We start from the raw sequence: 62,332 nt of genomic DNA on the forward strand, positions 1-62,332 counted from the left end.
AGTCTTTTAATAGTTAAGAATCTAACCATTTAATTGATATTTGTTTCTGCAGCTGTGCAATATCTCTCTTTCCCAGGAGAGCTGTTTTCAGTTGCTGCTCAAGGTTTCTAACAATCAAACAGATCAATTCTCCAGATACCTTAAGGCAGTGTGTTAAGTAAGAATGATGTCTGTGGTGGAGGGGGTTATTTTCAGTAGACATAACACTAACAATTTTTCTTTTAAACACTGGACATTTATTTAGTGTTTTTAGAACCCATACATTATAGGATAAATTCTAATTTATAACATCAGAATATAATAGGCAAATATATAATACAATAAATTGCATTTGTACACATAAATACAAAATCTGAGGTAGGGCCTCAAGAATAATGACTTCTTAAATGAATAATGTACAGCATATAATATGTGCTATATAAGATATATATGATGCATCCTTTGTAACATAATATATTTTCTCCATGTATAGCTAATGAAAAAATACAACAACCTGATTAGGGTACATATCTTTATCCATAGGCAGCAGTACCCCCATAGAATGCCTGTAAGTATATGACATTACGCAAGTAATTAAGAATTAACCTATTCAGTGATAGGTCCACAATAAAGTGCCAAAAAGACACAGGCACAGATCCTCAGCTGGTGTAAACTGTCACAACTCTATTGACTGCAATGGAGCTGTGACAACTTGTACCAGCTAAGGATCTGCCCCACAAAGTACACTACACACTATTGGTTACAGACTATAACATTCTAGTCAACATTAATTATATTTCTAACAATGAAATACACCTATAAGGCAAATGGTTACCTGAAGATGTATTTAAAACACGACGGGCAAATCATAATGATGCAAGCCATAAGGTCCAGCCCAGCTCTCACATTTTAAATTAAACCCATCAAGAAAGCGCTCTCTCTTTAGTTATAGGCTGCCCGAAGGTGACAAAGGCAGAAACCATAAATACCATAAATGGTTTTCTCCCTCTGAGTCTATGGCATGAGTCCCCTGGAATATTAAGCTCCAGCCATTTCACAAATACAGTACATTATTTACAGGAAGTTTAAGTACAAGCTCAGAAACAAGTGTCTCATAAACCCACTAGACCTAGTGGCAGCTTTTAGGAAACCTAGCTAAAACACTTCCTAACCATGAGCATTGCATGCCAAAGCCATGCAGCCTGCAACTGAAAACATCAACGGTCCACAACAGTCTTTCTTAAATTGAGATTGCAAAATAGAGAAAGATGCAAAATAAAAGAAAAATCAATGTCTGCATGAAAAAGCAACAATTAAAACACAGCTAGCAAGAGATCATTACAAGCCAAATAACTGTGTGTATTCAAATAAAGGGTCAGTGATAAAACAAATGAATTGGAAATGGCAAGAGGAATTCACAATAAACGGGAGGTGATGATCTTCGGCGCTGAGGCACATCTATACAATCAATGGAGCAGAACCTAACAAAAGGATAACTTGACCCAAATGAAACATTAATATAAAGACATTCCAAGTCTTTTTCAATTAAAGGTCATTTTGTTAAACCCTTCTTTTGGAATCAATGTGCTGCTGTGTCTAACTGAAACACAGATTTTGTACATTGCTTGCATTTTAAAAACACTAGGAAGACCCCAAAGAATTTGAAAATGGCAAAGATTTGCATTACGTATAATTTTAATGCATATAATAGTGCATCTCAGCTTGTCCAGAAATTCAATCTCATTTTTAAAAAATTGCAATAGAGGCAAACCTCATCAGTTTTGATTTTTTTTTTCTTACAAGACTGATAGACCTGCATGTAAATAGGTCACCTTTATGAAAATATGGCTTTTTCCCCTCTCTTTAAAATATTTTCTGATATTTAATCACTTACTGAAATACTTTCATGTTATAACATGCTGTATGTGCAAACTTTACTAGACAATGATAAAGTGCTTTCCCCAACTGTAACATTACTTTTCATTTAAAGGGACACTTTTGGTAATTTAATCTCAACTTTTAGTTTTGGTAAATAAATTTAAAGCTTTTTAAAAACATAACAGAAGTATTTCCACTTTTTAGTTAAACTTTCCCCTGCAGTTTTTGCAAGCCAAATACTGGCACATGAAAACCAGAAAGTAAAACTGACTAGAAACAAAATGAAACTGACTAGTCTATTTTCAGTGTTTCAACTGAAAGCCTGATTCTGTGCCACTTACTTCAGTGGGAGCAGGACCAAAACCTGAGTGAAGTGCAAAAAAAAAAAAAAAAAAAAAAAGTACAACTACATAAATCATGAAAAATTATTATATTTTTCATATTCTCCCCCTTTTAGTAGCTTAACTAATGACACAGTTAGCAATGTTTTATTTGTATTTATTTATTTTATTGTTAACCTAACAGTGTCCCTTCAAATGATTTATCTTTACACTTTTAAAACAGGAAGTAAGCAAGTGATATCCTTACACAGTGGAAGTTACCAGTTGCAGTTTACAGAGTTAGTTAATCCCGGTTCAAACAAATGTGTCTTCTGAAAAACAAGCCAGCAAGTGAAAAGGATTCACAACTATTAGGCTAACTCACCGTTTCCTAACAAACACGGCAACATTGATAGTATTTTTTTAAAAAATCACAACAGCAGTAATTTAGTATAAATTGGGTTGGGCTCCAAAAAATATCAAGCTCAGGTTTTAGCCAGTAAGGGTAAAAAAAAGAGGCCAAGTATTATTCATCCTGGTGAAAACACACCATTCCAACTCTCTATTGAATCAGCTGGCAAAGCCAAATCAAGTTGGTGCAGCTTTAAGGCAGAGATGCTTGTGGAAGGGTCACAATCTTAATGCTCTGTGCAATATGGAGACAAGTAAAGACACCAAACGGAAAAAAGCATAAAACAGATTTAGGGGCCAATGCTTCAAAATCTATTCCTACTTCATTTAATGCAAATATTTGATTGTGCTTCATGTACGCTGCCTGAGGATTGAATATACCCGGCAGTGTCAATAACTGGCAACACTATTTGCCCCATAAAAGAGAAAGTTCATCAAAATGATTTTTTAATATCTATTTACAAAATAAATTATTTATTTTGCAAATGTTACATTAAGGTCTAGTTGTTTTTGTTTATTTTTGTTTTCTTCAACAGGATGAAAACATCACATCTACAGACACATTTTAACTGAAGATTTACCTGAGACCCTGTAATGTGAACACAAAAAAAGAACATGATATAAACAGTCCCCCGAAAGGAAATTACATTTAGATTGGCTACTACAATAGTGGGGAAAAAACCCAGGCTACACTACTCTAAACTCACCATATCTCTACACCGGTTGATAAGATATTTATAGGGACATAAAACATCACTAGTACACACTACATGAACACTGATCACTCTTAAAAAAATCTCATATGTATGTATAGAATACAACAGCATAATAAAGGTTGCAGTTTTGCCAATTTACTGAAGACATATTTTTCTCCCTCTTTATAGTGCACTTTACAATAATTTGGGGTAATTTATATTCAGTTAATTAAAGGTACTCTTAAAATCTCTATTTTTACTCTGCCCATTAGGTAGCAGAAATATTTAAGACTAATACTCATATTGCCATACATATATTGGATTTCTAAAATGCAGTGATAGAGGATGTACTACTGCAGTGCAGTGTTAAAACAACAATTAAACTATGCATTCTCTTCCTTATAATTTTGTCTATCCAGTCTTATCACTTTATTGTATTTAATTGTTTTTAATGAAAAGGTTAACAGTAAAAAAAATTAAGGAAAGCAAACTATGCACAGCTCAGATTGTTATAAGAGAATATTGTCTTGATGAATTTATGTACTCTCTCTCTCTCTCTCTCTCTCTCTCTCTCTCTCTCTATATATATATATATATATATATATATATATATACACACACACAAGCACTATAGAGAGAGACAGAAATAGGGGTTCAGTTATTTCCCCTTTGGCTGAAAGAGAAGAATATAGCTACAGGTTATATAAAGAAGTTTATAAGAGAACAAATAGGGGAATCACAAAGTTGAACAGCACAGCTACATTCTAATAACTGTTGTCATGTGGAAACTAGAATACACCTACTACTGTAAGAATATAAAATTAGGCACAAATTATATGATGGCTTCTTTACGGGAGATTTTAAACAAAAGTGAAGATAGCAAAGAAAACACGTTCAGAATACTCGGATGAAGTGAATAAAACTGGGTTTGTACTTATGTGTGCAGTTTGCCAATGAAGTTTAGATACTCAGTGTAACAAGCATTTTTAATGAAAAAGACAAATATCAAATTATTAATGGAAATGCATGAAATTAATTAAAATAGTGGTGCCCATCTGCCTCATTATGGCGCTATTTCAAACCAGCTTTCAGACTCAAATACAGTTTTAGTCTTGATCGCAAATATATTTTACATGTGCTTTTATTTTTCTCCTCAAAAGTGTTGAATGGCTCATTAAGCTCCTCCTGTTTTGATGTCATGCATCAGATACCAGTGCATGGTGTATGTAGGTTAACTCCTTGATTGAGTGAGAAAGCCTTGAAATAAGCTTCGGTATAATCAGTACTTATTTAACAGAGGGATTGTTTGCAGACTCTGCAGGCCACATTCTGCTCTCAGTGTAAATGTAGAGTGACTCCATCTGGGCCAGTGGTGTCACTCTGGATTTACATCAATATTACAGAGGTCAGACTCTGGCCAAATGGGCCACATTATCCACTCAGTCCCTCCCACGCCATCCCAATGGTCAAACTCTCCTTTCAGTTACGCTGGTAAGGAATTTTCAATCCCATGTCAAAAGGATTGCAACAGAGCAGAATTGGCCCTAAATGGGCAGAAACCATTTCCCTGTCTAAATGGTTAAACTCAACAATCATTCCTGTTGAGCTGTGCATGGCCATAAAAAAAAAAAAGGAGGTTTGACCAGTTGCACGATGTCATGTTACTATTTCACAGTGGAAATAATAGGTAATGGGCACCACTTAAAAAAACACACACACACACACAAAAATAACAGTACTTAAAGTGGCCGTCTAGTTCTTCACTACAGCATGCAACAGTAAGTCCTACTTTCTAAGCAACCACTTTTAGCAACTGTGAAAAAGAACAAAGGAGACAATGGGAAACTAATAAAAGAAAAATTAAAAAGGCTGTACACATTATTACCACCAATATAGGAATTACTAGCATTGGGTTCCCAATTCTAAATCTTTCACTGGCAGTTTAAGTCCAAGGGAGGAAGTTCCCAGTGGATCAATCATATTCTTGTAATGTTCACCACGGTGTTTAGCCAAAAATGGGCCCCAGTCAGGCTGTGGAGAGCAGACCAGCTTGAGTCTCTGCACAGTGTAGGAGAGAAAAAAAAAATATTTTAAAATTATAGAGCAGAATTACAATTTAGTGGAGGAAACTAGGTTAGGTTGATCTGAAATTATTGACAATATCCTGCAAAGGGATATTAAAATGCTCTGCTACTCAGTGTTTGTTTTGTACAAGTTTGCAAGATTAATAGATGATAAAATGCTCAGATATTAATTATATATTCTCCCCCCATACCATATGAAGGGAACTCATAACCACTGCCACAGATTGCTAAACTCACTCACTAAAGGACATGTGCTCAATTACTTAGCCCAATCGGCTAAGCAGTGGGTAGCTGCATCAATATAATTGGATTTTTGTTTAGCATATTTCCCAAAAGTATACAAATGACCAAAAAGTAATACATTGCTATGAGTGAGCAAAGATTTTAATTAGCTGATGACAAAATATATCATTTCTATCTGTGGCCAAAAAAAAAAAAAAGGTAGCAGATTAACCTGGCAAAATTACCAACAATGAATATCTTGTTAATCTTTCCACTGATCTCTTTATTGAAAATATAATTTGGTTGGAGCATTTATATATAAAAAGGAAAGAAAACATATTTCTGATGGTTTAAGAGGGAACAATTATATGTTAATTACCTATTAAAATGAATCAAGTCTCTATATCAGTTACTTTAATCTCTGCTTAATTACCAGTTTGCAACCTTTACCTCCCAAATCAACCATAATAAATTTATGCAGCAGACTCAATGGTTCAGGAAATACTGCGCTAAAGCTGAAATAACTGCAGCTAAACCCTTTCCTCCTTTCATGAAGGATATGACTTTTTGCATTTCCTTGGGTGCACTGGTTAAAGGACGCTAGGGAGCATGCCCTGCTCTCTGAGGCAATAAATAATCCCAGTGCCAAATGGATAAATTAGGAAGCCAGAAGCAGAGTACTATTTCTCAGTGACGGAAACTGGGTCATGGCCTTTTAAAAAGGGAACAGTTTGTGTATTGCTATTTTCCAACTTAGGCCCACAGCTCTGATACTAGATCAGAGTTGGACAAAGGCAAACAAGAGTAAATTTAACTTCTCCTTGCTTCACTTGTTGTGTGCTATGTTCTTTTTACAGCCTGATGCACTCCAGTGCCCTCTGCAGTCTGACAAGCCATAGATGCATTCTATAGCCCGATGGGTTTTCCAGCACTGAACATCAAGCACCTTGGTTCTGTACAAAACAGGGGAAGATGCGGTCCTTGCCCTGTGGCGTGGGCAGTCTGACACATGGAGGGACCCAGAGGACGTTTCTATTTTTTTCTCCTTTCCACAGCCTCTCTCTCTCTGTGGGTTTTGCAGAGGTGAGTTGCAAAGAGGGCTTTGGAAGGAGGAGAGTATGGGTGCCTGTTGCATTAGAATAAGGAGGGAGAATAGTGCAATAGGGGGTAGTATGGAAGAAAGCATGAAGAGGAGAGGGAGAGGCGACATGCAAAGAAGGGAGTAGCATGAAATGAATGCAGGTACATAGGCGAGGGCAGAGTGAGCATCAAGGGTGAGGATGAGAGCACTGAACTGATTCAAATGGTGGGAGAAAGCCAGTGAAGGGGTGATACGGTCCAAGTAGTTAGCATGGGAGATGGTTTTAGCCATATCGTTGTGAAAGGATCAGAGGGGAGTAAGATGGGAAATTGGAATGCAAGTGAAGGGGAGGTTGTGGAAGCCAAGATGGGAGGCAGCCAGGGAATGGCCAAGCATATTAACCAGAGTTGCTATAGGGAATTTTTAAGAGAAAGAGAATCAGCAGCACCCTGAATTGTAGGAGGGAGGAATAAAAAAACCCCCAAAACACAGCAGTCATAAGTCTGTGTGACAGGGAGGGTTAGAGTGTTTTCAATGCAATGAAGAAGCAAAGAGGTTTGAGTGGAAAGATAAAGAGTTCATTTTCACCATTTGTAGCTTGAGCTGCAAGCAGGACATTCAGGGGGATATGTCCAGATGATACCTAGTGTCTGATGTCTTCTAAGGACTGATGCTTCCTGTTGCATGATTCTCTATAGAGCGGTCTAACCTGATGCCTTCTAGTGTCTGAAACTTTCTAGGGCCTGAAACTCCTTATGGCTCCCTAGTACCTGCTGCTTTCTAGTTCCATTCTGCTTCCACAAGAGGCAGATCTGAGTCAAAAAGCAGAAAGACCAGCAAGTAAGGCCTGGTCTACACTACGGGATTAATTCGGATTTAGCAGCGTTAATCCGAATTAACCCTTCACCCGTCCACACTACAGAGCCAGTTAATTCGAATTAAAGGGCCCTTTAAATCGATTTCTGTACTCCACCTCGACGAACGGAGTAGAGCCTAAATCGATTTTGTTAATTCGAATTAGGGTTAGTGTGGCCGCACACCACCGAATTACTGTGTTTAAGTTAATGGGGTAGTGTGGCCGCACACCACCGAATTAATGTGGTTAAAAACCGAATTAAGGTGCTTAGTGTGGCCGCGCACAATCGAATTTATACAACCTGTTTCCCAAATTCGAATTATCTAAATTCGGATTAATCCTGTAGTGTAGACATACCCTTAGTCATCTGAAACTGGCACTGTTTTAGGGCCTAATCCTGTGAGGGTCTGAGCTCCTTCAATCTCACAGGATCAAGCCTACAGTGATTTAGTTGCATTTTATTGAGGAATAGGGGAGCAGTAGGGGAGCATTTCAACCAACTGAGCACCTGCACTTTGTACTGCAATAAAAAAAGGTTTCTAATAAACAGTCAACAATTCCCAACACCTGAATCAGTGTAAATGACAGAAAATAATCTTCTGTGACTATATTTTTAATAGCGTGGGATGTTCAAGAATTACCTCAATAAATTTGCCAGGGGCTAGGTGCATTTTTATCACAAACATAATAGGGATCCAAATAACAGAGCAGGCCAGCATCAGCCACCCAAGGACCATCGACCAGCCTGGATAATGGTAAGCTCCATAGGTCATTGGTTCCCATTGGTAAAAACTGAAGCAAAGAATAAACTGAAAACAAAGAACATATATTTTAATAAGCAACACATACACACACAGTCTGATTTACATGCACTTTCAGTAAACATGAGTATAATCAGAGATGTTCGCACACACTATATATATCTAGAGAGAGAGAAAGAAACTATGCGATAATCAATAATGCTTCTGGAAGTTTAGGGCCACATTCTGATCTCAGTTTCACCAGTGTAAAGCCAGCATAATTCCATTCAATGGATTTACTTTAGGTTTACACCGTCGGAATTAAGATTAGAATCTTGTCCCTAGGGTAATAAGCTTTATTACACAGTCTATTGGCAGTGTTTCCTAATATAATTATGTTAAGTTACTCCATTTCACTTACTGTATAAATAGCAATGCATCTGCTTACATTTGTGCATAATTCAGTAACTTTTGTGAACTGCCTATGTGCACAATAATTGCACACAGAAGATTTATAGCAATATAGCTATGTGAAGACACATAAAAATGGTCAGTTTTATTTTTGGAGACATGAAGTAATTTAAACTCTAATCTTAAGACATTCAAATACATCAAATATTAGTATTACAGAAGACCACAGTAGGAAGAGATACTGCTTTGTTTTCTGTGCTCTTTTCCTATTGCATAATGATTGTATCATGTCTGATCACTATAAAATCATTTACTACTATAAATTTATCTCTAGACGTTATATTTTCCCATTCTTGTAGTTCAGTCAAAACATATGGGCTTGAGCTGGCCTCATGGTTTGCTTCCAATGTGTGGTAAGAGACCATAGGGGAGACCAAGATTCAATTCTTGGTCCTAGTCCTTGACTGCTGTCAGTTCTTAAGTTTTGGTTTAGCTCAGCAGTAAAACCAGAAATTTTATAGTCACAGGTTCTCTCATTCCAGTGCCAATGCTTACCAGATGTAAAGAAAATACAACACTATGGCCAAATTCAAAATTCAGATCCCAGGCTACACAAGCACATGGATCCCCTATTTTGACTCTAGCAAATTGAAAACATTGCTTTACTGATTTTAAAATTCAGAGCCTTTGTGTAATTTTTTAATCAAATGCAGATCTAAAGTTATAGTAAAGAATAAAAGGGAATTAGTAATAATATCATCCACATTTTTGGTATGGAGTTATAAAACTAAAAAATATAATTTTCTTATATATTCCTATTAAAAAATGAACACCATACAAGATAATCTTGACAGCAGCAGAAAAATTATATGGCTTTTGCTCCCAAAAATATCAACTTAAGTTTCATTAGAGATATCACAACCAAACTACTAGCATACAGTGCCACTTACTGGCACTGTGAAGCATTGCTTTTAATAACTAAGTAGATAACATTTTGCTCCAGTGTTAGAAAGAAAAAGAAACAAAGTCTACTCTCAGTTTATGGTGCTCTGTATGGTGTTTATGCAATTCAGAAACTGTTCACTAGAACTGAATTTGTTTGGCACAATGACATAGTTTCAAGTAGAACAGAGCATTTGTTATTGGTCCTGCTAAGTGCCAAGAGACTAGGTAAGAAATAGTTATGCCCCCACTATCACTCCTGGAGAAAGATGTGTGTACTCCCACTACCACCACAGTAGAACTGGATCACACACTGAGGCCCCAATTGAGTAATTCACTTAACTAAGTGCTTAACTTTAAGCACATGCTTAAGTCCATCCCTATTCAGCATTGCTTGGGTGGGTGACTATGGAGGTATTTTAAAAATTGAAATAAATAAAGCACTTAAGCATGTGCTTAGCTTTTACACATTTAATATCTATTTATATATAATCATAGAACTGGAAGGGACCTCGAGAGGTCATCTAGTCCAGCCCCCTGCACTCAGGGCAGGACTAGGTATTATCTAGACCATCCCTGACAGGTGTTTGTCCAACCCACTCTTAAAAATCCCCAATGACAGAGATTCCACAACCTCCCTAGGCAATTTATTCCAATGCTTAACCACTCTGACAGTTAGGAAGTTTTTCCTAATGTCCAACCTAAACCACCCTTGCTGCAATTTAAGCCCATTGCTTCTTGTCCTATCCTCAGAGGTTAAGAACAACAATTTTTCTCCCTCCTCCTTATAACAACCTTTTATGTACTTGAAAACTGTTATCATGTCCCCTCTCAGTCTTCTCTTCTCCAAACTAAACAAACCCAATTTTTTCAATCTTCACTCATAGGTCATGTTTTCTAGACCTTTAATCATTTTTTTGCTCTTCTCTGGACTTTCTCCAATTTGTCCATATCTTTCCTGAAATGTGGCTCCCAGAACTGGACACAATACTCCAGTTGAGGCCTAATCAGCACGGAGTAGAGCGGAAGAATTACTTCTCGTGTCTTGCTTACAATATTCCTGCTCATACATCCCAGAATGATGTTTGTGTTTTTTGCAACAGTGTTACACTGTTGACTCATATTTAGCTTGTGATCCTCTATGACCCCCAGATCCTTTTCTGCAGTACTTCTTCCTAGGCAGTCATTTCCCATTTTGTATGTGTGCAACTAACTGTTCCTTCCTAAGTGGAGTACTTTGCATTTGTCCTTATTGAATTTCATCCTATTTACTTCAGACCATTTCTCCAGTTTGTCCAGATCATTTTAAATTTTAATCCTATCCCCCAAAGCACTTGCAACCCCTCCCAGCTTGGTATCGTCCGCAAACTATATAAGTGTACTCTCTATGCCATTATCTAAATCATTGATGAAGATATTGAACAGAACCGGACCCAGAACCGATCCCTGCGGGACCCCACTCGTTATATCCTTCCAGCATGACTGTGAACCACTGATAACTACTCTCTGGGAACAATTTTCCAACCAGTTATGCACTTATAGTAGCTCCATCTAGGTTGTATTTCCCTAGTTTGTTTATGAGAAGGTCATGCGAGACAGTATCAAAAGCCTTACTACCGTTTATTTCCATGGGTATTACGCATGTGCTTAAGTGCTTTCCTGAATCTGGACTTACAGGATCAGCTCGAGTCCTAACACACTCAAAATTCCTCTAGAAGTCAATGGGTGAGAACACTGTAGAATCATATATATAAATATACATGCATATAGGTATATGTAGGTATGTGTGCACACACACACACACACACACACATATATATATACACACACACACACACACGTATACATATGTATACACATATACACATTCATATGTATACATGTGTACATGTGCACACATGATTGATAGGTATATATTTTTGAGCTATAATTATTGTCTTTGGGAAAGAGCAGGTTTTATAAACAAACAAACAAACAAAATCTGATTGAACAGGAGACATTCAGAAAATTCTTTGCCTTACAGTTAAAATAGTCGGGGTCACAAACGCCCAACAGACTCTCCAGAATTTACTTGGCTGGAATCCAATCATCATCTCTATATCTTCACAAAATCTTTGCAAGCCTGTAAATAACAAATGCAAATACAGTTAGGGGTGAGAGACTGGCTGCAGTCTGCAAAACTATTGTGATCTCCCTTGTGTCTAATTATGGTAACAAACTCTCTGACTTGTCAATTCAAAATTTCAATAGATGTTCTAACCATACAGTATGATGGGAGAATATTGTGTAGAACACAATTCTAATAAGTTATTTACTCCCTAAAAATTACAGCAAATTGAAATTGTACATACAGATTAAATATACCGTATGTTTCAAAAATCATTTTTAATGTAATGACTCACAAAATCCCTTTTGTTGGCTAGCTGCAACTCTATGATGTTGTCTGAAATTTCTATATTTATTTGTCCTTCCCAGCCCCACACACACACACTTGAGGATAACCTTTGTTAATTGATTCATCCACCACCTGACAACTGTAAAAAATAATAAACTTAATTTACTTCATGATCTCAAACACTCTGCGTACAGGGGGCCTGATTCAGATCTCATGTTGTGCTTGTGAGGCAGACCGGCCTGTGACTTTTTTTGGAGGCAAAGATTTTTGCCCTGACCAAGTTCAAGTGTGACCTTTCATCCAAATATTGTGTGTTAAAAAGGCTGTTCAAAGTTGAGCCACTGAATACCAAAATATAAGAACAACAAGGAGTCCGGTGGCACCCTAAAGACTAACAGATTTAATCTGTTAGTCTTTAGGGTGCCACCGGACTCCTTGTTTTTGTGGATACAGACTAACATGGCTACCCCCGATACTTGACAAAATATATGAGAGAAATTTATAAGCATCTGTCTGAAAACAGGAACTGTTCCTCTATGTGCATGACTGAGTGAATAGATGATTGATGCTTTCCTTTGATTTCAGTTTCAACTTTTTGCTAGTTTTGCATTTTTTAATTATATTTGAGTTGGGACTTTTGTAAGATGGTTGAGGTGATGTCAGTGGATTGCCCCTTTACCTCAAATGTCTTGAAATATCAACACAGACCCATTAATTGTCTGATGAATATGATTTAGTATTAACCCACTACATTTTAATTTGATTTGTTTAGACTGGAAATCTTTATGGTTCAGGTGTTTCTTCTGCAGAAGTCAGAGTTCAGAACTAAGAAGTGCCAGGATAAATAATAGAGATAATTCTGTGATGCCCCTAGCAGTCCACAGAACTGGCCATATAGTCCTCCCATAACTGGCACTCAAACAAAGATTCTATTAATTTTTGGAGGCAAACTGACTATATATTGATCATTTATTTCAATAAGCAACATGGGTTCCAGAACCTTTGAGGGCCAGAGATGGATACCAGCCAGTCAAAGTAAAGGTTGACCAAATCTCCATAAATCTATACTCACACACTGGTGTTAATATATTGTCTTCGATGTAATTAGTATTGATTTACACTGTGGAAAGCGAGATCAGAATCAGACTGACTACATTAAAACCATAAGGCATATCCTCAGCTAGTGTAAATTGTCATCACTCCATTGATCTGAAGTAAATGACGATCTGCATCCTAAGGCAGCCAGTTCTCCTCATTTGTTACACCAGTTCTCTATATGCAGTAAAGTGCTTTCTGTCTAATTTCTATTGAGCAAGATCCTCTACTGTGGTAAATTGGCATAACTCCCATTTCCCAGCTTCTGCTCAGGGGTGCTAACCCAATTTACACCAGCTGAGGATCTGGCACTCATTGACTTGTCACTACCATTCGGCACACCTGTTTACCACTAAGTAGATTGCCTGTGCTCAGTAACAGATGTTTTCTAATGGAAACCCACATCTCATTAGAACATTGCCACATCTGTTAATTATTCCTCCAAAAGGAACAAAAAAACCACCCCACCGCAAAACAGAATTAAATGTGCCATTTTTTGTCCTTCTCTGAGAGTGACAGGAAGTGAGAAATTTTGAGCCCAAGGCTGAATTTTCTGCTATGATGTGTATTTGTGTATGATGTGCCTCTCCCATTTAAATTATATAAGCTTAACATTCCTCCTTACTTGTACGTCTACAGCAGTTAATACAATTTGCATGATGTGGAGAGGGGGATGGAGTCTAAAATGGTAGAGGGAAAAAAAAGGAGTAAGATTACAAGAAAAAGCAACATCGCTGGCTGTTCACTCCTGTTGCCCTTATATAACCAGCCATGTGGATGTGTTGAATGCATGGGTAGATGATGCCCATGCTTTAATGGCCTGATCCAATTTCCTTTGAAGTCAATGGAAGATGTTTCTATTGACATCAACTGGAGTTGACTCAAGGTGTCCTGCTCTTAGAAACTTGTGCAAAGGGATAGTCCAGGCCTTAACATTTCCACAGCACATGAGAAGTAGTAGTTTGGTGTACAGTAACTTCTGATTCCCGCTGCAAAAAAGGTACCAGTCCAGATAGTGCTAAGAAGTTCCTCACAAAGCAATGCAGGTGATCATAATTACTGCTTGGATCAGACAGAAGGAGCAGAAATATGAGCAGAGTAAGGTGGCTTGGGGAAGTAATCCAGATGAGACCAGGGCTTATGTCATGCCATTATGCTCCAGAATGCCTTTCCAATCCTTTTTTTTTTTTTTAGGGGGGAGGGGGGAGGAGAGCCAGAACGTCTGGTACCCCTAGTACTCTCTCTTATGAATGATCATAATGTAGGTGCCTTTGGCACTTCTTCTTTTAGGACTTGAGCATTAGATATGAAAAGAGATAAAACCCCATTCATGGTAACATATAAGGGGGAGGAATGAAGTAGAAGAGAAAAAATGGTATTGAAGAAAAGTTATATTTAGAGACGAACACAAATTTACAAAGGATGAAAGTATAGAAAGTTTGTCTGATTTCCCTTGGACTATGAAAGCAAGAAAAAATGAGCTTTCTCCTTTCCATAGTTCCTGATGGTTAATGCCCCCCTCTCACATGACCACTTCTGTTCTTCATTTCGTTTCTAAGGTTATTAAGAGCAATTTTAGTTCACCATTTCAGTGTGACTTTTCCAGTGCTTCTCTTACAGAACTTCAGAACCACAAAGTAGGTATATAATCTTACTTTCATAGTAGCCACAGGGACTATTCACTTGCTTATATATCTTGCTGAACAGGCGCCTTAAGTGGGAGATGTACTCATGTAACAGTGTATTTGGCCCTCATTGTTTTATATTAATATCTAGTTGCAAGTCTAGTAGAGCTGAATGAACAATTTGCAGCAAGCAATTCAGATATTCATTTTAGCCCCTTTCTCTTGTCAAAACTGCCTGTGACCCCAACCCCAACACATGTGTTTGAAGCCCTTCGATAAAACTTACTTCAGCCTCTTGATCGCTCAGAAACCCACTGCTGCAAATATTGCTTCAAGCATTCGATACCAGCAATTCAGAAGTCAAGCACAGTACAGTGGACACACAAGTCACATAGTATGTTTCTCTTCCTTGATCAGATGATCATATATATTAGTATCAAGTGCCCCATGAGAAAAGGAAGGATATTCTAAGGAACTAGGCACTGGACTGGGACTCAGGAGACAAGGGTTCAGTTCCCAGCTCAACCACACACTTCTTGTGTGATGTTGGGCAAGTCACAACCTACCCCATGTCTCAGTTCCCCATCCCTAAAATGTGGTGATTTTCTTACACCCAGGAGTGTTGTAAGGAAAAAATCCATTAATGAGTATGAGATGCTCAGATACTAGGATGAGGAGGGCCATGTAAATATCTAGATGCAGATAGAAACGTTCACAATTACAAATCAAAATTTACTTTCTACAAATATCCCGAGGGAGTTGTGTTGATGAACATTTCCGAGATTAAACATCTTTGCCATGCTCTTGCCAAGAAACAAAGACAAAGAGCATCAAAAGAATTCATTTAAAACTTCAAGCACATAGTTTTCTGCAGTATTTCACCCAGCTCTGGCAGCTTTGTGTGTTCCAAAATACACTGATGGGGATTATGCAGATGATTCAATTAACGAGTGAAGCCCTAAACTGCTCCTTACCAATCATGCATCCATAATCTAAACAAGTGGAGAATAAATGTCTGTGCAGGGCATGTGGAATGCAAGGCTTTGATTGGATTACGTAGCACAAGTACTAATGAAAAACAAGTGATTGCAAGGAAATAACCAAGCATGGCTTTCTTTTTTTTAATTTAAAAAACTTGATGAGTTCAGCAAGCAGAACGTGTAACAAGAGCTGAAGACAGACTTATTTCATCATCAAAAGCTCCTGCCTGGTGCAATGCCAGCCTGCTTGGTATGAAGAGTACAAGTACGTGGAGAAAGGTGTCACTGGAGTGTAAAACAAGCAATTGTCTGAGTTCAAAAATGCATCATGCCAATTTAAAGTGCTGTTAGAATAAATACACAAATGAAGATGTAGTTCCCACCTCTGCTAGTGCAAATTGTAGACACTGCATCCTACTCCTGTGAGGAGTCCTTATAAAACCAGTCTCACTGAAGTCAAGGAGACTAGTTGAGGGAGTAAATGTGTAGAAATATAGATATGAATGAACTATGATTTTAAATTGAGTTGGGATATTAGCATGAGCAATAAGCCCAAAACATATGACCAAAAAGAGTAAGATCACAAGAAAGAAGAACTGTTGTGTTAAACTTGTAGAGACCCTTCAAAATACCAATGTGACCTCATTTAAGCTTTGAGCTAAAGTAATAGAAATAGAACACGGTTAATTGGGTACCAGTTGCAGTAAACAACTGGCTATATAAAAAACTCCTTCAATCTGGCCTTAGCTAAGGTCCAATAACTGGCAATGACATCACTTGGTTAAAAAGGTATAAAAAAGTAACCTTTTTTAAAGGGCTCCTTGCGAATACCTGCCTGACCATGTTGGAACTGACCAATATGGGGCTAAGCACACCTGGGGTTAGCCCATTTGTAAGTATTTTGATCAAATGCTTATAAATGTTTTGTTACTATTTGGTGGTAGTAAATTGCTTAATATTTAGGCTTTTTAAGACATGTTTAGAGCAATAGTATAAATATTATTCGGCCTTTGGATTTAATAAAGGAATGTATGGTTAAATTAGTGTCGTGGTAATACCCTGCATAAATAAGAACACCAAGAAAATGTAAGATATAAAAGGCCCTTTATTTTTAGTGCTAACGAAAGCCAGGGTGTCTCTTAGCTTTGACACTTGACTAATTTCAGAAGCTACATTGGATATATATTGCTATATTGTACGTCAGTGTCATTTATTATTATTAACAATAATAATTACTACAGCATCAATACTGTACTAAGAGGAGGGTCAGGAGAAGTAGATTTGACCTAATAGATCTTTTCCATTTCTAATTATTCTAAACTAAGATCCTATATAAAACCTAGTTCTCCTTTGCATAAGTGCTTACCTATGCTATAAGTATGTTAGTAGAAATGCTTCAAAATCATGAGCAAAATGACAATTCTAAATGCTTTTGGCTTAGCAGTTTGGAGTCCAGGTGCCAGATTTAGCCAGTGCTCACTGGTACCTGTAGCAGGGCATGCCTCTTCACCTGTCTTCTTCCCTGCAGAAACTGCACCAACTCCAGCAGGTGTGTACTCAGTGACCTTTTATTTCAACTTTCCTTCATCAGTACTACTACAGCCCCTGTGGAACAGTCTGTTTACAGTAGCTACAGTGCTTTTGGCCCTCTCCTCAGGACCTGAGGGGAATAGAGGTTTCCCTTCCATGCGGCCTATGTGTGACTGGGCTCAACTATCTCTGTCCCCGCACCCCCGGCACTTCCTTCCTGTGCCTCTTTATCAGACTTGGGCTGAATATTTATCCCACTCAGCCCACCAGCCCGATTAAATAATTGCACCAATCAGCTTCCTCTAGGGAACTAATTAGCATCTAAGTCATCACAGTGCAGGCTCATCTGTTCACTTCCTGAACTCTGTCACACACCTTCCCCCTCTTGTCTCCCAGACAGGTTTTGCTTCCCCTGCACCTTCCTTTCTTTAAGGGAGGTGCTGGAGTCCTTCTGCTCATGCTTGCCCCCAGAGTTGCTGTCCATCTTCCACCCACAGAAGTCACACTTGCTGTTGGGGATCGCCCCCATAACTGTTTCTGCACCACTGGCAGCCTGTTTCCTCACTCTCTTTTCCCTCTTTTTTTTGGTTTGGGGCAGGGCCTGTTGCTGTCCCTTCTTTTTCTCCTCCACCAGCCCCAGGAACTGTTCCTGGGATTCCTCCTCCCTTTGTTCTGGCAATGAGGTTCCCTGGAACTATTTCATCTGCAAGCTAAGAGTACTATTTTCCACTATCCCTTGTTCGAGGCTGTCTTTTTCCTCCCTTCATTTCTCCAGGGAAGTCCTGTTTTCCTCCTGTCTTCTGTCCAGGGTTCTCTGATTTTTCTATGTCCAGTCCCTTTGCTCCATTCCTTGTTAGTTTTTTTTCCTGCTGTGAGGGCCTCTGAACACTCATTTTCCTCTTATAAGGGACGGGGCTCCAGTTTGTCCCTATAGTGACTGGATGAGGCAGCCCATCTACCACCCAACCCTCTTCAACTTCCCCTTAGCCTCTAGGGGGATTTCTGCCATTGGGCAGAGTCTCTTCTTGCTGTGGATATATTCTAGTTTCAGGATCCCACTTGGCAGCATCCAATCCCACCAAATCCCTCCAGATGAGTGTGAATCCTGAGACAGTGTCCATCAGCACCCCCGATACCTCCTCCCCACTTTTACAGGGATTGCACGTGTTTTCTTTTTCTGCCCGTCTCCAATAGTTTTAGACCACCCACAAAATCTTGAGCGCCCACATTCCATAACTGGGCAGCCCCATTTCATATGTCCCAGCCACCCACACTGGTAGCAAACCACTCCCCAGCTACCCTCATCTCCTCCTTTTCCCTTTCAATTGTCCTGGGTATGGCCAAATTGCCCCCCTTTTTTCTGAATTCAGTCCCTGAAATGTCTGGAATTCTTTCCTGGGAAAGTCTGCGTCCACAAGCTCTTCTGAAAGCTTAACCGCTTCCTCCAGGGTCGTCAGCTGGTACCTCCGGACCCGAATGCATGCGTGTCAGGGAGACTCTGGAAAAATTGTTCCAATATCATCATGTCTTATTTCCCCTGAACTTCAGCCCTTAGCTGATATGTTGCCCAGTCTGATAATTTTTGCATGATTGTCTTGGGTTACACACTTCCAGTCCATCTAGTGGCCCAAAATTTCGGAGGTATTTTTCAACCAAAAGGTCAAACCTGTCCAGGTTGGCTGCTTTTATCCTATCATAGACTAAGGCCTGTTCCTCGCTCAGGGCCATATAGGCTGCCTTCCCTGGACAAATAGGGTGCCACACAGAGGGCCCACGATCCCTTATCCCATCCAGCTCCAATTGCTGCCCTCTCAAAAGTTAGTAAAAACACATCAAGGTATTCTGCTGGGCCCATCTTACACAGGCTTACCCCACGTCCAACTGCTGTTCCCTGCCACTGGACTCACCAGACCCTATATCAGTTCTGCTGCCCCTGCGCCTGTTACTTTATGAACTCTTGAAGGCTATTCTGCTGCTCAACCTGCCATGCAAGAAGGGATTGTCATTCCACCTGTAGGGTTTCTGGAACAAATGCATAGCTTTCTGCATCTGTTTTTGTTGCTCCACCAACCACTGTAAGGTCTGCTCCATTACCAGAATGCTAACTCTTGGTACCAGCTTCCCCCATCTGGTCCTCTGTCACCACCAATGGGGACATCATGATCCCAGACAAGCCCCCCATGTGTAACACAAAGTGCATCTCCTCCTGTCTTCTTCCCTGCAAAAACTGCACCAACTCCATTAGGTGTGTACTCAGTGATCTTTTATTTCAACTTCCCTCCTCTAGTACTACTACAGTCCCAATGCAACAGTCTATCTACAACATCTACAGTGATTTGGCCCTCTCAGGACCTGAGGTCTCTGTGTGACTGAACTCAGTTAGCTCTGTTCCACTTTTTCTTCCCACTTCCTTCCTTTGACTCTATCTCAGGCGAGGTCTACACTACCGCGCTAGTTCGGCGGCTGGGGATCGAAGTTCCGGGTTCGATTTATCGCGTTTGGTCTGGACGCGATAAATCGAACCAGGAAGTAATCGCCGTCGACTGCGGTACTCCAGCTCAACGAGAGGAGTACCGCGGAGTCGACGGGGGAGCCTGCCTGACGCGTGTGGACCGCGTCTGAACCGCGGTAAGTTCGAACTAAGGTATGTCGACTTCAGCTACATTATTCACGTAGCTGAAGTTGGCTACCTTAGTTCGAATTGGGGGGTAAGTGTAGACCAGGCCTAAGACTTGGACTGATGGGCTAATTGAATCTTTAATCCACCCAGCCCATCAGCCTGATTATTTAATCGCCCCAATCAGCTTCCTTTGGAGGAATTAATTAGCATCTAAGGTGTTCAGAGCGCCATCTCACCTGTTCACTCCTTGCACTCTGTCACAGTACCCCACATCTGTTGGCCCATCACTTTCTGCAGACATCCACATGGGCCTTGATCCTGCAACCAACTCCACGTGGGCAGATTTGCTTGTGTAGAGCCCACTTAGAGGTCCATAAGAGCACACAGAGACCCCATTGTGGAGCCAGATGACAGAAAGTGAAGAAAATGCGGAGCACCTGATGCAAGCCCATCATTTTTTTAATTAGCCTAATGAGTGCTGTAGATACTGCTCTCAGCAAAGTATTGAGATGTTTAAAACTTTAGGAGCTTAAAGTTGGGCATCCCAAAATTGTAACACCCCAAAATTAAAGGCCTCTATTGAACATGTGGGCCTAAGTGACTTGCCCATGGTCACAGTGGAGCCTTAGACATACACAAGCCTTTTCCTCCCACACACTATTGCTAACACTGGCACAGCAACCATGAGAGCACTAGTGTAGATACAGTGTCAGCATCCCAAGGATGCTTTTACCACAGTGCTGTTGCAAACCTGCTATGATCAAGTGTACACAATATGGTGCTAAGAACACCAACAGCCACCTGCAGCCCAGGCTGCACTAGTGCTCCCTCTGTTGCCACAACTCTCAGAGCCGGCGCAAGGCATAAGCAGACTAAGCAATTGCTTAGGGCCCTGAGCAGCTCCAGGGAGCCCCTTATTTGATTGTTTTTAGTATGTTTTGTGTGCAGGGGGGCCCCCAAAATATTCCTGCTTAAGACCCCCAATGGCTAGCACTACCTGTGACAACTGCTGCAGCTATACTAACGTTAGTAATGGTGAAAAACTGTTCAGAAAAAACAGCCAGACACAGCCAGGAAGTCTATAGTAGAGCCAGCAATAAAACCCTGGTCCTGACCCTCAGTTCTGTGCTTTTCCCACACAACCCTCCGATAGCCCATGAGGCTGCTGCTTTACTAGAATTTGTTCTTTTTTCTGTTAGATTCCTTTTATGTGTTTCCATAAAAATAAAATCCACCACAAAGTGGCAATACAAATCTTATAAACAGGCCTCACTGTTGAGTTTCTCAAGAGAAATCACGTGGGAACTCAATTCATCTTCAAATAAGTCAAACAGGGGAATGCAATGAAAGAGTCCTGTCATTTTAATGCTTTCTTTTGGCACAGAGCAATATGCAATCACTCCACTTCGTAAACAACATCTGGCACTGTGTTTTGCGCTGTTTTAGCACCTATTGCCAACAGCTCAGCCAAAAAAAAAAAAGTGTTCAGCTATTCCCCCACATTCCACTATTTTAACTACCATGCTGTTGGAGAAGGGCAAAGGTAAAAGCTGCTCATCTCTTCTGCCTCAAATTATAAACATCTCTTTATAATGCTCACCCTGTTTGACTCTGGGTTATTTAGCACTCAACTCTTCCCTTGGACTTAGATGGATGCATCAGAGGTTTCCATTCACTTCAACAGGAGCTGACTTCAATGGGAACTGCTCATGAGCAGCCAAGGACAAAAACTTAACTCTGAAAAATATTTGGCCCCTTTCAAAATTAGGAGATAATTAAGAGTGGTGAAGAGAGAGGAACTGATGTGTTGTAACATGTCTGGAAAAGAGTGCAGGGTGCTCTCTATCAATATGAAATGTGGAAATGTATAATAGTTTGCACATGTAATGCATTGCTATTTTATCTGAGGATCTGCATGTGCTTTACAAATGTTAGTTGAGTCTCACCGCATCCCAAAGGGGCAGAGAAGTATTATCGTTGCCTTTCCACATGTAAGCTGAGGCAGCTCGTCTAGGAGCCAGGAGCAGAAACCAGGCATCCCGCCACCACTGCCGTCACCCCTCTCTCCTCCCCCATGATCTGTCCTTTAGATTTCACTTCAGGAAATCTTGCCAAGCTTCAGATCTGAGTACCTTTTGGATAGTTATTTGGATGCCAAGCTGGTAACCATTACCAATATTATCTGGTATTTTTGTTCTACCCAAGTGTGTTGATTATTATAAATTCTGAATCATCTCTAATTAAAATACATAACTGTTGTGGACATGGGAGCAAAGAGCATTTTGATCAAACAAAATCCAACAGCCTGAAGCTCTCCTTTAACATTTTACATTGTGTAGCTGGGTAACATTTCCCGTTCATTGGGCTAACTTCTGCCCTAACTTACCCCTACGGAAACCCACTCCACCCGGGTCTGTGAACTCAGAGAATTCAGCTCTACACATTTTAATGAGGTAACGAGATTTATATACTCAGAGTCAGAGGCACAGACTGATGGCAAAGGCTAACTTTAATCCCTGCTATGCCCATCCCTCAACGACACTACCACCATTTAAACTAGCATGCTGTTATAGAAGATAATAGGTAAAACTGACTCAATAGCCCCAGTTATACCACTTTTGCCCCAATCTCTCCTTCTTTTCACATCCTTTACATAACTTTCACCCCTCAGCAACAAGTGGGCATTCTACAGTAACCACAAGGTCAATGTGCTTTGAAATGAGATCAGCTTTGAGCCATTCATTTACAGATGGACCCAAGTGTCTATGCACATCACATTGCAGGAGCAGGGCCTAAAAATGAAACATTGTGTGTGCCCAAGGGTTTCTCTTCACTAGAAAATTAGAGGATTACTTACTACCAACTGATATAACATTAGATACAATTCATCCCTGTCTGCACTGACTGCAGAACTGTGCTTCTCATCACGACCCCTCAATATCATGTTCTAACACAACTGCATTTTCTAATGAAAACACGTCACCAAGTGTCTCCAGGAGAATGTTAAGATTGAAGGCAGGGATTGTCTTTTGAAAAGGGAGAGCTTCGCATTTCCTTGTACCATTGTTGGACAGTGCCTCTTTCCAAGAATGGGTCTCCTGAAAGTGTCACTCCTAAACAGTTTTTAGGGCCAGGAACCTCAGCTGGTATAAACTGATGTAGCTTCATTAACATCAAGAGGATTACACTGACTTACACCAGCTGAGGATCTTACCCATTGTTTAATTTATTGGGTATTTTAAACAACTTCTCAGTATTCATCCAATATGATTGGATAAATGTATAATAACGATAATCATAATTAACCACTTGCTGAAATGACCAGCACACTGTGTGTGCTATAGAAATAGTAATCACCTGAATATATAAGTTTAGAGGATTGCTCTGGTAAGGAAGCATCACTGAATCATTCATTTAAAATAATGTTTCTGAACCTCTTTTCTCTTGTTTTCTAATATTGCATTGCACTGCTGAGGAGATTCAAAGCTAAACTTTCATGCGCTGCCACTTCCTTTATTTCTTATTTCGTCATGTACCGTAAACATCCCTTTCGCCATATCCATCTCTAAATGCTATCCAACAACAATACTGATTTCTTACCATATATATATGAAATCCCAACAAGCTCAAAGATGGCAATGATGACAAGAGAGTAAGAAGCTGCGTAAGTGTCCACAAGCTGTAACATGTACAGTCCACCCTAAAGTTAAAAAAAGGCAATTACCTATGGCACACATATGCTATATATTGTATCTGTCTACTATGTACTATTCCCACCCTCTGCATAGCATAAAGTGTGGACCAATGGAATAAAGAGCTTTTCACCTCTAATTTGCTGTTTTGAATCCATCCCAAGGTCAGTAATGCCAGAAGTAGTTAGCAGCTTTTCAGTGGCTTATGTGAAATGCGTGGGTGGGTGTGTTCTCAGTTCACCTCCCAGTTGATAGGGATCATATTGCAAAATATCACCACAACTGGCATCCTCTTTCTTGGCAATCTCAACAGACAGGGCAAGGAATGTAAAACACACACACACACACGAAGCCCAGCCAGGGCTGAGGCATACTGGGGTGGCAGGGTGAGGAAGCTTCCACAACTGGTGTCCATTCTGCATCTGTCCTATGTCTATTGCTGCCTTACAGCACCTTTCATCAGCAGCAAATTCTTTTTAAGGTAAAATTTTTATTTAAAATATATTTACACACACACACAAATACCTATGGCCTGAGGTACTGCAGCAGCCAGCATGTACTGGTTGTCTGCTGAATACACTACAGAACAATTTAGATTTCTTTCCAAAATTTGATTGGAACTATTTTTGTATCCCTCCACCTGTAAGGAAAGGTGCTTTAGGCTATGTCTACACTGCCAGTATAGCTATGTCATTCAGGGGTATAAAGGTGTGTTAGGCCTGTCTAACATAGCTGTGCCAGCACAAGTCCCTAGAGTAGACTCAGCTATACCAGCAAAACCATGCTTTTACCAGTAAAGCTTGGTTCATTTGTGGGGGTGGGTTTTACTATACCAGTACAAAACTGTGCTTTGTAGATGTAGCTGTGTCCACATTAGGAGCACTTTGCTGGCATAGTATACTAGTATTCCTATACTGGTAAAGTGCTCCCAGTGTAGACATGGCCTTAGTACCCATGAGTCCCAGTTTATAGGGCATAGAAGGAGACAATCTCTGAAAAGAATCTTAAAACAAAATTAATAGTTCTTAAAATTCAGTATCTCTGGCTATTCCAGAGTCAGGAGGCATGGGCTCCATTGGGAAACTGGGACATAACCATTATCCCATGGGAGAGAGGAATCGAAGGACAAGTCACAGTGGTGCTCAAAAATATTTTACCTGAGTGATCATAGGAAATCCCATGATGAAAAAGGAAATGCAGCAAACAAGAGTGAACAGTGGTTTGTGGGTACGCAAGTACTTGGGAAACTCATCTGAAACGGAGGTCACAATCGTCTCAATAGTGGCAAACTGGGATCACAGAAAAACAAAACATTAATGATAATCTAGCCTTTATACAAAATATGCTATGATGGAGAAATAGACTACACGATAAATTCATTGTGTACATGATTTTGCTCAGCACCTATTATTTTAAACATTAACTATGAAAATTCAAAGCTTCCCTATGAATTAAGTATTATTGTCCTCAGTTCATTTCTCTCTTCTCAAAGAGGTTTAGTAACAGACCACATAGCAAGTAGTATGTAACATGATCCTAAAGACAGAAGTGGTGGAGCAAGAAGAAAGTTGAAAAAAGCAGTTTACCATAGTGTCCAATCCAAGAGTTAGAAGCATCAAAAAGAATATTATAGCCCAGAACGGAGAGAGAGGAAGCCTGGTTAAGGCTTCAGGATAAACCACAAAGGCAATGCCAGGACCTAGAAATGACAAAAAAGGAAATGATTGTGGTATCTTGAGTGACAATGATTATTTTTAGGAAGGAAAATATCAGGGAGCTAGAAAGATCTAAGTTTCAGGAAACAATACAATGCTATTTTGTTCTAGTTTACAATTAAGGCCCAGACTCTGCTTCCCTTAGTCCACGGTGTGAAGTCTTACCTATTGCAATGTAAGTGTAGCAGAATTTGGCCCTGGATGGTTATTATTCTATTGCTTTCATGTCCTATTCTTGAATAACGGATTTCAGCATACGTTATATATAATATACAGTACATAATTTTCAAGTTGCAGGATGTTTAACCTGGATATTATAGCACTTCAGACAAATTTAGTTTCAAATCAGACAAAATCAGACCAGGGAAGTTCAGTTGTAACTTTCTTTCATAATCTGGAATTAATTTCCCATCATCAACAATCTCCAGACAGGGGGAAAGTGCATATACCATGGGCCAGATTCTAAGAGAGATTGTCTTATGGTCTATACTACTTCTTACATTTGCCTGGGCTTCTGCAGATGCAGCTGGAAACAAGGAGTGGAAACAGGGAGGAAAACCAACACCATGTGACTAGCCACTTCTTTGAGGACCATACGAGCACTCTGCAGATAACAGAGTGGGAACTGCTGCACTAGAAGCCATGCTGTTGGCAGGGAGATGGACTACCTGCTCTTTTCCATCTCTAACACCTATGATTACATGTCCCTTATGCTGTCAGTTCTCTCTCCAAGCTTGCAGCCATATTCCATACTTCAGTTTGGCAAATGTTTCATCTGTTCCAGTATAATTTTAACAGCACACCTTGAAATTATTTCTGGAGGCTGCAGTATCATTTGTTTGAAACAGGATAGCGCTTAAAATAAAAAGATTGATTAATGGAAGCATTAATCCTAAAAACACTGGTATTTCCCATTATATATGGGGTTTTAGGAAGACAAAGTAAAAGAATAAGAAAGAGAGGGAGCATGGAATCATCACATGAGAATGGGTGAGACAGCATGTAAAAGAGAATGTGAGCGCTCAGAAGACTGAACACAAGAGAATGAATACATGAGAGATACAAGACGGAAATATACAACAACAGACACACACACAAATTCTTTGGCTACCAATCTGAGAAAAGCCAGCTTGTTAAGTGTTCATGCTTCAGTTAACGAGTCGTCTTTGTGCAATCCATTTCAGCATAACTCAGAACCTTTACCCCTTAAGGGATTCAGCTGTTACACAAATGCTCTGTCTTTACATAGATAAATGGTTAAAAGAAAAGGTGCCAGTGGATAATGTGCAAATTATTTCAGCTCAGAAATGACAGCTGTAGGAAACATTTTGAGCAGCATACAGTATTTCATTTTTTCAAGACACTTTGTGGACCACGTCTTTTCTTTCCCGGACAAATGTATGGAAGACAAAAACCAATATATTTTCCTTGGTGAGCCAAAAATCTCATGCCTTTGGTTTATACTGGGCCATCTTGCACTTTTGAGATACTTCAGTGCCACTAAGGAGCTTTATTTGAGTTCACATCAGATAAGTTTCACTGTCGCTATGCTGTGGATGCTGGTTTTATTTGCTCTGTAGTAATGAACCATCTAAGCCACTCAAAAACAGTATCAGCAGTTGTTTAGATGCTCAACTCTGTAGCTGAGAGGTACACAATTGGAAATTTAATTTTATACATTTCATGGGTTACAAGAAAAGAATCTGCCCTAGTATGTTTGAAGGGATCATTCTTCACCAGTGTTTTCTTTTTTCACCTTCAAGGGCCATACAGAATAAAGCAGGCATCTATGTTTCCTAGTAAAGCTGATGGAAATGATGTTGCCTGTTTTTGGATGCTTGGGATGGAGCTACATTCCCATGCATGTGTTTTCAACAGCTTCTCTTAGAGATACTTGTCATCTGTAACCTTCAAACCCAATAAGTACAAAATGGGTTATTTTAACATGCTTTGTTGCTTGGTTGATTTGGAGTTCACTGCTTTTTCAGACTCAGAGGAGCACCCCCTGAGATTATCACTCATACGCGCATAACCCATGACAAATCCTGTTTCCAATGTTTCTTTACCGGGGTGGGGGAGGGAAGTTGCTTTCAAGCTATCATTATACAAGGATTGTCAGAAGTAGATGCACAGTACAGCAAGCATGTAAGATTGCATATGATAAAACTGCTATTACCGTCCTGTCACAGGAAGACAGGCAAAATGACTTATAGTTTAAACAAATTTAACACAGTTTCCACTTGCTTGGCCAGGAGAAGACCATCATTGGCTCATCCAGTAGAGTATCTGTCTATGAAATACAAGGGTCCAAGTTTGGATCCCAGATTTGGTAATAATGCAGGATGAACATACAGCAAGTCCAGCCATGAGATGGGACTGCACTAAAGGTTGTCTGACAAACATAACAGAGGAGACATTGAAGGCTGAATTAATTTAAGTTGACTTCCCAAATAGCACGTCACCTATTTCTTGCTAGGGAGAAGAAGTAGAGTTGACCTGCTAATGTGCTGTAAAATTCTCCTCTCACTCACTTGAGTTGTTGCTTCTGTAGTGTAGTAAGCAATCCATTCCATGATTGGTTATTCCAGGCTAGAACATAAACAGATTCTACATGGTAGAACTCTGTCTCACACAAGCTAGTTTTTCGAGATGCAAGCTAACAAACCCAGGAGCTACCATGTGTATGCAAGCCCAGCATCCTAAAAATAAAGAATTACCTATTGGTTTACTATATCCTAACTGCACCTCTTATGTCTCAGGAGAAACTTTAGAGTCCAGCTGATTATGCTTCCAACACTACATACTACCACTTCTAGTCTATGGAACAGCAATATACAGAATGAACCAATAAGAGTGTCTCTTTCTTTCATCACCTTGTTCCTTCCATTACAATTTTTTTTTTAATTGTAGCAGCATTGATAATATAAAAATATCACTGCTCTGGGAAAACATATGCTTCAGTGAAAGACTGGTGAATGGAACAGGAAATGCTTCTATCCATGTCACTGGCAATATTCCCCATAAGTATGATAGGATTGTTGAATGTTACAGTTTATGCTACCTATGCTCCATTTGAATCCTGCAGCTCTACCAAATGACCCAGGGCACTGAATGGAAATTCATGCTCATTAACACCTACTCCGGAAAGAGCGCTCAGTAACTGCAAACTTTACCAAACTTCTTGATTTCTGTGTTCCATTCAACTCACTAATGCAGCCTTTGAATCAAGATGCCCATCGGTTACCTTAGACCCTGTTCTGAGCTTTGAACTGCTGGATTTATCCACACCATAAAGCTGTCAGAAAAATAGCTTAATGTATACACATTAATGCAGCCAGAGAAACATCTTCATGCCCAGGAGCCATGAGTATGTGACATTCACTTTTTGAACTCTTCAGTCCTCCTTATGTTAGGAGCCTCTTTGTATTCTGTGCTATTCTCCCTCCTTCTCTTATGACTCACTGAGGCTGTTCTTCATTTTCCTCCTGTTCTTGGAAAGGATTGTATGTGTGCTAAAGGTTAATCTGACTTAATACGCTTTTAGCATTCCCACATGTACACAAAAAGATCAGTGATGGTTGCATATTTATTTTTAATCTGCAGCTTGTGTGCTCATACACACCAATTGTGGCAAACTCATCTTGTCTTTCCATTTGAAATGTTCCAAAGGACTAGTAGTTTTGGCTTAGGAGTCATAGTGCTGTGCCCGATGTTATTTAAGAGCTCTCTTCTGCTTTGGACAGCATCCCTTCCCTTTGTCATTTTCATCAGACCATTACTTGTTGCCAGTAGTCATTAAGTAGTACAGCAAATAAGTCAAAAATGCTTCAGTGCAATGTCATACTCAAACCACAGCAGCCATATCCAGTCAAATGTAGTAAGCAAATAATAAAAATATCTATTTCAAAAGTAACCCAAAGACCAGTGCCTCTGTGGGGAATATGGAAATTAATATGGAAATATGGAAATTAATGAATGTCACAAATGGAAAAGTAACATTCCCTAACTGGAAGTGGATGCAGAGGGGGAAAACAGATCATTAGTACACCAGTCACAGAATACACAACAGTACCTTCCATTCAAATGAAACTGGAAAGAAACAAAAAGGACCATTAAGCTTCACTGCATGAGAAGGATGTCACACATACTCCAGCATATATCCAGGAGAAGGACATACCAAAATCGTGGGCCCTTGACGTGAAAGAGAACAGCATTCAAGGCTCATGAGATTATAACTAAGGATGGTCACTAGCTACAATCCCCCTGGTTTCAGCTGCCTTCATTAAATATAAAGGCAGCGCACCGTTCCCCAGATGCTATTGTCCATTATTATTTGTATTGTGGTAGTGCTTACAGGCTCTAATCAGCATCGGGGTCCCATTGTCCTAGGCAAACATATAATGGAAAGATGGACCAGGTAGAAAACCAACAAACTTCTACTCTTTTGATATATATGTTAGTATTTGAATAAAGCTGTAATCCTTGAATTCCAAAGCTAAATATCCCTCAGATTGTGGGACATGCAACATCTTATCGAAAAAATGCTTCAGTTCTCTCTTTTTGTAACTTCTGCAATATGCACCGGAGCTCCTAGGGAAAAGCACTCTTTGCGGTCTAGACATAGTACATTGCAAAATGTGTCTCATCATGGTGTATGTGGTTACAAAATAGATTAGTGAATTGGGTTACTTTAGGTAGGGATACTGAATGAGCCTAATGAATAGTTTTACTGAATGTTGCAACCATTGACTTATATACAGTGTTGTAGCGGTGTCAGTCCCAGGATATTAGAGAGACAAGCTGGGTGAGGTAATATCTTCTATTGGACCAACTTCCATTGGTGAGAGTTACACAGAGCTCTTCCTCGGTTCTGGGAAAGGTATTCAGAGTGGCACAGCTAAATACAAGAGGATCACTTTGAATAGTCCCTTAGTTTATCGTAAATAGTTATCATGTATTCTATCTGTTCAACCTTATATTTAGGGCAAGGTAGGAAACGGTAGAGATGATCCCCAGAGGGGTGGGAGGATAGGTGCAGTATATGAATCAGAAAGGGGAATGGTTTGTGACTCTCGACCAGCGGGTCAAATCAGCCATTTAGAAGAAGTGACCAACTGTGATATAACTGTGGAAGATGGCCCGTTCTTAGGGAATCTAGGTTTCTTTCTCAGAAGTTGTCAGTCAGACTCTGGACTGATAGTGAACTGGGTGAGACCACTGAGCTGCCTATGACTTGCTGTGTGTTCTTCTTGTCACAGATAGGTAGATGCCAATAGATTGCAAGGTTGCTCAAAGATTCTAGGGAAAGTAGAGGGACACATTCCTGTCATGTAGAATATCCAGTAAAGAATGTTGAGATTTTGGTATCTCTCCCAGCGGAAACTCTAGGACCTCCGCAATCCTTTTCATGAGATCCTGAAAGGTCTTGAAATCATCCATGTAGGATGGCGGGAGGGAGAGGATAACAGCCTTGTCTAGTGAAGAGGACGATTTGTGAGAAGGTGGAGTCTCCTCCTCTGCACCTAGCTGTTGCTCTTCTGGGGGTCCTTCCAGTGGAAGGTGACCTGTTACTGATGGCGTTGTTCTTACTGGACCCTCTGCATGAGAGCATGCTGTAGAACTAGTCACCATATGGGGCCCAAAAGTTCCAATGAGCCCACTGTGATGGGACACAAGGAAAAAGGGACAAGACCCCGTGTTTGCTCTTGGCAGGGTTGCTGGGTCATTTGTTTGCCGGGGGCGGGGCGGGGGGAGGCTCTTCCTCAGGATGCACCTCGGGGAGGGAGGCTGGAAGGGCAAGGTGTTGGAATCCTGTGTTGGAATCCAGAGGTCAGTGATGGAGCAAGAGGTGTCGGTACAGGGGGTTTGGTCAATACTGGAGGCCAGTGAGGGACCAGTAAACACATCAGTACCAGCGGTCGAGCCTTCGGAGAAGGATGTGCTAAGACAAGTGGATAAGTCAGTACTTGGAAATCCCTCATGGTGTCCCTTGACAGATAGGGTTCAGTAGGCCCATGGGGGGGAGGGCAGTGACCACATCATACCAGTGGTCAACCCTTCATAGAAGTATGTGGAAGGACTGGAGCCTGTCAGCTTCAAAAAGGGTAAGTCAGTACCGGCTGACAGTCCTTCTTGGTAGCCCTCAACAGAGGGGATTCTGGCTTTTCCAGGATGCAGAGGTCTTTGTGAGAAAAGATCCTGGACAGTACTGGTGAATCTGGATGCTATTTCTCAGGAATCAGCACATCAGGCAGTATCATGGATGGTTCCATGCACATTCTACTGTGGCCTGAAGAAGACACCATTGTCAATAGCTTCAAGGCCTTGGTCTTGGAGGACTCCTTAAGCTTAGAAGTCTTGGATTCTGGTACTGATACCAATGCCGCTTGAGATTGCTTACTGGAAGGTTTCTTGATACGCAGCATGCTCTTCTTAGGTGGACCCAAGGTTTCAGTACCAGAGGAGGTAGAAGCCTCAGCATACCCATACCAGGATGCAAGGTTTCCTTTTTCCCCAGGTTGAGAGGATGACTTCCCTCTTCTCTGTCTTCCTTCTTGGAGAATGGGGTCTCTTCCTTTTGGATAGTCTGGAAAACTCTGAAGGGCTCCCAAGGTTTGTGCTTAACATAGCTAGAGCTGGGGCAGTCACAGGAGCATTCTTAACAGCTCAGGCAAAGTTTTGGGGATAAAGGGGTGGCCCTTGAACCATGCAGGCCACAGCTACCAAGGGCCAAGCTGAAACTGAGGCCCCACCCAGGCAAAAAAAGAATGGGGGGAAGAAATCCCACCAAAAGCACAAAAGTTGTGCTAAATAAGAAAAAGGAAATGAGAAAGCTGTATAGCTACCAAGCGGACACTGCAACACTCCCTCTCAAGCCACAGGCAATTGAGAAGAAACTGGAGCAGCGATGCATCCATCCCTCCCTATATATCCTTGTTCTGAAGCAAGATGATCCATAAGGTGCAGGTGAAGACCCACAGAAACTGCTGACAAAAATCTCTGATCAGAAATGTACAGGCACATGCACATCCTGATGTGGAGCACCCACAGGCACAGTAAGTTGAAGGAGAATAGCATTTATCCCTCTGTGAGGCTATTATAAGATCCTCTCAACTTCTTTTCTCTGTCCTGGCCAATAAAGCTCTTACCCTCCTACCTCCCATCCCATACACAATCACAGACAAAGCACCAATTCACCTGTCACTTGTACTCACTCCATATTCACACACACACACACACCCCTCTGTCAATCCAATCCATACCACTTCCAATTTATGACCACCCCACTCCATTAGCCAGCCCTGCTCACAAACCTCTCCCTAGTTCCACATTTCAGAACCTCATGTTCCCAGCTTCTGAACTGACCCCTAGCTTAAAGACCCCTCCCTCACATCTCACCACCAAATCAGCAACCCCTTTTAACTGTTACTGGATCTGGGAAGTGCTTAACATGCACCACATCAACACAAGTCCCAGACCCTGGAAATAAAATCTCTAAAAAGCAAGCCAGGTGATTGAAGGATGCATATTTGTAACATCACCTGGAGAAAACCCCCTCTGCTAGGCAGCTTTCCCTACTTTCCTGCCTCCTGGGTTGTAAGCAGCCAATTTGAGCTGCTGCAGGAAGCCAACAGAGCTCTCCTCCATCCTCTTAGGACTCCCCTGCCCCTCCCCCCCACACACACACCCCAATCTCACAGGAGAGGAGTAGGGAGCGGAAAGAGTCCAGCAGCTCTGCTCCTTCCTTGCTCCTCCCTTCCTGTGATCAATGGGATGGCTACTTGGGCCTCCCTCCCGGCAACATCCATCCTGGGAAGGGGGAGAGGGGACCCTGTTGCAGCCCTCCCAAGCATCAAGGGTGAGGAACCCCAGCAGCTACAGGAGAAGAAGAGGTGAAACCGCAGGGGAAGGGTGCAGAATTGACGGAGGGAGGAGGCAAATGTGCAAGTGATGCTAGACACCCTGCCCACCCCCCACCCCTCTCCCACACACGCTTTCTTCAATCTACTTTAAGCACTGGGTCTGGGGGAGCAGAAGCAGCAGCAGTGGGGGACAGACTGTGTCTGCTTAGAGTACATATAAATTTCTGTAGGCTAATCTGAATTAGTCCTGCCGGGGGCCTGAAACCCACAGTCTTGCTTTGTTCTGCTGCCTATACTGCAAGAGGTCCTGGTATGGCAACTGGACTCCTCCAGCGCACACTGCAGCCATGCTCCCCTATTCCAACTGATGCATGTTTGCAGTGCAATAACAATACAGTTAAAGACAGATCATTGAATACATTCATACACATTTCGGAAGCCGTTCTAAGCAGGGGGGGAATACTGTACCTTGGTCTGCCACATCTTCAATATCTACTTTGAGTTCATTTGCCATGAAGCCAATAACTGAAAAGATGACAAAGCCTGCAAATATACTTGTGGCGCTGTTGGTGCATGTGACTATCAATGTGTCCCTGAGGAGAAAAAGACATGTGCCAGTTTGCTTTAATATGTAAAAGAGAGCTTTGTAGACAGTAGATGTGCTTCAAGTAACAAACGTGCACAAGCAATAAGAATATTGAAAAAGATACTTCCCACCCACCCACACATCAACCCCTTTTTCAAGGGAATGTAGTGCTGGTGAAAGATGTCAGGCTGACCTGGAGACAGAAGTCTTTGGATGAGCAGTAGCCGCAAGAAGCATCAGTACAAGATTCCCTGCACTGACTCACCAATGTAACTCATCAGTGTTCTGGAGAGAGCTTCTCAAGGGCTAAGCAGGACGTTCAGTTCTCTTGCCCTTTCAGTCTTTGCCTCTTCTGTTGAAACTGCCTGATAAAGCTATGATGAATTGTGATGGTGGGGATTTTATTGTTTGTGATGTGGATACCTGTCCAACAGATTTTGTGTAGGTCGCCAAACAGCCATGACTTTCAGTCACTGTTAGTCTTTGCTGAATTTAAACCAGACATCTCAATGTGAAGCTTTCCATATCCTGTATCATTCCCCCAAGCCCCTACATCTAGTCCCTGTTTCAAGTGCTTTCTGATACAGTGTTTATTATCTTTTCAGAGTTGTGAGGAGCAGCCTCAGGAGATGTGTGTGCCCGAGTAGTGGGCTTTATTCTTTAAGCATGTGTGACTTTATAAAGGAATCCATAATGATCCCCCTTCAGAGTTCTCACATCCTGGCCAAGATGTCTATTCTGCCATTAATACAGTGTCAGACTCCCACTTCGAACTCTATGAATAAAGAAGCCCCTGGTCAAAAATTCAAACCCTGGAAAAAAGTTTTTCCAAGTTGGCATTGAATTGCTCACAGTCTCACTGCCATTTACTCATTAGACTCAAGAAGAAAAGCGATGTAGAAAGCGGTCAAGATCCACACTGAGCTGACAGCATCCTGGAGTCCCTAATGGAGCATCCGTTAAACAAGATAATACAATATATGATCATTCTTCAGTTCTGCTGAAGGTAGATAACGTTCTGTTTGGAAGGAGATCACTGTGTGCTAATCTCATTCCAAAGGAAGGGTTTTGGCTGGGACAAGCCTCAAAAGGAGTGTGAGAGAGAAAGTAGGAAGCATTATCCATTGTTTCAGTTAAATGGACATGATCAAAGAGTTTTTGTAACACATCCACTTAAGCCCAAAATTTAGGGTATTTAAGCAAGACAGTTATAAATGGTTTCATGAAGTTTAAAAAAGAAATGTAAGTAAAATAATTTTTTTAAAATAATTTGCCCTTGCCATACTAGAATGAACCAATTGGAAAACAAAACTGATTATATAAAGAGAAAAACTGACATGCCTTATTTTACCATCCAAGCTGTGTGAAATATAAAATTAAACCAATAGGTGAAAAAGCACTAAGCTTCTTACATTTCTTTCAGCTTTAATACTATGAGATTTATTAATAACGTAAGAATTTTTTCCAGGTTTTTCTTTTTAAACTTAGTAGTGTACCTTTAATTCTGAAGTTCAGCAAACATTTTCCAAATACATTAAGCCATTAGCTAATTAATACACTAAGCCACCAGAACAGGAAGATGACATATTTTGTTTTCGCACCTGCATGTTTTCCTTATGTTTTGGAGCACTGTTTTTCCAAGGTTAGAGGAGTCCAGACAGCACTAATAAACCCAAGACATGGGCCCAAGATTTTTAAAAAACAAAACCTAAAATTAGAACTCAGAGGGTGCTGTTGAGCCCTCAGCTCTTTTGAAAAATCAGGCCACATATTTAGGTGCCTAATTAGGAATTTAGGAGACTAATTTTCAGCTTTATTTTTTTTAAAAATCTTGGTCCAGGGACTTAAAAAGATACACAGAAACATACTTACCGGGTTGGTAAGTAGTGCCAAAAACGTGCTAGATGCTTCACAGACATTAAGGATAAGGTCCTTGCCCTAACAAGCTTACAATCTAATGTCTTGATTCAGAAAAGTACTCGAAGATACGCTTAAGTCCATTCCTATTCAGGACAACACTTAAGCATGTGTTTAAATGCCATTCTGAATAGGAATGCTTTCCTGGATCAACATCTAATCACTCCTCTGGAAATCAATGGGAGTTTTGCTTCAATGGAAGAAGGACTGCTTCTTAAAAAGGCAGTATCAGTGAAGCAAAGGGGGGCAGACCAACGTAACAGCAAGTGAGTTAATCGTTCTCATAGGCATTGCATCCATCTTAATAATGACGCTTTTTTAAATGACCATTTCTTTTATAGGTTTTCTCAGTAAAAAACTAATCTGAGTGAAGACAACTTTTTCAACCAACGAAATAGAACTTTTTTTTTTTTTTTTTGGAAGAAAGTCTCCTAAGTTTGTGACCTTGGAGAATTTTTTTTTTTTTTTAACGTAACATTGGTGTAAATGAAACTGCAAGAGTAATAAGCAGCCTTGTTAGAAACAGGAATCACGTAAGTAGAAACTGAGTGTTACCCACTCACACATCTCTCAATACAGCATGTCCCTCACCTAATTGTAATCATGAGTTGCTCTTCAGCAGAGATTACCAATTGTGCTGGATTTCATGACACTGCCCAGAGTCCTTGACAGCTTTCTGGATTGCTTTTCATCCTGGGACTGACTGCTTGTAATGAGAACAAATGTCCCACAGGGACTATGGTGAGCTCAATGCACATTTTGGGAGTGGTGGATTTTGAAATTAAAAAAATACAACAAAAGGAGACCCTTTCCAGCCAGATTTCAACAAATCAGAGGTAGGTCACATTTTAGATTTAAGCTACTTGATTGTGTGTCTTGAATAATATTGATTGATTTAACCTCTCCATACCTGTAGCAATTATTATGGAATTTGTTATATGAAGAGAGAGTAATTAGACCTCCCCACGCAGCAGATAATGAGAAGAAAATCTGAGTGGCAGCGTCTTTCCACACCTAAGAAAGCACAGGAGAAAAAATAGTGTCAGCTTCAGTGAAGGGTTTTGGATGGCTAATGAAATCAATGGTGCCATTAAACATTACAGTTAAGGTGTTAACACAAATGGTTTAAATAAACTCAAACACAATTGATGTTAAGAAGACAGCAATTTATGGCCAAATTCTGCCCTCAACTGGATGGTGCCTATTTGATAATTGCACATTAGCTTGAACAAGAACGATGCACCTACCTGAGGACAGAATATAACCTTTGGCAAATATAGAAAACAGATAATCAGTGAATTACATTCTGTATAAAACAGAATGGATTTACCTGTGTTCAACAAAGAAAATGCAGATCTAGAGAGAAAAAATGTTCAGTCAATACCAATAGATTATCTATCATATCCCCAAATCCAGTCAAAATGGCATTTTCTCCTCTTGATGCAAGGAAGTAACTCCACTTTGTGTTAACTAAATTACACACCATGAGCCAATTCAGCTCCAGTTTCAATGGGAGTTGTGGGCACTCACCCGCAAGGTCTGAATTTCATCGTATCAGAGGAAAATACACCTGGGATCAAGGCTTTTAAAAATAAAAATATCAGACACTATCCATGCTATAGGTCATTACAAGTCATTTTCTACAGAACATGGGCACAGGACTCAGATACATTTATGGGCCTGATATTCAAGTGCTTAGCACCTGTAGTTAGGGCCAAATTTTCAAAAGAGATCAGAACCTCATTTAGTACAGCAGGTGAACATTTTTCAAATGTTTGATAATTTTATTACATCAAAATTTTAATATTTGATTTTCAACACAAATAATTGAACCAAAACTTGTCCAAATGTTGGGTTTTGTGTCCAGCAATAAAAATGATTGTCATTTTTATCATAACTGAAAAATTTCATCATATTTTCAAAATATGCTTCAATCCCAGCAGCTCTCACTGTGACACTTGTGGCCAGATTTTCAGAAGTTTTTTGGAAATCTGTCCACTTATTTCAGTGTATAAACTGGAGTTGTGTGGAAAGGATTTACTACTCACAACAACACAGGGTTAAAAACAATCCAATATAAGCAAAGTAGCTATGAAGAAAAAGCCACCCATAAAACCTAACCAGAAGGGAACAATTTTCCAGCTGTGTTTCAGATACAACCAGTGTCCCAACATCATGTCAGGGAAGATGATTTACGTCCTGGAAAATTGGCAGATTTTCTGAGATCTCAGCAATTTGAAACCAAAATCTTGCTACAACACCTGAACTGATTTCAATGTTAATTATCCGAACCTGAACTCCAACCCTAGCTCAGACTTGAATTTGATCGTTAAAATCTAACCTAAACTTAATATTGTTCCTCCATGGCCCATCTGCAAATCAGTATCAAAGTAAACACATAATACATGTACATCTTTGATGTTTTAATTTACTAGCTGCTCTAATAAAACTACTTGTTTTCAAACATCAGTTCAAACTGTATGGGAGGGAGCCATGTTGAAAGCTGAGAAATAACCTTTCTTCCAATCCTTTCCAGTTCATGTTGTAGTGTTTTTTAGCAGTACATATAATTATCAAAAATTCTTCAGCCCTAACCCTTATATATAGTTAGGGGTTCTAGTTACCTATGATATTGGTTATAACAGATGTTCTATACCTGCACATTTGCACTTTATATAAAGCAAAATTACTGATGGAGCAGAGTTACATAACCTGATCTGATAGTGATCAAAGTAGGATTCACTTTTCAGAATAATCTTAATTTTTTCCAGTGTGTATTAAATCATGAACCCTAAAGTAATCTACAAAAAACAACAAACCTATAAATCATGCAAGTGTGTTGTATTATTAATAGGTTAAAATTAACCAAGAACAATTTCAACATCAACTCAGTAAATCTGTATTTTCTGAATATGTATTCATAGATTCCAAGGAATAGAAGGACCATTGTGATCACCTAATCTGACCTCCCCATAGCACAGCCCATAGAACTTTCCTAATTCCTAGAGCAGATCTTTTAGAAAAACATCTTAAATCTTGATTTAAAAATGGTCAGTGATGGAGAATCCACCACAACCCTTGGTAAATTGTTCCAAGGATTAATTATCCTCACTGTCAAATACCTACAATTTATTTCCAGTCTGAATTGGTCTAGTTTCAACTTACAGCCATTGGATCATGTTATACCTTTCTCAGCTAGATTGAAGAGCCTATTACTAAATAGGTGTTCCCCATATAGATACTTATAGACAGTAATCAGTCACCCCTTAACCTTCTCTTTAAGCTGAATAAATTGAGCTCTTTTAGTCACTATAAAGCATGTTTTCTAATCCTTTAATCATTCTCGTGACTCTTCTCTGAACCCTCTTCAATTTATCAACATCTTTCCTGAATTGTGGGCATCAGAACTGGACATGGTGTTCCAGCAGTGATGGCACCACTGGCAAATACAGAGGTAAAATAACCTCCCTACTCCTACTCCAGATTCCCTTTTATGTATCCCAGGATCGCATTAGCTCTTTTGGCCACAGCATCACATTGGGAGCACACGTTCTGCTGACTAGCCACCATGACCCCCCACATCTTTTTCAGAGTCACTGCTTCCCAGATAGATTCCCCCATCCCGTCAGTATGGCTTATCATCTTCGTTCCCAAAAGTATACATTTACATTCAGTCATATTAAAACACACATGATTTGCTTGCCTCCAGTTTACCAAGTGATCCAGATCACTCTTTATCAGTGACCTGTCCTCTTCATTATTTAGCACTCCCCCAATTTGTGTCATCCATCACACTTCTATTCTGAAACACCCTGCTTGGGGAAGTCACCTAAGATATACATAACATATTCCAATAGAACATGACATTTTTTATATATATATACACACACACACACACACACACACATATATACACACACATATACACACACACACACACACACACACACCAGTCAATCTAACATAATGAAACATGCAATAAATTAGTGAGATGAGAACAAGATTCCACAGATGACTTTTTCGAACACCAGTACTCCACATCTCAAATATGTTTGTAATAAGTCTGATAGGGAAAACAAACTCATATAAAGTGTTATAAGTAGAATAATGAGCCCACCATAGCATCAATTAGTTTCTCCCACTTAGGCGTGATGAAGTACCAGATTCCAGCCCCAGCTCCTGGCAAGGTTACTCCTCTGATAAGCAGGATGATGAGCACTACATAAGGGAATGTAGCAGTAAAATACACGACCTAGAAAGACCACAAAATGTTATTGATTTGGATCTATATGAGGAGACAAAAATAAGAGTGGTCCACCACTGCCTCGAAATAGCAATTTCCCAGCCACATACACGGACACATTAGCCCAGAGGAGGAGCAGAGTGGGAAGACAACAGGTTTATTTCCCAGGGATCCTGACAATGTTACACCACTTCTTGCTAGTGGCAATAGCAAAGGCACTAAAGATTAGGTGCAGAAAGCTGGGGTGCTAGATAGTTAAGGGGGAAAGGAGGAGAGATAAAAGTTGGAGTTTACAACCAAATTCAAACATCCTGAGCTGGTGTAAATCAACATAGCTCTATGAGAATTAAGTGAGCTATGCCAATTTACACTGGTGAAGAATCTAGTCTATCTCATTTTCCAATATTGGCTAAATCTGCAGTGTTTTGGTTTGCACTTCTTAAAACTTTTATAGAATTAAAACATTAATTATGGGCCTGATCCAAAGCTCATTGAAGTCAGTGGAAATAATCCCATTAACTTTGGATCAGGCCCTAAGTATCTAATGGCCTGAACACATTTGATCTATCATTTAATTATGAATTATTCAGTACACTGATATGTAGAGTTGTTCCAGTTGATTCTATAAAAAAAGCTGAGTGAGTCAAGATCTCCTAGAGGCTATGGTGTAGGGTCTAAAAACTGAAATCTTTTATATCATGCAGCTCCTGAATCTCTTATTGGGACTGAGATCATCCACCTCAACCCCCTTAATTGAGATAACTTTAGAAAATACCTTCCCACCTTCCATCTCACTTGAACCCACTCTGAGATCAGCAATTGCCCTCACTCTTACTCCATTGGTAGCCTACTCCTCTCTGTCTCCTAAGCTTTTGTACAAGGAACCCCTGCTGGAGAGTTTCATTGGAATACATGGAGCATCCATGGGCCATATCTTTGATATTTTTTGTCTCATTGCAGTGTTAATATAAAATTATGATTGTGCCAAAGCATAATCATTTATACAGTTCATAACCATGCTAAAAAGACAATACGATAAAATAGTTTAATTACCAGATAAACTCTAGTGCTGGGCAAATAAATTAATGAAATAGTTTACTCAACAAATTTCATCTCTTTTTTTTCAGCCTACAAACAGATCACAATTTTCTGTATTTACTCATTCCAAATTCTACATAAATTTCAATAGCAAATAATTCTGGCCCCTGGTCATTTGGTTGTAAATATTTAAAATTTGTGCTATAATCGTTATGTCACATGACTTTTAATAAGACATATCCTTAAGTCATTTTTAAAGGGAATTCATAGAATCATAGAATCTCAGAGTTGGAAGGGACCTCAGGAGGTCACCTAGTCCAACCCCCTGCTCAAAGCAGGACCAATCCCCAGACAGATTTTTGCCCCAAATCCCTAAGTGGCCCCCTCAAGGATTGAACTCACAACCCTGGGTTTAGCAGGCCAACGCTCAAACCACTGAGCCATCCCTCCCCCCATTTAAGCTCCTTAATCACTTAGTTATGAAAATATGTATAATCATAGAATATTTGTGATCATGGGATGTGTGGAAGAAACATCTTAATGAAAACGCAATCTCAAAATCTGTATTGACTTTAATGACACTGGAAGCATTTTTCATGGAACTTCAGTCAATAAACACTCAGCACATTATTAACACAGTTATAGATAACGTACATTAATATGTCATAATTAATATTGATATAAATGTATAACAAATGAATAAGCCATCACTAACTGCGTGTTTTGAGGTGTTTCTGGTTAGGAATCTTGATATTGATCTCTTCCAAAAAAATAAATTTGAAAACGCCAAAGATTTTGAGTTGGCAGTAGACATCGCAGCACTGAGTTATTCCCAAAATAGATACACACCTGACTGGAAAGTCCAAACAGTAATACTGTTTTCACTGAGTAATAATTACTCATCAAAAAGGAACATGCAGTTGCAAAGCTTATGATGGTGGCCAGTGGAAAATTTCAGTTAAAAGAAAAATAAGATGCTGCAGTTTTCAGATACCTGAAATATGCCATTTTTCTAATTAATTCAGGTGAAAAATAAGATTGCCACTGTATGGCTTCCTAATTCAGTGCACTGCTTCCCGTATTATGTTAGACAGCCTTTGCAGACAAATATCTCCAATTAAAAAGTAAAATAGAAAAGGGGATAATTCTATATCCCTTTCTTTTATTTCATCCAAATTGCTTTTAAGATCTGAATTTGGCTTGTTCTATTTGAAAGGTAGCATGATTAAAGAGTGCATTCTACCAAATGAACGCCCCACCCCAACTGCACACAAAGGACTATTATGAAAACCCGAGGCACCATTCATCCCTAATATAACTCCTCTAATGTCAGAGGAGTAACACTAGACATGAATATGGCCAAGTAACTAGAAAAACTGGATGGCTCAGCCTTTCATCTCTAAGGGCTTGTCTACATGAGAAAGTTGCACTGCTTTAAAGGTTTCATTTTAAACCTATTTAAGTAAATTGGTACAGAAGTCTGCATGGGCACTCATTTCAGTTTAGCTGCAGCTTCAAGCCAGGTCACTATAGACCTCCCCTTCCAAGGTATCACAAGTCTTTCAGGGTGAACTGTCCCAGGCAGTCCACTCTCCACTGCCTGGTCTGTGCCACTTCCTCAGTGGCTGGCAGGAGAACGCAGACCCACCCTCTATTCTGGGTACCAGCTCTGGGGCCCTTTGATCAGCAGCCAGGGTCTGCACTATCCTATACCTTGGTGCTTTTACCACCTTTCTGGCTCTCCCCCCTCTCTGGGTTTGCCAGCTGCACAACTGTAGGCTACTTGCCTCTATAGCCTCAAACACATCTCCCTTCTCCCAGGGAGTGACTGCAAACTACTTCCCTTGCAGCCCCTTTCTGCTGTCAGCTCCTGGGCTTTATCGAGCCCCACCTGTTCCTGTTCAGCTGAGTCTTGTCCAATTGTCCATCTCCTCCAGGTGCAACCTAGGCAGTTGGTCTATCTAGCAGCCTTAACCCCTTCTGGTCTTGTGTGGAGTGGACAACCCATCACAGTAAGGAAGCCAAGAACTCAAGTGGGTTGGAGACTGAATGACCCTCTTTTCCTACAGGAGGTGAACCCTACAGGACAGGCTTGTGGCAGATTGGTAGGGCCCTGGAGCTTTATTACTTCTGGCCAGACTGAACCTGTTCTGTGGCTACATGGAGAATTTCAATCTCCAATGCTGACAAGCCAGAGTTTTTCATGAACTCTGGGTTCATTAAAAAAATCAGTTTTACTACTATATGCAAGTCTCAGTTTATTCATTTCTGGATCTTCTTTCCCACACCCTTGCCCACACCCTTCACAAAGCAACTTTTCCCATCACACCTGGAGTGAGAAGACCTGCTCCCACCCCTGGAAATTCCAGCATTGCCAACTTCAAGAGATCAAAAATCATGAGTCAGACTCCCAAAAATCATGAGATTGGCCTTAAAATCAGGACATCTTAAAAAAAGATTATATTGTATTTTTTAGGTCAGTCTCTTGATTTTTGAACTCCCCCATGGTGTGTGCATGTGACAGTTAACGTTGCCCACTCCCCGACATGTACTGGTGATTGTAGGCCTCTGCTGCAGGAGCTCTCACCCCCACATCTGCCCATCTCCTGTCCAGCAATTAATCCTGTCTCCCAATCCCCTATCAGTTTTCTTCCCACCCAACCCCTCTCAGTTCAGCCCCATAGCCCCTATCACCACCACTCAGTTCATCTCCCCTACTGCATCAACCCCTACCACCCTCAGCTCATCCTTCCAGCACTCACCCCATTTGCTCAGAACCCAACATCAGTACAGCCCCCTCCACCCCATCATCACTCATCCTTTCATTTCAGCCCCTCCCCTGCAGCCTCCAGCCTCACCTCTGCTCCTTAGAGTTCTTCCCCCTCCCCAGGCCTGAGGGTGCTGAAGTGGGGATCCCTCTCCCACTTCCCAGGCTAGCGGGGGAGCAGCCGCCCGGGGCTGTCAGCTGGAGCCCTGGCTGCATCTGGGGCGGCTGATAGAATTTCTAAGTAAAATTAAGCCTCACTTTTAGAACTCTACATGTCAAGCTTTTATTCCAGTTGATGCTTATTTGAGGGTTGGCCCTACTCTGCTCCTATCTTTCTCAGATGAAGTTTCTCTTCCCTGCTGGGGTGTAGCCAGCTGTCTCTTGTTAGCTTGATAGCTTTGTATATCTGATATGTAAATGAACTATTATTTTCTTTCAAAGTACTTTGGAATTATCTGCCCAGTGGAGAAACTACATTTCTTTGTTTAGGATGGGGTAACTCCTGTTTGATTGGAAACACATTTGTGCAGTGGCTGAAAAAAAAATCCTGACAGAAAGTTCTCCCGTGAGACATGAATGGGGTTTAATTTTAGTTAGAAATTGTACCTCTTGTACTCAAGTTGCAAGAGTTGTCGTGTCTGAAATTCCACAGCTACGCTGTAATGACTGTTTCCTGAGAAACAAGGGGTGTCTGGACTCAGATTTGAACTTGACTCCCCCAGTTTATGAAGTGAAGTTGCTTAATTTTCATGACGGCAGAAATGATTGTCACTGCATAGACATTTCCCATAATTGCATAAGAGTCACTGTAACTTTCATTATGAACACTGAACAGAAATATGAAAGGTTGTCCAAGTCTCCTGGAACCATAATTGCCAAATACATTAAAAAGAAGTGGATCACTGTTAAAGCCTCTGCAGATCTGGGAGTGAACATCCCACCAAAAATATCTACCGATTTCCACTGGCTTTCTAGTCAATTGGGAATGTAGGAGCAAATGCTAATAGAACATTTCACTGAAATTTAGTTATCAGGGGTTCTCAAAATTCATTGCACCCCCTTCTGACAACAATTACTACACAACCCCAGGATGGAGGACCAAAGCGTGAGCCCGCCCTAGCCCAGCCGCCCCGGGAGGGGGGGGAGGGCAGGCCAAACCCAAGGGCTTCAGCCCCAGGTGTGGGGGCCTATAACCTGAGCCCCACCACCCAGGGCTGAAGCCCTTGAGCTTTGGCCCCAGGTGTTGGGGCTTGCACTTTGGCTTCTGCCTCGGACAGTCGTGTTTGGGCTTGGGTTTCGGCCTGGACCCCAGCAAGTTTAACACCAGCCCTGGCAACCCCATTAAAACAGGTTTGTAACCCACTCTGGGGTCCTGACCCACAGTTTGAGAACTGCTGAGTTAAGTTAACCATCTGGGATGCAATCCTGCACCTAGAATTCCCCCTGAAGTGAACAGAAGTCTTGTGTAGAGCTGGGCAAATAACAAATGTTTTGGTTCATTGGCAATTCCAAAAAAACCATTTTGGGTTGAACCAAAAATGGCCCTTTTCAAAATTGTTGGCAAATCAAAAAGAAAGAAAATAGTTTCTGCTCAAACAAAATGTTTTATTTTGTTTTTAAGAATTAATAATTTTTAAATTTTCTTAAAGTTAAAGGAGATTTTGAAATGAAAAATCATTTTGAATCAAAAATCAAAATGTTTTATTTTTTAAATAGCAAAATGAAATATTTCAATTTTTTCATAATTTTTGACCAAAACAATTCAGTGAAATCAACACAAATTTTCAAAATGTTTCGCTGTCACCAAATCTGCATTTTTGCTCAAAGAAGGTTTTCGTCAAAACATTTTGCCCAGCTCCAACCTTGAGTGTACAAGGAAAATAGGCCTGGATTCAAAATGAGATCACTCCACGAACTTCCCATAACATGGGATCATCCCCTCTCAAAATGTTCCATAAAGTAACACCAGCATCTCTTCCTGCCATTTTCCACTGGCCCTGCTGATGGTACATAGTAAGTTCAACTTCCAGTCAGGTCCCATAATAACTTTTGCTTTTAGCAACTTCCAACTAATTCACTGTCTTAAACTATAAGTGCTATGGATTTAAAGCAACATAGTGTACTGTTACTGGTTTACTGTGGTAAAGAAATATTCTCACTTTTCCCGATGTCTTGATTCCTTTAGCCAAGGATGCGTACACAATTGCCCAAGCCAGAAAGAGAGCAAGTGCCAAGGGCCACCTGATTTCACCAGGATATTCAATCCCTGCAGAAATCTTCAATACAAAGTACCTGAGAGTCAAAAAGTTAGTGACAATGATTGCAAGCTGCATTCTCCCAGTGTAAGGATCTACATTAGACAACGCTTATAGTGCTGAGAAGTTTCTCTGCGCTACCCCAAAGGCTTCAGTGAATTTCACCATGTATTATTATACCTTTTATTATTAATAATTATTTATTATTTATGTGCATTGTTGCAGTGCCTAAGAGAGACAGTCATGGACCTGGACTGAATTGTGCTAGGTACTGTACAAACAAAACAAAAAGATGGTCCTTTTTCTCTTGAAACTTAGCTCTTTTATCCTTCATGCCTGAAGGTCAGTTCTCACATGCTGTAGTTCCAGTTTTCTGGAACCAGTCATAAGTGACCCACTCAATTTAATCCCCACATTTCAATAGCAGAAAAGTAACCTGACATTTCCTAATCAAATAGGGTCTTACTTGAAGTACTCTTCACTTCCACTGACAAAAGTCTTGTTTCCTTGGCTGGTGAAGTTAACCATAGTCAAGTTTGGATAGGCACTCATACAGAAAGTAGAGTTCTTGATCTGTATATTTGGGTGGTCATCAATGATGCATGAATCTGTTAAGAAAAGGTACAAATAAAATACTGGACTAAACATTTTGGGGACTGATGGGGACAACTCTGAAATACACTTATAATGTAGATCTATTTAATGGTGATATGTTACATTTCTATAGCACCTTGCAACCAAGGATCTCAATTCATTTTATAAATATAATTTTTATTAAGTCTCAATACCCATCTGAGATAGTTGGCATTGTTATCCTTTTTTCCCCACCAATGGGTAATCTAAGGCACAGAGAGGTTTAGGGACTTGAGTCAATGGAAGATATGGGTGAGCAAATAATGCAGAATTGACCCCCAGTTCACTCACCCAAGGACAATGTTAATCTGTGGCAATACTGAGAACAGAACCCAGGAGTCCCATCCACTAAACAGATGTAAATACAGAGACAGAGATCCAACAAAAATTATACCTATGAAAAACAATTGTACTCCAAAACACACCACTGTAAATGTTAAATAAGATAATATGGTTGAATCTTAGCCACATATGGGTTCAAACCAAACCCTAAGATCTATTCTGGGAGAGTTTGGATTCAGATGTAAGTGTTATGTCAATACTTATCCTTACAACATACAAATAAATTCCAGATCTGAAAATCCCCAGACTTTAAGGGTCTTCAAATCGGATCTGGATCCATGTGATCTGGGGCTACTTTAGTCTGAACAGAAACCCTCTGTGATTACAGAAATGATGGTCTTTGCCAAAGTTCCCAAAGATCACCAACAAATTTAAAACAAACAAGTTTGTTAATTCAAGAGTATTTCATTTGAGCAGGAAGTATAAATTTTCTAAGATGAATTGCCAACAGACAGCTAGCATAGTCTCTCTCTCTCAATATTTATCCATATCTTCTGAAGCTCAAAAACTTCCTAACTCGGAATTTACATAATTCTAAACCTCTATGTTTAGTTAGAACGATTCTGTTTAGTGTAACTCCTTCCTGAAGATATCATTACTGGCAATTTTAATAATTATTTGAGACCATACAAAAGAAACATGAAATACAAAAATATTTCATAGGTGTTTAAGCACTGCCAGCAGAGCATCATTTCCCATTTGTATTGCCTGACACAGCCAAGCTCAGCTCTCTGATAAGAGGAAAGCCCAGACTTCTCTGAAATGGATATTGTCACACTGCAAAGCAACAAGCAAAGAAGAATGTGTTGAGCTGTCATCTCCTTTCCCCCCTGACTCTAATGATATCACCACGTCCATGATTCCCCTGAGCTCTACCTGCAGGCGGATATGGAGACCAGCAAAAGTGACCTTAGATGTCACCCTATGAAACCTACTATGAGCTCATTGCAGTTAGATGCATAATTTGATATTTTCTGTTTCCAGCACAGTTATTTCAAAGCTCCTTACTTGTTTGTGATCATAGTTCTATGGCTCTCTAAGGCTTATTCTCATTGGAAATGAGAAGAGACAATTCTAATACTTCTGTAAAATATATTCCCTGTGAGTGTGCGCGCCCGCGTGCATAAGCGAGAGCAAGGGGTATATGTACTGGTGCACACGGTTTTAGATTGGCTTGGAAGGTTTTCCTTAAATAGACACTATAATAATTAATAATTCTATCTGTGCATGCAAAGTGCACAAATATACAGGACACACTATAATAATTAATATATCTATTTAAAGAAAACCTTCCAATCCAATCTAAAACCATGTGTGCCTGTACACATACACCTTGCTGACACGCACACAGAATATATTATACAGACGTATTAGAATCATCTCTCCCCATTTCCAATGAGACTAAGCCTTAGAGAGCCATAGCACAATGATCACAAACAGTAAGAGGCTTTGAAATCTGTGCTACAAACAGAAACTATTAATCTACACATCTAACTGCAACCAGCTCATAGGAGGTTTCATAGGGTGACACCTAAGGTCACTTTTGCTGCACTGCAGCAACTCTGCACAGCATTAACATTTGATAGCTTAGTTCTGTAAAGCTTTCGGTTTCCTTGCACTATCCTCTTAAAATCAGCAGAGGGCACAATTGTACTTTCAAGTATAAGCCCCTGCCACCATGTACAAATAAGTCTTCTCATGCAGTGCTATTGATCAAAACTGCATGTACAACAGAAACAAGGATTACACTACCTTGGAAGATGTTAACATGAAATTACATTTATATGGACAAACATTAGTAATTAAAACCATACTTTTTTTAAATCAGGAAAAACTAGAGCAATTTAAGTAAGTCCAGTGGTAACTGTGCTTGTTTTTCTGTAGAAGAAAGCTGAAACCAATCTCTGGCCTTTCAAGACTTGACACTAATTTTTGAAGACAGACAAAACCTTTCAGTTGCTGAGCAAGCTGAAGGATAAACATGTCAGAGAAACTGATCACATTAAACCAATAGGAAAACCTGCAGTTGTCACTCCCCAACTTTACAGATAAAAATAAAGGATCCTTAAAATGAGATCTGATCATCCCTGTGCTACATCTTTATAAGACAAAGCCCTTATATTCAACAACCCATTTAGAACCATGCTTAACTTTAAGCACCTGAGGAGTCACGCTGTCTTCCATGGGGCAGTTCATATTTAAGGATGAGCACATTGCTCAAGTGCTTTGCTGAATGGGAGCCATAGCACTGCATTCAGATTGTACTCTCTCAGGCTTCTTTGACATCGAAGAGATTAAATATTTTAAGGGAGTTTAATGCTTTACATTTTCACCTTTAAAAGAGGCCAATGTTTACAAATTTTCAAGCAAATATATGAAAATCATTCATTGGCTTTACAGAATTAGCACACAGTTCAACAGCTGTCTTTGCTAGGTGCCTGAAAAGACAAGGGGGGCTGCTTATCTGGAGGTCCCAGGCAGATGTGAAAGACAGACTTCAGAACATTAGAAGTATGAGTCAGATTGTACTATGGATCAAATGCAACCCTAGCGTAATCACTCAACTCCATAGAAAAAATTGGGATTGTATCAGGGCTGAATTTGTCCCTATGCTCCCATTTGCAATTGGTCCCTAAGGGCCCTTTTCTATTGACATCAACAGTATAGGATCAAATCCTAAGAGTTCAGGCCTCCAGTGCATGATCAGTAATTATTAAAATTTCCCTAACTTGTTGTTTTAGTTATTATAAATTATTTGTATTACCATAGTGCCTAGGAGCCCTATATCCATACAACATGGGGGTTTAAACCTCAGAAGCAATGCCCTTGTTTCTTATTATGTTGCCATGTGTGTCCTGTAAAGCTGAGCAAATAAATCATAAGGTGTAATGTATTCCATTAATTTTTCTCCCAATCCAGTTTGTGCATCATTCACTAACAGGTCACAGATTTCTTGAATTTATTAGTTATTTGAAATTAGGTATTAAATAATTTCTGTAAATAATTCTGAATCCGTAGCTTGTGTGTGCACAGTGCATTGTGAGTTCTCAAGATTTGCAATGCAAGCAGTTTAGATTGGATACACATGCCACTTAGTAGGTTTCCTTTCCCTGACCAAATGAAACTCTTGGAATCAGGTGCTCAGGCTGAACAGTACAGTTACAAATTGGAAACTGGCTTTCCTTAAACAGCCACTTAAAATCCACTATTGAGTAATGAGCAAGTGACCATTCTTGCGAGCGCACTCCTTTGCTGGAATATTTTCAGGACTCAAACACAATAGAGATGCAAATATAGTTAAAGTAAGTTTGATTAAAAAGATGAATCAATATAAATACTTCAATGAATATTGAATGTATCAGCTTTATAAAAGCCAGATCTGAAGCCCATTGAAGTCAATGGGAGTCTTTCCATTTACTTACATGAAATTTGGACAGGGCCTTAAATCTGCTACAGCACAGTTTTGGTGGATTGTACAGTGGTCATAGTCATAAAATAAAACATGTGACTCTGGCCTGCTTTGCTCCAGCAGATCAGGAGGGAAACTTGTGCAATGATTGGACATTTGGGGAAAGATTTATTCCTGGTGAGTTAGAAATTAAAGCAGTGGGATTACTTTGTGGATGAAATTAGCTCAACTGAGCTGGTCAGTACTGAATCACAGTACACAAACTACATTTGTCTTCTACCCCCCACCCTCCCAAAACATGTTTTAAAAATTATTTGTTGTTAAAGAGATTTTATAAACAGCACTTAATAAAGAATACCCAATCATAAATGATACATTGAAATGCTCCACGGCACAAGCAGGTGACTGCCATAGCACTTCCAGTCTCAATGCACTAAAATTCATCTGATATTGGAAGCACAGATGGAAGAAACCTAAAAGGAACTTGCAAGTACCATATTACTGTTAAAAAGAGCTGATAAAAAAAACACCATTTATTTTTGTGGGAAGTATAAAAAGTTTTTTCTCCCACTAATTTTTAGTTTTTAAGATTTTGTTTGTTTCTGTTTTCTAAACCTGTTTTCAGTAAAATTCTTTGGCTTTCGGTAAAAATTGTAAGTTTTCATAAAAAGCCAAAAACTTTTACTGAAAACCAAACCTCACCAATAATATTTCAGTTTCCAGCTTCCAATTTTTCATGGAAGAACTGAAAAAAATTGACAAAAATCCATTTTGGCCAAAAGGTCATTTTGGGCCTTCTTTATTATTGATTTTTTTCCAAAATAAAACAAACAAACAAAATTCAACCAACGGATGAGAGAGAAGAGTTCATGATTATACATATCACTTTAAACCAACTGCATCAAATGATACTGCCAATGACATTCAGGATCTGACTTCAGTGGGATTGTTGTCGGAATAAGGTCTGCAGTGTTAGTTCCTAATAAAGCATCACAGGTACAATATCTCCTCCAATCCAACTTGTAAGGAACGTCCTTTAAAATAAAATTTTTAAAAAGCGTGTCACAACTTACCTAATAAAAGTTTGTTTTTATCTTTGCAGTCTGGTGTATTCCAAGGATTGGTGCAGGAAGCCCAGGGTAATACACGTACAAAGGATGCAAAAAGGTAGAAAAGTGTGTAGCACATAATAATATTATAGTATATGGCTATTAGAACAGAGATGATCAGCATAGCAATGCCACAGCCTGAAAAAGAAAGGAGACAAAAGGCTAGTACGATCACACATATTCCTGATTACAAACATATACTATCAATGGATTGTAAAATATCCAAACCTGACCATATCATAAGCAGAAAGACATTTATCAGCTGTTGCACATACAAAAACCGTTTCCCAGAAGGCCCAGCAACAACACCCCAGCATTGGCTATGCAAGTCACTTATTGAATACAGATCAGTATATATTAAATTATATATTAAAATCTGTTATATAAAATAATGATATAATTGTGAAATCTAACACAAAATATTACTTGGATTTCCTAAGAAAAGAGGACAAGTTAAATTAACATTCCCTTTTGTAATAACATTCCAAGGTCAAATGAAGACTGCAATGCATGGTTCAAGTGACAATGCCATGCCAAATAAAGTCCTTTACAAATGTCTGTTAAAGATTCAGGCAACTCACACTTCTCTACAGACGTTCTCTTACACATGAAGGGGAGGGCTGAGGCTCACCTTGTAAGGCCGGGATAGCTTTCCAGACAGACACAGGTCCCTGACTAGCAAACTGCCCCAGTGAAACTTCCAGGAAGAAAATGGGTATTCCGGCTAGAGCCAGCATCATCAAGTAGGGGATAAGAAATGCACCTTGGGGAAAAGAGAAGAAAGATCTGAACTGCAGTGGGGAAATGCTCAAGCTGCGTAATTCTCAGCATCAAACAGCATTCAAGTTAGCAAAGATTCGTGGTATTTAGGAAGCCTTAAAAGAACCTACTCCACTAGAGTATTAGCGGATGAAAAAGGCTGCTGCAGTGGGAACACCGCGTACTCTAATCTGTTTAGAAGGGACACCGTAGGGCGTTTTGTTTCAGTAAATTCATCTTAAACATACTGCTCACCGCCATGCGTTTGACTAACTCATTAAGAAGGGCTAGTACTGTGTCTTGAGAAAAGTCCTGTTCTAATTATATGAATCCTTATTCATTCTCCGGGAGTATTATGAATTTATTTCTGTACTTTGCCACATTCCATGGTTTCTTATTTTGTCTGAAAATGAATACCACTCTCGCTGCAGGTGGTAACCCCCATTTAATTAATTAGCGTCAATTCCCCTCATCATCAACTGCAACTGTGTCTTACTTCCTTGTCTGTGTTTGAAGGGAACCAGTCTCCGGTGAGCGCGAGGGCAAGAGTCATTGGTGCAACCAGCTGGAGTGATCAATGTGGGGAATAAGGCAACTTTACACCCCTTATACCGAGATTCTGGTGTATTAGAACAACATAAGGGATCTAAATCGAGGCTGAGATGAGCAAGCATGCTCTTCTGTAACAGCTGAGCTGGGGTGTTCGCCCAGAAGGGTTAACAATGACAGTGCCAGTCACTGTCCCTCTCCAATGTTGTCTCTATTTTTTTTCTTTTAATCCTTCTATAACACAATTGTATTCAACAGGAAATTGGTTAACGCCAGTAAACCCTAGAAAAGCTTGGGAAAAGTCACCACATGCAGTACATACAAGACTCCCCAACAGAACCTCTATAGACAGTTATTAACTACTTCTTTGGAAAAGTCACTTAATTAATCTTGGCTACCACGTTGATGAGGATAAAAGTTTGTTTAAATATATATTCGTTGCATTTCTAGAGTTTATTTCCAAATCAAGGATTTAAACAATTAGGGATCTCTTTCAAAAAGTTTAGTCTTATTACTGCAGGAAAATTGCTCTTAAAGGGGAAGATTCATGGTTGTGTGTAATTACGTAATACGCACTTCGATATATGCAGAGAATATACATGCAGCATTTTGCAAGGAATGTGTATCGGCTTGAGTGCAACAGGAAAAAAATGAGGACCTAGATTCTGAGTGTCATAAGATAAACATGTTTTCATCCAGTGAGAAGATATCAAATTCAGTACAATCATTGATTTCTCATATTTACAGGAAGCTACAATATGTGTGGAAACTATGATATTTTTAAAAGGGGGGGGGGGTGCGGAATAAAACCCATCTTAAATTTTATATACACTTATTTCTGCCAAAGAATCACTTACTGAACTCTGATATATAAAGGATTTACAGTGAAAGTCCTATACATTTCCTTTTATAAAATTAATAAAGGAATTTCTCTGTAAAACCTCTTGTATATCTGAGTTTAGTAAGTCATTCTTTGGCAGAAATATGTGAATGATCCACTTCTCACAAACTGAAGGATTTTTAGTCTATCTGGTATTTTAAACAATTACAGGCGTGTCCACTATATTTTACCATATGACAGTGGTAAGAGTTGCTTGATTACCGCAACTTTTTTTTTTTTTTTAAGAAAAAACAAACACTCTAATTGTCTGTAAGACTTTGTTGGACTCAACAGAAAAGGCTATTTATATCTAATTAGATGTTTTCAAGACAAATTGCGTTTTCTATAATAAAACGGGTTAAGCAACACAATTGCACACTGCTTTTTCATCACATTTATTTTATTTGTATTTTACTTTGCTGAACATTATTCAAACTTTTTAAAAATTACTATTTCTCAGGTAGTGAAGTGGGGTTTAAAATAAATGCGCAGTTCAACCTAAAATATTATTGAGGGTTGATTTTGATTCAGATTTTGCAGAGATTTCCTCTTATTTCATACTTACTTTGGGTTCTCCTATTTTACCTTCGCTTTCCAAAGCCAAGTATTTGGATTAGAACCGCTTCTGTGCGATTGAATTTAAATTCACATATTTATTTTAAATTTATACTTTGGCTGGAATGTTCTTAGTCAAGTGAAATCCGGTGCTCAAATTTTATCAGTGTGTTTGTTCATTTTCTCTCTCTCTCTGGCCAGTATTAAGTAGGAAAGCATCTCCTTTTAAAAAAGCTAAGAACATGCTATTTTCTAAGGACCATTGATGTCAATGTGAATTTTAGCTTTTAAAAAACGATGGTTTGGTCTAGCCCTAAATCTTTGATTGACACAGGATATTCGTTGCTATGTTTTGAAGAGCAGGTGTCGGGGGAGGTCTTTTCCCAGGCACTTTCCTCTCGCCCCACTCCCCTTCCCCTTCCCGGCCCCGACAAGTTATTTGCTGGCTCAGTATCGCTTGAAGAGCAGCAGGGTGTATAAAGACAGGAAAAGCCATACCTCCCCCATTCTTAAAGGCCAGGTACGGGAACCTCCAGACATTGCCCAGCCCCACTGCATAACCCACCATGGAGAGGATGAAGTCCATCTTGCTAGACCAGTTCCCTCGGGCTTTATTTTCATCCCCTTTATCGTCATCCTGAAGAGTGGAGGGGAAAAACACATTGTCAACGTGGCTGTTTTCAGATCAAACAAAAATCTCAGTTCTGCAATTACCTGGCCCAGCAAGAAGACATTATTACAGACCAGCTGCTGCGGGGAGAGGAGAGAGAGAAAACATCTAATACAAAGAGATATTACTATGTATAACAAGCAGACTCCTCGTCTTCGCCCTCCCACCTCCCGATGTAATCTACACCAATAATTCTGTGCGCTCTCGGTTTCATTGGATACAATCACCTAGCTCTGGATCTGGCTCCTGTTGAGGATTTTTGTCATTGACTTCAGTGGAAGCAACAGAGGACCTCAATTTGGGCATTGTTTCAAATTGGGGAGGGGTTAGTGATAGCGAGAACTATTCGGCCCAGTGCTTCTTACTCCTTCCATGTGAGTTCAATGAACAGCCGTGAATTTTCTCCTGGTGTATCTGATATTTAAATTCTAGGGCCCTGAATTTTTATTCCAGCTCCTGACCGATGGGCAGAGAACTGATTTCTGTTGCGATTCTTTCTGGAAAAAAATCTAACCCAGGTTACCTATATTTGGCGTGTACCTGAGCTGCTTTGCTCTTCTGCGGATCGTGCTGCTCTGAGGAGAACGGTCCCCCAGTGAGCCAGAACTGATTGGTCCTCAGGAGTCAGATCCTGCGCACCAGTAGAGTCAGTAGAACTCCACCAGAGTTTGGCAGCATGGAAACATCTGGTATAAAGCTAGGCCGGCTCGCTCTCTCCCGCTCCACCCCACCCCACCCCACCCCAGCAAAGATCTTTGTTGAATGATCCCGGGTCGCCTCTTTCCCTTAAATACGAATGTCCCCAGTCCATGTGAAAGAGAAAGCGCAGCGCCGTTCCCATCGCATTGGTAATACTAAGGAGTTCTGAACCCCGGAGTAAGGCTGTCTCCCGGATTATATTCCACTGGGAGAAGCCCCTGCTAGGGGAGAGTGTGAGGTGCGCGTTAGCCACATTTTCACATCGTTCAGCAATGCCTAGGAGCCGCTCACTGACCCTAAATAACGATTGAGCTGTCTGAGAGGGAGTGATTGATCACCAATCCCAGCCCGGTGGCTGGTCAGGGACAGGGTTTGGTAGGGTTTGTGGAATGGCTGGCTGATTTTGTTCTTGTTTTTGGTTACAGCCTCCAATGCGTTACAGGCAATAACATCCGCAGAGGTATTAGCGCAATGCAAAGCTTTTATAAACGGGGTCAGTGAACGGCAGGGCAATCTCTTGGTATTTGATCCCAGAAAGGGAGAGTTGACCTGAAAAAAACTAGGTAAACAAACGTTTCTTCCTAGCGTGAAGAAGACCATGTGCAACTGAATTCAACCACAAGTATTCTGAGCTTCGTTATTTCGTTCCGGGCAAATTCGGATCGTTTTCGTCGCCCATTTTAAGAGAACCACCCCATTGCAGCTGAGCTTTAGGGGCAGGCACCGCTCAATACGCGCCTTTGAATTAGCTTGGAACTATTGAGCATCCATTTTCCTATTGCTAACAAATTATTATTAATCAGCAGCAAAGAAACTCCCGTTGCATACTTTCAGTCACACCGTTTTCTTTCTATAAAGGGGTCCTTTTGAGAGGGAGAGATTATCAGTAATTACCCCCTTGGACTGTGCCCAAATCACCTTTCTTGTGTTAGGCATTTAGAACTTGGAATCCGAATACATATGTACTTTAACGAGCTTTGCTCAATGGTGTCAAAACACATGTGATCCACCCGGTTCACTTAGAGGAGGGGAAAGCGACAGAGAAATAACTTACCCCATTAACACTGCCAGGCAGAACAGAAGTGTTCCCATCTGTGCCCAAAACCACGGTGCTCTGGCTCATGGTCACCCAACCGCTGTTGGCATTGTTTTGCTCCAGTGTGCTCTTACCAAGACTTTGATTAGCTTCACTGTCTGTGCTTTGCAAAGGGGGGATTTTGCAGTGAAGAAGATTGGCTTGCCCTTGGTTTCCTGCACCGGGGATGTTTTTTAGCGGAAAGGTTTCTACAGAATCCTTTCGGGTGGTGGAGCTGGCTTGGACTGGGGTGCTGCTGAGCTTGCAGATCCCAATTTTGGTCCTCTCAAAATCGTTCGGTTTGGCTTCTTCAGATAGAGAGATTTTGTTGTCGCTGGAGAGAGATCTGGAGACCTTGGCCAACTGCGACGGGGCTTTTGAAGGTAGGTTCTGCTGTTCATTTTCAGGGCTGGTTCGTATAACTCCCGCACCTTCAATTTGTCCAAGGGCAACTGTTTCGGGGCTGTTGACAACCTGCTTGTTCATATCCTTTTGACTGGTGTAATCCTAAAATGACAACATAACATACTTTACACCCAAAAAAAAGCGTTAAGATTTTGTTTTTTGATATTTCACAAATAAGCACTGTGCATAAAACTGCGATACAATTTTGCTGCTAACCGTGGTTAGGAAGGTTTTGCAGTATTTTCAGTCTACACGGCTCTCTTCGGTAGCCTTATCACATTAAACGCTAATATTCTGAGAAGATAACCGGGAGACAAAAATAATAGAGACTGCAAACCTATAATTCTATACAATGTTTCTACAGCTCTGCGCCTCCAAACCTTGTTGGATTTCACATCACGACTGTAGAATGCTCCCTTCCCCTATCACCGTTGCAGAAAGCTTCTTTAATTTTACGCCCCATTTCCTTTCTGTCATTCAACAATGCACACTGGCTTTTTTTATAGGCAATAAACAAGCTGCCCTGTAGGCAGCTAGAGATGCTGGAACCAAACGGAATAGTTGGTACAATATTGGTTAGCATTCCCGATATTCCCAATGAAGATACTAGATTCATTCTAAATAGTGAAAAAAGACAACACGATGAAGGGATATTCTATACCATAACAAATGCTGGATTATTATTTTAAAATAAGCTTTCGAAATCATGCTTGTCTTAAAGATCTACAATTTTCGAAAATAGCAGATAGCCTGATTGGTTAAATATTGCTAGTTACAAACAAAGAAGCTGCTAAATCTCACCATTTAACAATTTCTTGGTAAAAATGTGTGCCCCTCTTTGTTTTACACTGTCACATTTCAAAGGAAGAAAATTGCCCGATACAGTTTTCTTTGCATATATGCTTCTTATCTTTAACAATCTCCAAACCCACACAGTGTCATCAAATGAAACATCTGCATAGAACTCGATAGCGATTTTACTGAGGTCTGAAGTACATACGTTTCTGAATACGTTCTCTTTCTTCTCTTATGTTGGCTATATTATAGGTTGAGAAAGGTTTTTTCCATAGTGGAAAGTAGCCTTTCAGCACCCTGGACAGTTCCCATTTGAAACCAGCCCCTTCACCCACAACCTAGAATACGTCTGTTAGTCTATAAGGAGCCTCTTGTCGCTTTTTACAGATCCAGACTAACACGGCTACCCCTCTGATACTTTTGCATGACTGTTACTCTCTACATGAAGTAATACGTGAAATTAACAAATAGAAACTACATAGAGTATAGCCAAAGTACATTCTAAAGAAAAACTCTCCCCTCACCTTAACCACATCTCAAAGACGGAAAAACAAGCACTTACCATGTCTTAAATAGCAATAGATTGAACGGGTGGAGGTAAAAACAGCAGTACAGGCGATTGATAGACTGAATTTTGCTCAGTCAAGAGCAAAGCTTTCTATAGCTCCTTGGGAAAGATTGGGTTTGCGTCAGTGCAGAGCAAGGTGCCCTTCGTTTGACATTTTCTTGATAATAAGAGTTTGATAAATCATTACCCTTGGATTCAGATTTTAAAGGGACAAGAAGAAGCCAGAGCGCCGGCTAGCTGTCACTCAGATAGGAGTGGGATTGCGTGTTCAGTGATATTCATATGGGACTGACTACTAAACCAAACCCAGCAAGAGCACTGGCAAGAGCAGAACTTTCTTGCTGGTAATTAGGAGGAACATGTGAGAAACACGTCGTATTGCGCCCATAGCAGAAGAGTCAACAGGAGAAGCCTTTCATTTCTCTCTCTCTCTCTTTCTTGTTATTGTTTTTGATTCAACATTCGATATTCCTTGTCCCTGGATCTCTGCGTCTGACAATGATTCCAACGATAAAACCTTGTTAATCACATAATATTTAGAGTGTCTTCTTCCTCCACCTAACTTTACACCATTAGACAATAACATTTTAACGTGTTTATTACTCCTGCAGCTCCCGGGGGGAAAGCCCTACCTAAACAAATGGAAGCGGAATCACCCCACAAAGTTAATCATCTCAGTAAAGAAATATTTCTTTCCATCAATACCCTCTTCACTGCAGTTGGGCGGGGGAGGGAATGCAACGGTCAGTGCAGTTTTAGATGTTGTCCTTTACAAGCAAGACGAAAACTTTTTAGAAATCAAGATATTAAGTTGGCGATAGAATTGATTTTCCAGTGAAGGAATCCATCGATGCATTTAATAATCACTCGTAAGTGGGTGCTATGGGAGGCTGCTTACTGCATTTGAGCACAAGGTGTCATTGCTTTGAAAGTAAGTAATCATAACATCTACTTTTGACAAATCTCGATGTGCCTTAAACAACACTCGCTCTGTCTTTCCATTTAAAAGTATATGCCCTCTGTTTCTTCCCAACCCCTCCACACATTATGTTATATCCAAGTGTAGTCAATCCGCAGTGTGTGCCTGTTATTAATCGGGAACAAATATAACTTTAAATTAAAATAATTTTAACAAAATCTACTGCTACATCCCTTCTCTTATAGAAGACTAGCCCGGATTTCAATAGAAAAACTAATCCTTAACACACATTATTTCCAAACTACCTACTGCCTTGTGCCATAATTAGTCTTAGGTCCTAGTCAGGTGATTTAAGAGCTCTGCTCCCCTGCAGCCAGCTCTGCCCCGGAGGCTCAGGCAACAGCCCAGCACTATACATGTAGCTGCAAAGACTGCCCATCACAATCATAACTCAACACGGGTCTTCTCACTGCAGCCATAGGCAGAAATTCATCTGCAGGACTAATATATAAAAAGCACCACAAGGTGAGGGAGGTTGGGGCTAGCAACTAAGAACAGAAAATATCATTTTTCTTGGAAATTTTTATCACATTCCAAAACTTTCAAATTAAACACTCAGAATTTTAAAGCAGAGCTTAATCTTCCTTCTGCTGTTGTTTAAAACATATTGAAACTCAAAATACATACTTAATTTTTAAATATTTGTATTTAACATCCTCCCAGTTATGTTTATTCGAAAATAGTGGGAAGTGTGGGTAGAATCTACTTTTATTTTCTTTTAGCAGTACATCAGCAGCTTTCTGTGATATTTTCAGTATTTCTTTACCAGCATATATATTTAACTGTAGAACAGCCTGTTCAGAGGCAGGGAACTGATGATGGTCGTTAGTTCAGTTACCTTTCCCCTCCGATTATAGTAATACCTTTACATTCAAAGACTAAATTAAAAGCGACAAGCCAGCGATCCAAGGAGTATTTTTGGTTAGAAAGAATTGAGTGCCTTTTCCACATACCCACGGATTTCCAGAAACAGGGTTGATGTGTTTTGCTTTTTAAAAGGACAGGATTTGAATGGTCAATTCCAATTTCTGAAATATTCTTCATCTTTTCTATTTCATCAGCTGTGAGGTGCTAACTAAACGTTTGACTTCTCGGACGGGAAACTGTACCTTTGTTTCTCAGTTACACGAAAACAAGACGCGGGAAGAAAACTAGTTCGATTTAGAAAGTTCTTAGGGAAAAAAAAGTATTTTGGAGACATTATAGAACAAAGAATTTCCTCAGCCAGGAAGGTTCTAATAGAATTAAGTAATTAATAGTTCACCTGGGTGATAGTTACAAAACGAAAAATAAGGGGGGAACACCCGAAAAGAAATACAGCTTTGAGTTCTTCATACAACTTTTCCTTTTCCTCAAAATATCAATTACTGACTTTCCTAGCAAACCCAATTAGAGCCCGTAAAAATAAAACGCGCTCAGAATTCTAATTAATTGGAATTTTCTTTCCCTGCACACAGATCCAAAAGGCTGACTCGAAGTTGTCTTTAGTTTAAGCTAAAAGGCGCACTCTAATTTCTAGGCTGCGGCTTTCAGTAAACCCAATGAATGCAAAACGCTACCTATAATAAAGACCAGCTAGTAGAGCCTGGGCATAAGTCTATGCTGTTTAGTTGAGTTTGTGTCATGTGCCTGTTTTTTCTTCTATGCCAACTTCCACAACCCAACAACCCACCATGAACGTGAATTTCCTACTAGTTTCTGGGATAGGAAGAGTTAAGGTTGGGTAGAAAGTCTCTAGTGCAGAATTTTACAAATCTTGCTGAGCTGGGCGAGTGCGTGACTACCGGGTCATCTTCACAAGAGTGGGCACCAAGCATCAGCATTTACGTACTATTCTCGTTTGGGTTCAAAATAGCTAGAACTCGTGAGTACTAAAGCTCCCCTCACCCACGTCCATGCGTAATTCCCCTCCTCATCCGTTACCCTTTAACAATATCCTCGGCTTTTTTCGGGGGTGGGGGACGGGGAGCAGGAAGGGTAACTGCAGGGACCGTTTCCTTGGGGTACCCCTCCAGGTCTCCTCTGTACAGGCTGGTGAGAGCCGTTATAACACCAGATCGGACATGCAGCGATTCCTCCTTACTGTACAGAGTCCCCCCCAGAAGGACCGCAGCCTGACACTGAGGCTGAGCGGGGAGATTTAGGGACTGGCGCACCCATGACTCAGAATAATGCGGTTCAAGTTGGGCAGTTTAAAGTTTTAAGCGCAGAGTGTATTTCCTCCCCCTCTTAAGCATTGCACCGAATCCATCAAACAAACACACGCCAAAGGAGTAAGGTAGCTCCGCCCCTGCGCCATCCTGCTGACCACCGTGGGCCCAGAGACAGGAGAGCAGGGCTGGGAAACCCTGCATGTCAACCAATTTCTGCCCTACGCGCTGAGTTATGAACTCCCTGGCCATATAAAGGGTGAATGGATCCGTTTCCCTGTGGTCGTCTGGGTGCTTAAAACTCCCTCTGCTCTCTGGGGGCGTGTGTGTATGCGGCTGGTGCACAGATCGGCATGTGGTGCATAGCTCGCCGTGTGCATAGACCTGTGTGTACTTGCCCCTCAATCGCTCGCTGTGTCAGTCAGTACCCGCAGTCTTTTAAAAAAAGAAAACACGTCCTCCTGGAGCTATTCCCCGTTCCGGCCGCCTGTTTGGAGTGATAATCGCTTCCCTACACTGAAGCAGAACTGCCTGTAAATCCGCATCCATCACTGCAGCAGACATTCAGATTGAATTAACAAGTCACTACAGTCTTAATTACTTTGTCAAAGATGAAAAATAGTAATTGATCTTGTCCTCGATCGCTTCGCTTCCCTCTGCTCCCTCCTCATAGATAAGCAAATAAATACAAAAAACAGGGATCCTTTGGAAATGTAAGCTTACGCTTTCAGATAATGAAACCGCATGAGGAGGTTCTCTCTCTCTCTTTCACACACACACACACACACACACACACACACACACACACACACACAC

The 62,332-nt window shown here is 40.3% G+C and overlaps 1 protein-coding gene across 1 annotated transcript; it reads right to left on the reverse strand.

Annotated features, from left to right (window-relative positions):
* Positions 1-5,185: 5,185 nt before the first annotated feature.
* On the reverse strand, positions 5,186-56,766 carry SLC6A5 (solute carrier family 6 member 5). The gene is made up of 16 exons (XM_024211178.2): positions 56,595-56,766; positions 56,263-56,270; positions 54,674-54,812; positions 52,064-52,195; positions 51,397-51,570; positions 46,406-46,547; positions 45,844-45,976; positions 39,754-39,888; positions 36,547-36,650; positions 33,602-33,726; positions 25,143-25,255; positions 24,714-24,845; positions 23,465-23,564; positions 11,641-11,741; positions 8,168-8,335; positions 5,186-5,341 (listed from the first exon to the last, which is right to left on the reverse strand). Exons 1-16 carry the CDS (start codon positions 56,665-56,667, stop codon positions 5,186-5,188), a joined length of 1,935 nt encoding a protein of 644 aa, XP_024066946.1. The 5' UTR covers positions 56,668-56,766.
* Positions 56,767-62,332: the final 5,566 nt, after the last annotated feature.

This window comes from Terrapene carolina, unplaced genomic scaffold, assembly GCF_002925995.2.
Source record: "Terrapene carolina triunguis isolate 2854851 unplaced genomic scaffold, T_m_triunguis-2.0 Scaffold96, whole genome shotgun sequence".
NCBI classification, from domain to species: Eukaryota; Metazoa; Chordata; order Testudines; family Emydidae; genus Terrapene; species Terrapene triunguis.

Bases quoted from the DNA above. Each gene is read 5' to 3' on its own strand.
- SLC6A5 (XM_024211178.2), bottom strand. From the start codon at position 56,667: ATGAGCCAGAGCACCGTGGTTTTGGGCACAGATGGGAACACTTCTGTT. The intron at 45,977-46,405 runs GTAAGACCCTAT...TTTGACTCTCAG, and splicing joins GGAAGTGAAGAGTACTTCAA to GTACTTTGTATTGAAGATTT. The intron at 11,742-23,464 runs GTAAGAAATCAG...TGTTATTTACAG, and splicing joins TGGGATTTCATATATATATG to GCTTGCAAAGATTTTGTGAA.